Source organism: Panicum virgatum, chromosome 1K, assembly GCF_016808335.1.
Source record: "Panicum virgatum strain AP13 chromosome 1K, P.virgatum_v5, whole genome shotgun sequence".
Taxonomy (NCBI): domain Eukaryota; kingdom Viridiplantae; phylum Streptophyta; class Magnoliopsida; order Poales; family Poaceae; genus Panicum; species Panicum virgatum.
In genome coordinates this window covers 8,001,804-8,065,692 of record NC_053136.1, presented here as the reverse complement: position 1 = coordinate 8,065,692, position 63,889 = coordinate 8,001,804, and the positions used below count along the sequence as shown (strand labels likewise).

Below are 63,889 nucleotides of genomic sequence, written 5' to 3'. Positions count from 1 at the left end.
CCATATCAAATGCAAAAGACCAACTTATCCTTTGTATTTTCAACTGATTTCCCACCGTCATAACTTCTTTTGCGCCCTAGTTAAAGCTGAATTAACCAAATTTAATATGTCATATTAGATACCAAAAAGTCTAATATATTTATCGATGATAAATTGATAAGTGATTTATTTAGTTTTTCCATGGTGGTTTAGTCGAATTAACTAAAATATATATGCTAGTGTGGTATGAGATAAAAATTATCTCTCTTGTGTGATGTGTGTATGGGATTATTTGTAGTAGGTTGTTGCTTTTCATTTCGTTTTTTTGGTTGATACATTGTTGTAGAGATATAGACACGTAATATGTGTTTTGGTTAGCCGATTAACGAAATCGATTTATGTAATAAATTTTGACCGGTTTTTACTTTTCTAGCAAATTCGATAGCCATTTTTATAAAACCGAAATTCTTCATAACCGATTTAAACGGAAGGAAGATCACAGACAACATGTAGACTACTATGGAATCTATGACAACAGTGTGGCTGCCAACGAGCCGCTTGGCAACGAGCTACTAGATGGTGAAAATTACGACGCATCTATATATGTGTTTTATTGGCATGGTGAAATTTATTACTTCGCTATTTAACTTGGAACGATTAGAGAGGAAGGTCCATGTGCCAGCTGCAGGCCAATTGCAGTGCTGTTTTACGAATTCATTTTATAAAACCGACGGAAACTAGTGTTGTCTCCTGAATTTTTCCTGATTGAACCATTGCTGGAGCTGCCCTTACCTTACCCTCATTTTTTTTGAAAGAAAGACCATCATTTTTTTTAGAGGTGCCCTTACCTTATCATCAGTTCACGTGGTGTGACAACAGGCCACGTGGTCCATCCTTGCCCCCATCGTGGGCCCACGACCAAGCCGAGCTGTGGGGCCCACGGACGCTAGCTGGTCTGCTCGCCAGCCGTACGATCGCTACGGCCAGAGCGTGACCGGACGGCTGCGAGCCAAGTCAGATCCGATTGGAGGATACGCCATCGCTCCGCCAGGTCACCTCTCAGCTGGGCTCTCACTGGAACAATGTGCTGATGATGTTACTGTCCTCCTGTAATCCATGTGGAGTTGCCATCAGCTCCTGCTAGAATCTCTCAGAAAAGCCTAATCTCTGCCTCACTGCTGCTAGAGAGCCGGGCCCAGCGTTCGTAATGTATGTCCTGTGAATAAGACTTCAGTTTGTCCGTTTAGAAAAACGTTTTTTTTCTTCTTCTTGAGATGTTAAAAGCTGATGTGCAATTAGGTTTCACTGTCCACGCACAGGGGGAATACTACCCTACGCAACTTACAGTAGGAAGCACGTCACATCACACGCATATACAAATACAATTTTACATCAACATCCTACATCAACTCGGAGAATGAATTTTCACCATGCAAACTGTTTGTGGACAATGCAGGTTTTACCCTTTTTATCGTGGAGATATTTCTTGATGTCTAGAGGATGCTCTAGTTAAAAGTAACTAATATTTTACTGTATTCTCGGTTAACTTTTGGGCGCCCTTGTTAAGTAGTTGCAGATGTTCTCGGAATTAACAGTCTGTATAATTAAAGAGTTATACTTCTCTTTTGTAGATTAGAATAGTAACTACAGTAGCAAAAATTGTGCATCTCTTAATATTTTTCTTGATCAAGAATCCATCCTAATTTTGTAGAAAGCGATAAAAGGTTTTCGGGACAACCTGCTGGGGACTCCAGCTTACATTTTGTTTGCACAGAACTAAAGAAAAAAAAAGACGTAACAGAAGTTACCCCCCAAAAAAACAAAGAAAGACAGAGAGTGATGAGATAAATGGATCTTCGCTCGGTTGCTGACTTCTGGCTCTCATAAACGCCCACTGCCTCACGCTCCACCTGGTGGCCTCCACTTTCTTGCGATCTAGCCCATGCAATAGTACCCTCCATTTCTGTAATAGCAAATCAGATTTAGATATCAATTGCTGAGGAAAGGAAATTTTTTCTCTAACGCTATCTTGTATCTGTTAGTCCAATGCGCCCAGGTGACAACAACAAAATGAAAGAATTTTACTCCCTCCATCCTGAATAAGCATTTTCGTTTGTCCTAAGTCAAACTGATCTAAGTTTGACAAAGTTTATAAAAAGAGTAATAATATATTGAATGTCAAATGAGAATAATTAGATCTATTATGAAATATATTTTTATAATTTACTTTATTTAATGTGTTAGATGCTAAATTCTTCTCTGTAAATTTGGTCAAACTTAGACTACTTGACAAAGCAAAATATCTTATATTTCAGGACGGTTGGGGTAGGTCATAATCTCTACAACCTAGCTTCAAACCCCCCCCCCCATCCCCAGTCCGCCACGTTAACCGGCTTCCTATCTCTTAAAATTTGGAATCACAAAATAACTAGATAGTTTTTTGAAAATAAAACTATTTATGCAAACAAAATTACCCTAGATCAAGTTGAATTTGCGCACGACATTTTCCCTTTCTTTCACACATGCATGATCAGGAATTCCGGGTTCGAAGGTTATAAGCAAATCGCTAGTGACTTGAACCTTGAGCAAGGAACTTCTGACTGCTGGTAAGGTGACCCTTTCATGCGATCATTTTTTCTTTGTTGTTTTGCAGGAGAAGTCTCTAGGACATGGATGGGACAGGGATCCATTATCAGATAATAACCCGACTCCCGAAGGTACACTCGGCATTTGAAGACCAACAAACCTAAGAGAGCTACGTGTGAAATCGGTCGAAAGTTACCCTACGAAGAAAGTGTGACTTTGTAGGAGAACTCAAGTTGTACACTCCAATCTATAAAAAGACCCTTGAATTATGTAATCAAGGTATGGAGGTATAAATACCCCCACCGACCTCTGTAATCTTAGAGAGAGTGTAAACTAGGAATTATGTAATCAAGATAGGGAGGTATAAATATCCCCTTCCCACCACTGTAATCGGGATGATCTTTTAAGATTTTGGAGTTCATATTTTACTTACCATCAAGATCGAGTTGTTTGTTCTCATTTCTGTTTGGAATTGGCTTGTCTGATACTAACAATATGGTTATTTTTAATTTCAATCTCAAAATCTACTAGTCTTAAACTAACAATATGGTGTTTATATAACGTGGTCGACGTTTTCACATTTTTTTAAATACACTACAGACACTTATATAAATGCGCATGTATATGAGTGTCTGTAGTGTATTTAAAAAAATGTGAAAACGTCGACCACGTTATTATGGCATTTCCATTTTCTTGAGACTTGAGAGGCACACATACTTGGATCAGCCGTGTGTGCCCCTCCAAGATGCATGCCATCAGCGCTGGTACGCATGTATGGTCCTTGAAGACCCAAACAGCTAGCACACCCTGTTTGCTCTTATTGCTTTATATGGACTACAATAATTGCTTGAACTCTAGAGCAGAGTACTTCTGTATCTAGTGTGTGTGTCGACCTACATGCGGGGCCTTGTGTATGTGCATAACGTAGGTGCCGACCTGTGTGTGTGTGTGTGAGAGAGAGAGAGAGAGAGAGAGATTAAAGGGGGTGGCCACACACTACATGACAATTGACACATGCGTTGCCGCGTGTGCATATACGCCTCCTCCGATCCTCCATAGTTCCATTCCGATGCATACGCATGGCTCCTCCCATGCATCTCGGACTCTCGGCAGCGAGATGGAGGCATGGAGCCATGGAGGGGACAATGAAAACATGCCACAGCTGCTGAAGAAATCTGATCTATTATTAGCTGCTGAAGCTAGCTCGTCGTTTCATTCCAACCAGGCAGATAAAGGTTGAAGAGGTAGCGTTAGCCATGGAGCTAGCTAGCGAGAAGATGGAGTTGTGTCATTGTGTGCGTACAGTTTATGGCTACCTGGCTGGCTGCTGATCAACCAATTGCTGTACTAGCTACTGTGTGCTGCTGTTTTCCAACAGTATAAGCTGGCAGCTAGCCTACTAATTAAGGGTGTGTTTGGTTGGTATGTAACTTTTAGAAAATCTGTTGTGAGCTATGGAAAAGCAGCTGTCAAAAAGTTGTTGTGGGAAAAACAGAAGACTGTTTGGTGAATTGCCTGTGGCTTTTGAAAACTGCTTTGCAGACCCCACATGTCATATACATTCCTGACCACACAGCAATCTCCCCTTCTTTCTGACAGGCGGACCCCGCGCGTCAGCCATCCTCTTCCTCCCTCTCCCCAATCTTCTTCCCCCTCTCTCTCTCCCGTGCGCCGCCCGAAGCTGGGTGCGCTGCCCGCCGGGGCCGACGGGGCTAGCCATGCCGCCGGGATGGCCGCGCGCCGCCCGCCGGGCCTGGCCGCGCCGTGACCGCGAGGCCTGGCCGCCCCGCCCGCGATGCCTGGCCATGCGCCGCCCGCAGGGCTGGCCGCCCCGCCCGCCGAGACGTGCCTGGAGCTGGGGATGGCCGCGCACGCGCCCGCAGGGACTGGCCGCGCCTGGATGGCAGGCCGGATCTCGTCAGGGCTGGCGGCGCCGCCAAGTCTGGCCTCGCGCGGGAACCGGGGAGCAGGCGGAGGAGTGCCGGCGAGGGGCGGGAGCAAGGGTGCAAGCGACGGAAAGAAAAAAATAGAAGCGAACCAGTATCTACATAATTTGTGCCCAAAAGCCAGCAAAAGCAGAGCGTGAAGGTGCTTTTAAATTTGTACTAGCCAAAAGCTGGTTTTGAGCAAAAACAGCTATGGATTTTGAGCCATTTAGTTGGACTTTTGGCTTTTGCAAAAACAAATAAAAGCCCAACCAAAAACACCCTAAATAGGCTGCTAGCAGTAATAACAATACTGCTCCATCGGCTTGTTCTTTTCTCTGTCAATAATGTAAATCATATTGTGATCTCGGATTTTTACTCCATGATCTTTAGTTTGTGACAACGAAATAAAGCAACCCATGGCCCTGAACAATCTCTGCTGGGGAGTACTCCTAGACGAGAGAGAGAGAGAGAGAGAGAGAGAGAGAGAGAGAGAGAGAGAGAGAGAGAGAGAGAGAGAGAGAGAATCAGTTGCATGGTAATTCTGATGACCACACACACAAAAAAAGATAAAGACCAAGATCATCGATCCTTTTCCTACTCTGGGACTAGATAGGAAGTAGCCTAGAGCGACGCCATTGTCGTTGCCCTCTCAAACACGCAGCCGTTCCAGCCATTCCCAAGAGAGGAGAGGATTCCAGCAGGACCAGTAGAATAGAAGCGATCCAGCCCTAGCCTGCACACTCACATGCATGCTGCTGCAGATATTGTATCCATCCCCACGTGCGAGTGCGACACGGCCTCCGCCATCAGGCTCTCGCTATATATGCGCCCACACCCCGCGGCGCACCACAAGCTCAGAGCCCACGCTGCTAGCTACCAACCACTTGCAGCAGATCGATCTCGACCAGGTCGGAGACCCCGCTGCTCAGTTGCAGGCAGCTCTTAGCTACTGGATGCCTCTTGCCAATTAGATAGCTAGGAGCCTAGGACCGATCGAGTTGTAGGGCCGGCAGGGCCGGGGCAGGCAGTAGCAAGCATGATGCACCTGAACCTGAAGCAGCCACTGGCGGTGCTGCCGGGGCACCAGGGCAATGTCGTCGTCGGCCCGTCGTCGCCGGCGCCGGCGGCGGGCGCCAGGAGGGTCGTCGGGGCGGCGTCCTCCGGCCGGCGGCACGTCATGCCGAGGATAAGCTGCAGCGCGACGGAGGAGATCGGCGGCGCCGTGTCGGCGGCCACCGTGGAGAAGATGCTGACCGTGAAGGCCACGGTGGAGGCGTCGCCGGCCATCGGGCGGGTGTACGCCGCCCGCGGCCTCGACGACATCGGCGACCTCCTCGGCAAGACGCTGCTCCTCGAGCTCGTCAGCTCCGAGCTCGACCCGAGTGAGTGGTGGCCTCGTGCCCTCATCATAGCAGCAATGGATGCTGCTGTGACAAATTAAATAAATAATCTGGCCACTTGAATTGCTTAACGAAATCATTATCTCGTTCGAAAACAAGATGCTCTATATATCTCGGGACAAATCGAAGTACAAAAGTACTACAGAGTTCAGAAGATCGATATAGTCTGAAATAAATTAAAGATGCCAAACGAATAAAATCTTGATGATGATGATGAGACGAGGAAGAAGAAGAAAAAAAACTGACTGGGCGCATTCGTGTGGCGTCAGAGACGGGCCTGGAGAAGGAGCGTGTGACGGCGTTCGCGCACCGGACGCTGGTGGAGGGCCGGTACGAGGCGGAGTTCCAGGTGCCGGCGTCGTTCGGGCCGGTGGGCGCTGTGCTGGTCGAGAACGAGCACCACAAGGAGACCTTCATCCGCGAGATCAGGCTCGTCACCGCCGGCGACCCCAGCTCCGCCGTCACCTTCGACTGCAACTCCTGGGTGCACTCCAAGTTCGACAACCCCGAGAAGCGCATCTTCTTCACCCTCAAGGTCAGTACTACTAGTACTATTAGACTATAGATTTTTGCCATGATTTTTGCAGCAAGCTAGACGAGAAGGTACAGTGCCGTGCATGGCACTGTGCAGAGAGCTAACAGCAGCTAGCTGGTGTTGCTTGGCATTGGCTGCCTGCAGTCGTTCTTGCCGTCGGAGACGCCCAAGGGCCTGGAGGAGCTGAGGAAGAAGGACCTCGAGGCGCTGCGCGGCGACGGGCGCGGCGAGCGCAAGGCCTTCGAGCGCGTCTACGACTACGACGTGTACAACGACCTCGGCGACCCGGACCGGAACCCCGGCCACCGGCGCCCCGTGCTCGGCGGCAGCGCCGAGTTCCCCTACCCGCGGCGGTGCCGCACCGGCCGCGCCCGGGCCGCGACAGACCCGCGGGCGGAGCGCCGGGACGGCCACAACTACGTGCCCCGCGACGAGTGGTTCTCGGAGGTGAAGCAGCTCACCTTCGGGGCCACCACGCTGCGCTCGGGACTGCACGCACTGCTCCCCATGCTGCGCCCGATGCTGACCGAGAAGGAGCTCCGGTTCCCGCACTTCCCCGCCATCGACGACCTCTACAGCGACGGCCTCCCGCTGCCGCCGGAGACCGGCTTCGACGCCATCCGCACCGTCGTGCCGCGCATGGTCAGGATGGTCGAGGACACCACCGACCACGTCCTCCGCTTCGAGATCCCCGGCATGGTGGAGAGTAAGCATGCAGCTGATGGAGATTGATTGATTTGATTAAATTAATCAGTAGCAGCAGCAGCAACTTAATAAATTACTATATTAAATCATCAAATTAATCCATGGCATTGCTGCAGGGGACCGGTTCTCGTGGTTCAGGGACGAGGAGTTCGCGCGGCAGACGCTGGCGGGGCTCAACCCGCTGTGCATCCAGCTGCTGACCGAATTCCCCATCAGGAGCAAGCTGGACCCGGCGGTGTACGGCCCGGCGGAGTCCGCCATCACCAGGGAGATCCTCGAGAAGCAGATGAGCGGCAACCTCACCGTCGAGGAGGCGCTGGCGGCGAGGCGGCTCTTCATCCTCGACTACCACGACGTGTTCCTGCCCTACGTGCACAAGGTGCGGGAGCAGCAGGAGGCCACGCTCTACGGCTCCCGCACCGTCTTCTTCCTCACCGACCTGGGCACCCTCATGCCGCTGGCCATCGAGCTCACGCGGCCGCAGTCGCCGACCGGGCAGCCGCAGTGGCGGCGGGTGTTCACGCACGGGCCCGACGCCACCGACTCCTGGCTCTGGAAGCTGGCCAAGGCGCACGTGCTCAGCCACGACACCGGCTACCACCAGCTCGTCAGCCACTGGCTGCGCACCCACTGCTGCGTCGAGCCCTACATCATCGCCGCCAACCGGCAGCTCAGCCGGCTGCACCCCGTGTACCGGCTCCTGCACCCGCACTTCCGCTACACCATGGAGATCAACGCGCTGGCCCGGGAGAGCCTCATCAACGCCGACGGCATCATCGAGCAGGCCTTCTGGCCGGGCAAGTACTCCGTCGAGCTCAGCTCCGTCGCCTACGGCGCCACGTGGCGGTTCGACATGGAGGCGCTGCCCAACGACCTCGTCCGGCGCGGGCTCGCCGTGCGCAGGGGCGGCGACGGCGGCGAGCTGGAGCTCACCATCAAGGACTACCCCTACGCCCACGACGGGCTCCTGGTCTGGGACTCCATCAGGCGGTGGGCGGCGGACTACGTCGCCGTGTACTACGAGTCCGACGAGGCCGTCGCCGGCGACCCCGAGCTGCAGGCGTTCTGGGAGGAGGTGCGCACGGTGGGGCACGCCGACAAGAAGGACGAGCCGTGGTGGCCCGTGCTCGACACCCGCCGCAGCCTGGTTGAGACGCTCACCACCATCATGTGGGTCACCTCCGGCCACCACTCCGCCGTCAACTTCGGGCAGTACCACTACGGCGGTTACTTCCCCAACCGCCCCACCACCATCCGGAAGAAGATGCCGGTGGAGGAGGGCCGGGACGAGGAGATGAGGAAGTTCATGTCGCAGCCGGAGGCGACGCTGCTGGACATGCTGCCCACGCAGATGCAGGCCATCACGGTGATGACCACGCTGGACATCCTCTCCGCGCACTCCCCCGACGAGGAGTACATGGGCGAGCACGCCGAGCCGGCGTGGCTGGCGGAGCCCAGGGTGAAGGCGGCGTTCGAGAAGTTCGCCGGCAGGATAAAGGAGATCGAGGGCGTCGTCGACGAGTGCAACAGCAACCCGGAGTTGAGGAACCGCTGCGGCGCCGGGATCGTGCCGTACGAGCTGCTCAAGCCCTTCTCCAAGCCGGGGGTCACCGGGAGGGGCATCCCAAACAGCATCTCCATCTGATCGATGATCTGATCGAGCTTCGACGATCCAGTCCAGGGGGAGATTGCATGCATTGAGAAATAAAATGTACCACTACTCTGTGCACGATATGACTGTACAATTACTATTGATTATTGTACATGATGTATCACTGCAAGAGACGTTTTTTAGTTACAAAATAAAAAAGGAGTATATTTGCTAGCATTTCTGTGGTCTTTGGGCATTACCAAGATAAAGGGCCAAATCATAACTAGACTTACCAACTTGTAGCATCTAGTTTGATGCTATTTTCCAGATATAGCGATGTTTCAGTGCTACGAAACTAATTTTCCCTTTAACAGAATACACAACGGCAGGTTGGTCAAATTTCTCCATAGCATCACGAGCAGAACAGAGGACCTGCAGGCAAGCACGTAGCATCCAAAAATATTCACAGGAAAACATGTGAGCCCACAGTGGCATCATGAGCGGTTCTGGACCAAGCCAGATCGGATGCCGCTGGAACTTGGAAGCTAATGTCTAGCAAACGTCTCATCTTCACAGTTTCACAGACAGCGACCATAGATCAGGCTGCCTTGCTGTACAGCAAGTGAAGCCTGGACCAGCCAATGGGAGATCCTGGACAAACTACAAAAGAGCATCCAAAATATCTATCTCCATATGGAGTTCACTGATGACTCCGGTTCCAAAGAGATGGGGTAAGAATCCTGAACCCGTAAGTCATGGCTGTACGGGTAACCAAGCTTGCACCAATTTCTGCATGAGTTAGAGACTGCAGTTTGTTGATCACTCCTTTTTATGTAGACAATAGTGGAATCTACCCGAAGTCCTCTGGTAATCAGGATGCAACACAGCAGCTTTGGGCATCACGCACTGATGAACCAACTGGCATTGGTAAGATACTTGGAAGTGCTATTGAGTAGATAAGGCAGCATGAGACCGGGAATGATTGGCGAAGAGCAGGCCTTCATCATCGGGAGATGCAGCTCTCAGTTCCTCCCTGGCTGACTGAACAAAATAATCAAGTTGAGACTTTAATATTAATAACTTTAATAGCAAGTGTCTAAGAAGAACGAAGAAGCGTTATCAAATGAGATACCAGTAGAGGATGGCTCAAAGTAAGGTCTAGTTGTTACGAAAGAGGGGTCCTGAGCATCAACCTCCAATCGCTGTGTTGTGCTAGTCTTTTGAAGACCTGTTGATTCGACAAGTTTTACTAATTTGTCTGCTATGATTGTCATCGGCGGGCGGAGATCTGGTGACTGCTAAATTGTAGAAATACCATAAGTAACTGCCACAGAAACTTCTGGTAAAGTCTAATTGATCAATTTTGATAGCATTATAATTTCTGCAACAGTATATTTTCAGTGTTTATGCTTTCAGCAATATATACAGAAAACTGAGCCTTTCAACTAGCACCAGGCACGGTCCTCCACTGCTTCAAACTTGTGTCACAAAGCTGAAACATTCAAATCAAATATGCACCAAGAAAGAGAATGAAGATTTACCTTGATGCAAAGCAAGATGATGATGCCTAATGAAGAAATGGCTTTAGGTGGCATAGAGCCGCTTATTCTTGGATCAGTTATTCTTTCCAAAGAATCAAGGTCATCGAGATGAGGAGATGCCCAATCTACTAGAAACTGCTCATTTTGCTTCCTTGAACTGAAGAGGTAAAGTTCTGTTAGAAATCCCGACTGCAACTTTTATAGAAAAGTTGAAAAATGTGAGAGCAGAGAATACATACCTGTCAAAAGCCTTTTGCCCAGTCAAAAGCACAAGTAAAATCACACCAAAACTGTAAATATCAGCTTTGATGCCATCTGCTCCTGGATTAGTAAGCTCAGGGGCAGCATAGCCTTTAGCACTGGTGATAGCTTCTGAATCCTTCTGTTCAGGTGATGAATTGTTAAAAAATAATCAAATGAACCATCAATGGATCAAGTTAAAGAAACTCAATTTTAAGCATTACAGTCTTATAGCAAGCATCTTAACATAAAAGGCAACATTTTTAATATATTTCATTTTTTAGGGGGGGGGGGCACAATTAGTTTTAGGGGACACAATACCAGGCTTAAAATGTTTGTAGAGAATGATCAAGAAAGAAAACTAAACAATATCATGCCAACATTTCATAAATTGTGTAAATCCAGTCATAAATCTTAAATTCAAATTTCGGTCAGTAGAGGCCATGATCACTTATGCATGAGGACAAAACTGCACGAGGAATGGCCGAATGGCATCCAAGGTGCAACTTGATCCTAGAATCAATCGAATGGATAGCTGTATAACCATGCTAAAGATTACATACGAAGTAGTAATACTATCCTTGGTAGCTGGGAAATTTGAGGACACTAACCGTTCCCGCGGTGCTGACAAAATGCCTTAACTTGGTTAATCCGCTGTCACAGAGGTAGGGCATGAGTTGAGCATCAAGCAAAATATTTCTAGCTTTAATATTTCCATGAGCAACTGGAGGGGAACACGTCAAGTGCATGTATCTGCACAGACAAAGATACATATAAAAAGTGAGAAATAATGCCAGTTTATCTCAAATTTAAAGAGGGGGCATCATTAGTTCCACCTAAATTTTGAACATGTTATATCAAAACTTATCAGTGCTTGCACTAAAAAACCAAAATGAGCTATTAAAGTTAAGATAGGTGTAACTAATAACCATGCTGTACAGAAAAAGAACGTAAATGGAATTTGGTGAGAGTGTAAATCTTACTCCAGAGCATAGGCAACTCCAAGGGCAATCTTCATCCGAGCTTTCCATGATAAAGCCCTGGATCTTGTGGCAGCTGAAAATAAAATATCATCAAGAGAGCCATTTTCTGCATACTCAAATAGAAGTGCACAATGTCCAAACTCCACACAATATCCCACAAGCGCACAGATGTTGGGGTGCTTTAATCTGGAGATATTCCAAAGCATGTCCATCAATTCATCTTGTTCTGATAATGATAGATCTACCATGTCAATCTTCTTGATAGCCAGGAGCTGTGAGCACATTGAGAAATGTTTCATTATACTTGTAAACTATAGAGAAATTCATGGCCAGTAGAAAATTAGGTAAAATTGCTACTTCAACTATTTAGAAAAAATCACAAACTTTATAGAAAATATTGCATTAAGATAGTTATTTTGAACAGAGAATATAAGAACACAAATTCTATCCTCACACCTTAAAATGTAAATTTTATCAAGATGAGTATCAAGATTCAAGACATCAAGAAAAAGAAAAATGTGTGCTTCCTCCCCTCACAGCAACACTTATCATCGCAACGTTTCTATGGTCAGAGGGGGTACACCTCCACCGACTGCTTAATCCTAATGGCCACCGTCCAACACAGCAGGACATAAACAGGGGCTTGTTACATGCTAACAGTAAATAGGAATTCCCAGAAAAAGAAAGAATAAAGAGCCTGCAGCACTCAACACAGAAAAACAAGCGACGAATGCCAAAACCAAGCTCATAGGATGAAAGACTCTCTTAGAACTCCCTTCCTAACCTGGGCAAACACCTTTGTTTAGAATCTTTGTACATAGAACATTCTACTAGCTTCTCTTGTACAGCTTAGTTTCTTCTTTTTCAGCCTAGTTTTCATCTGTAAGTATCTCTTGTAACTTGCTTCTGAACTTCTTTTCTTTCAATAAAAAAAAATTCACGGGGCAGGCTTCCCTCGCTGTGTTTCCGTTTCCAAAAAAAACACAGAAAAACAAGCTTTCATGCAAACACAAAAGATCTGATTCGCACACTTCAGCGGTTAGGGCTTAGGTCTCTGAGAAGCATGTTGTAGAAATCAGACTTGATTCATGACATAAGATCTTTGTCCAGATTAAGTAACAAACAATAATGCCACTTTTCGACAAGGCTACAGCAGAAGACAACAATAATTATATGTTTATGATCAAAGTACCATACCTGACCATCAGAAAAATCACCTCTGTAAACTCGGCCAGTGAAACCTTCACCGATTAGGCATTCTTCATTGAAGTCCCTGGTAGCTGCCAGAATGTCAGCAGCTGGAAACTGTTTTGCAGTTAGAAGATTTTTAGATGTCTTGGGCCAACTTTTTATTTTGGGAACTCTATCAGATGTAATGCCATTACTTGAGGAAGGATCACTGCCAATCAATAGAGAACTCCAAGAGTACAGGACCTCATTTGCTTTAGGGACTGCAAAATTGCAAATATGAGTTTCAGTATTGTGAAAGAATCTTGGTCTATCCATAATAAAGAATGCAGCCCATAAAAATGAAAAGCAAACATTTGTACATGGATGAATTTAATCAATGTGCCTTGAAAGTAACAAAGGATTCATGTTTAATGATGAGTCCTAGATTTGCAGTTTTGATAACAGATTTGTAATAAGTATAAAGTAAGTAGAGGTCTGGCCCAACCGCAAATACACGAAATGTTATGCTAAATAATTAAGGTCCCAGTTCTACCTGCTTCCATATTAGCTGGGAAAGTCTTGGCGCGGTTAGAGGTGCTCTTAGGGCTCGTTGAACAGCTTTTCCAACTTTTCAGGACAAATCCAACAATGAGGAGTACAAACACTGTACATGTGGCACTAGCTACTGCAGCAGCTGTTACTCGAGAGTGTGACTTCCTATGGTGGCTATTACTTTGCAGAGAAGAATACCCCAAAGAAGGCTTTGGAAATTTTGGCCTGTGCTTTGGATTCTGCTTAGCTGCTGGTGGAAATGGTGGAGGTGGAGGTGGAGGTGGTGGTAGAGATGGAGACAAAGACTGAGGTGGAGGTGAATGAGCCCTCTTTGTAAATGAGGACGATGCATGTCTGAAACCAGGTTGAAACTGGTTTCCATCAATCCTGGAATGTTGAACAGAAAGTTAATCATTTATTTCGAATGGATCTGAAGCCAAGACACATAGAGATAGCCGGAAAGGATGGGGAGACAAAGTATAGCAGAATTCAATACCTCAGCTCAGGAATGGACTCAAATGTTCCAGGAACATAACCACTGAAGTGATTATTTTCAATGTTGCTGTGCAAGAGGTTTAGATCATCAGCATTACAAGTTAAGATTGATAAAATGCAGACGAATATTTTTAAGCAGCAAATTCAGTCAAATTTCTTACAGGGATGACAGTGGAAGGCCTGCTAACAAAATCACAGATCCTGTGAACTCGTTATGATGTAGGTAACTGCAAATGCAAAGACAAGAAAACCTAATTCAATCAAGTCCTGCATCCATGTGTATGAAATAACTCCAACAGCAGGTCGTTCTTACAGGTAGCGAAGGTTTGTCAATAAGCTAAACGATCTTGGTAGGTCACCACTGAAAGCGTTGAATGACAAGTCCCTAGAAACCAGGGGAGAATAAACTTCACATTAGTGTGAGTAAAGATCAAATAAGGAAGGGTGGAAAAGAACTGTTCTAGCACTGAAATGTGCACTTGTTTCAACAAACAAGATGAGCTGGACCCTCGTGAACAAACAGGTGGAAGACTATTTCAAGGAAGCAGGCAACACACCATCAAAAAAAAAGGAAAGAAAATATGAACATTTAGGAAAATTCAATGAGCTACAATGTACTTTATGTGATCAGCACAAACCACATCAAATGATTCCATGTGAATGAAAGAAAGGATCAGATAGCCAAAGGTCAGATGCAAGAGAACATGTGTGGGCACAACTGAACAAGTAACAACAAAGGCCACACCAACAAATATTAGAGGAATAAAACAAATGAACATGTATACTAATGTACAGCTGAAGTTTCTACTGTAGATGCATAAACTAAGGGAAGAATCAAGAATTTCCATGTCTTGCTGCACATGATATATTAATGAACGTCAAGTGAAATAAAATAATTCACTTTCAAGTGGACAAACAATTAACTAAGATTTGGGAACCTTACATCGTTTCTAAGCTATCCATGTTAACAAAAACATCACCAATAATTCCAGAGAGTTTATTGTAGCTGAAGTTCCTGCGATACAGGTTACAGATCAGTCAGTTAATTATTGTTCTGCCAGATCTCAGAATTTGAAATGATCCATTCCCAAAATACACTCACAGGTATTTCAGGGAGTGCAACCATGGCAATGTTGATGGCATATTCCCTTCAAACTTGTTGGCTGCCAAATTTCTGCAAGAGAAAACCATGGGTGCATCATTCATACTTTACATTTAAGTCAGCTAAAAGTGGTAGCCAGAGAAGGGAAAAGGGACATACAAGTATTCCACATTTGGGGGCAAAGTGGGTGGGATTTCACCAGAAATGTTATTGAAGCTCAAATCCCTATCATCAACATGAAGTAAAGCGCCAGAAACTAAATCAAATCCTGAATTACAAAGTCAAACCAGCTACCGGAGTACAAAAACTTGGCAATTAGAAGCTCACAGTTTTTTCAAGGACTGAAACTTGAGCAGCTCTGGGCCAAGCCATCCACCAACTCCGAGCCCGCTAATATTTCTGCATGTGAGTAACAGAGCAAATAATAAAGCCAATTGATTGGCCTTCTATTAATTTGTCAGCAAAACTAATCATAAGTTAATAATTGACTTAAGAATTACATTGCGACAACAGAGGATCCCTTGCAAAAGACGCCTCGCCACTGTCGACGCCCACCACCCCCGCCGCAAGGGTCACCGCCCTGGAATGTCCAACCAGAAAGCTGCCATGGCGACTCTAATGTGCGATATAACCCCCAAAGTCCTATCGCTGCAATGCGGAAAAGACAATGACAAAATAAGCACAATAACGAACCCGTTGGAACCTACTGCTTACAAATACCAACTTCAGAGTACCAAAACACAAGGAGACAACAGGAACCTACTTCTGCTGTACAGTTTTTTTTTCTCTTCACGTCTTTTAGCTTAGATGGGCTCTGAACTTTGTAAGTATTTCTTCTATGTGTTTTTAGTTTAATAAAGTTTTTTTTCACAGCGGGGGCCTCCCTCGCTGTTCTACCCGTTGGAACCCTCGCCGCAACCTACGGAACAGGGGGTGACCAGGAGACTCACCATCGGGGGGGTCGGTGAAGGAAGCGGCGGAGGCGAACGCGGCGCAGAGCACCGCCACGGCGAGGAGGAGGCGGCGCCGCGCCGCCATTTCGACTTCCCCCGTGCGCGCCCCAAATCCGCCGCGCGCCGGTTCCCCGCGAAATCCCGGGCCTGGTCAAGCAACCCCGAGAGAGAGCCGGAGCAGGAGGCCGTCGAACGTTCCAGAAGCTTCTGGGGAGCCGCGCTTGCGATATGCGACGCCGCTTGAAATTCCTCCCCCCAATTCGGCACCGAACCGCGGGATCGCGCTCGGATCACGGGACCCGATCGCGAATTGAGGAGCCCGCCGACCGCAGCGGGTCGAATCGCTCGGCGTGGTCAGCGAGGCGATGTGGGTTCTCTAGGAATGGCGAGGGTTTGGGGGTTTTGGTTGGTTTGGTGCGGAGGGAAGCTTTTCGTTTTGGGAGGGGACTAGGGAGGAATCGAGAAAGGAAGGCGCCGAGCGGTCACGGGCGCGGCGCGTGAGATGCCGTTGCTGGGGTGGACGCGTGGTGGGCCCGGGCAATGAGGCGGTGCGGTTGCGCGGGAAAGAATTTGGACAGCTGTAGAGACGCTGTCAAGTGTCCACAAGATTACCTCTAGCACCACCATGGGAACTGTATTGGTCAATGTGTTTGTGGATACGTACTTTGTCTCATGAGCAGCTTCCAAAGTGGAAAATATACAACTCCAATGCATTTGGTTTGCAGAGTAAATTCATTCAGCATGGGCTGGCGGGCATGAATAAGGGTCGGCTCATACGGTGTATTTTGAGGTATGATGAAATCAGAGAAAATGCCTAACTATTATGGTAAATCTTCGTGACGGAGGACTCTGATGGTGTGAAGAAAACCAAACATCTCGAATAGAGTCAGGTTTTGTGTGGACGGTTCTAGATGGTTTCATGACGCAAATTATCTTTGAAACACTCCCTTGCTCAGTGGCCGCACTCCATCCAGGAGTCACGCAGCCCCAGCGCACCGCTCGCAGGGAGGGATCTCGATGAGGATGCGGCCGCTAGGAAGGACCGAAGGAGTAGAGCGCGGGGAGCAAGGGAGGAGAGGGAGCGGCATGGCGTGTGGGAAGAGGATGGGGAAGGGCGGACGGCGATGTGGGCAGAGGCCGGGGAGGAGACCTAGGGTTTGAGCTGATTTTATATCATGGGGGAGCGATAAGAGTCATTGGATCAGAGATGGATGGCTAGAATTAGTTGGGTTAATTGGGCTGAAATGGGCCTAGTTTGTTTAACATTTTTGTTTTCTTTTATTTATTATACCATTGTGAAGTGATACATTAAAAATAATTATGTTATATATGCCAATATAATTTTTATGCACATTAAACTACATATAAGTTGTCTCTTAGAAGTGCTAACAACTTTTTGACACATTTGGTATTTTCTATCATTTAAATGATCATTTATGTACTTATTGAAAGCAATTTTAAGTTGAACTATATGTACCTCCAATAAATTTTGAAAAATTCCACAAAAATCATATTTAGTCTCTAAAGCCCATATGTTCAATTGTATCCTATATCTTGAAGATAGATGGAAAATTTAGTTGTCATTTAGGAACAACTCAAACTTATATCTCAAAATTACCACGTAATAATTTTAATAATATAAAATTTTGTCAAAAAATCTACAAATTGACGTGACAACATATTATTGGTCCATAATATTTCCATAAAAACTTAAATAGTTTCCATAAAGTGAGAAAATACATTATTCACAAAATATACATGTCTCATGTAGTTTCTTATAACTCCGAAGTCAAACTTTAATATTTGAATATCTCATAATATTTTTTATCTCATATGCACCTCAAATTTGAACATAACCTTATATTTACTCTAGTACTAGAAAATATAAAGTCACATTATATTCACTACTCAAATTGGTGCCACATGAGTTAGTGAACATAACAAGACATATATGTTATACGTGTGTTAGTGAACTTAACAAGACATCAAGATTATATATGTTTAAGTTAAAATAACCATATCATATATGTTAAGTCAATATATATAGATACTCAATAAGTGAAAAAATATACAACAAGCATCTATCATATAGGTTAATAAGCGAAAATAAGTATCAATAAGTACTTTAATTTCTTGGCCACCAAACTGCCAAGGAAATACGCCAAGGAAAACATATTACTTGGCGGCTTAGCCGAGCTGCCAAGAAAATTGCACGTTTACTTGGCAGCAGAGCAGAGCTGCCAAGAAAATTGCATGTTTTCTTGGTGGTTTTTGTCAAACCGCCAAGTAATATATATTTCTTGGTTGTTTATTAGTACAGCCAAGGAAAAATCATATTTCTTGGCGGTTCCAATTCGGCCGCCAAGGCAAACCCAGTTTGGTGTAGTGAAAGTTCCTAGTTGATGCACGATTTTTGGTCTGTTGCCCCCTCCCACTAAACGTCCTCTACTACTAGTTATGTGAGCCCAATACGACTCAACATTATATTGCTCCTCATCCCTAAAGATTGACCACATTCACTACCTTTATTCCTCGCATCAGATATCCCCCGTGAACAACAAAATGGGCACCATAGCCACAATCTCTTCTATTATGCTGATGGGGCTACCATAGAGGAAGACAATATAGGGCTGCAATAGAAGGGGAGGTGTCGGCGCTTCCACAAAGGTGGGAGGTCTATAGTCGAGCAATGCAGTGTGTGTGTGTGTGTGTGTGTGTGTGTGTGTGTGTGTGTGTGTGTGAGAGAGAGAGAGAGAGAGAGAGAGAGAGAGAGAGAGAGAGAGAAATAGAGTGAATTGAAGTTAGGGTTAAGCAAGACACAGCCATAGAGTGGGGAGGAGCTCGACAGGCGGTGGGGAGGGAGTTGTCCCTTAGTAGGATCTCAGATAGCCGGACATATGTGATACATTGTCAAGTGTCAATAAAATTACAATGTCGGTACATCACACTACCTTTTTTAACACCATGCGAGCAACTTCTTAATATGGAAAAAACACATACTCCCTCTCCCCACCCCAAACACTTCTTAATTTCCATGTAAGCAGCGCGAATTCCTTATTGTCTTGGGCTCAATTTTGGATCCTACAAGGCTGTGTGGAGCAATGCAATGTGTGTGTGTCTAATATTTTTGGATCCTACCCACTGCTCTCCCCCTTCCGCGAAACTTTCTCCCCCACCGGTTATATGGGCCTGATATTTTTGCCACGGCTGTGTGGGCCCGATATTACACGACATTTTATTGCTCCAGTTCAAGAAGGATTGATCTAGCTCACTACCCTCATTTCTCGCGTTATATATATATATATATATATATATATATATATATATATATATATATATATATATATATATATATATATATATATATATATATCCTAGAAGAGATGGTGCATCATGAGTTAATCCCAGCTATGACTATTTTGATACTAATTGATGAGAATTATGTGAAAAGGTTCAGGTAGAAAAACCTCTACTCCGTTCTCCCAAAACATTCGTTCTAAGATTCAAAATTTGTCATAAAAATAATTCATCTTACACTATTTAGAAAGTGCATGTGAATGCAAGAATCAATTAGTACCACCAATAGATAGGGACAAACATGATCATTTATCTTCTTATTAATTTGTTCTAGAATTTCTAGAATGATTTGTTTTTTTTATCGACAGACGGAGTATGTGATTCCATTTTCCAAACAACCAAACACTCCACCTAGCTCACATATATAGTGTACTATTATATGTGTATGATAGAAAACACAAAATAGCTTGCATGTGGTAGCATATGGGTAGTATATTTCTTGTAATAAAAAAACTAGAGGCTTAGATGTACTGGACCATCTGGTGACTGGCACTACTACACAACGCTACATCGATTTTTAGCATTTGTTCCGGCCACAGTTAAATCCGGGTCTAATCAATTTAGGCATTAGTCCGAATCTAATGGGTGGCTGATGGGAATCTTTTATCCTGGTTGCTATTACCAAGGAAGAGTAAAGGACCCTCCACGGGTTTGATTAAAAGAACATTGTAATTAGTCCATATGCACTATATATACACTATATGATATACATGATTAATATAGTAGTATATGATATGGTATGGCTACTACAACACACACAGATATAGAACGATATAGAGAGACTATAGAGTCGATAGACATATTATAACAGAGAGAGGATACAGTGAGAGAGAGACAGCGAGATAGATCCGATAGAGAGAGAGACAGATAGAGAGATAGACAGATAGTATAGATACATATTAGAGATATAGATAATATAGACTATATGATATCATATATATAATATATATATATATACTATATATATAATATTATATATATATATATATATATATATATATATATATATATATATATATATGCCTTGTGACGAAGCGGGATGGCAGCCACACCTCTTTCGATATTGTGGGTGAGGCTTCCACGGAGGGAGAGTGTGGCAAGGTTGCAAATAGAGGGGAGAGGAAATCGAAGCTAGGATCGAGCAAGATGCAGTGGTCAAAGAGGGAATAGATAGAGCTAAAGAGGTAGGAGGCATACCATGTGCGGGGTACTAGGATATCCCAACCCAGAGGCGGGGAGCTCGATTGGGAGACAAAGGAGCAGGGTTGTCCCATAAGGGCAACTGGATCTCAATGACGAATCAATGAGGTACGAACTGATGCACTGACCAAGACGGAGGGATCTATAGTAGGCTAAGAGGGTGATTCGTCGTAGCACAATAGGCCTACATCTTCATGATGCCTAGATCTCGGCGTGGACGACCGTGGGCATGGCGGAGTAATGGTGTAGTGCTGATGGTGAAACACGTTGTTTTTGGCTTTCTTTGTCTCGTTTTCCCTCAAACTTTTCTGGTTAGTTTACAATTTCCATTGAGTTTTTGAAAAACCTTCTGCTTTCAAAGAACTATATAAATTTACAAAAAACTTATAATATTTTTCCCTTGAGCGCAAGCGCCCATCTTCCATGCATACCATGACCAAAACAAAAACTCCCTGTAGGTGCGTGAGCCCATGTCCAGCCACTACTATTTGTTAAACATTTACCCACTAAATCCTACTCGGTAAATATTTCTTCCTTCCTGGGATTCTTCCCATCTCCCTTACTCCACTCAGTCACGTGATCAGCCTTACCATTATCTTTCCTTCCTATGCAAGTTTCAAAGTGCTAAACTACCTGGTCTTAAAAAAGGAAAATAATTAATTCTCTCCATTTGTAGAAGCTTATTAGAACTACAATTAATTACACCATCCTATATAGGAGCGTATTAAAGAACTACAATTAATTACACCATCCTATATAGGAGCCTATTAAAGAATATGACGATTAATTACACCATCCTATATAAGAGCCTATTGAATAATACACTTAATTACACAATCATATATAGGAGTGTATTGAAGAACTACGATTAATCATGCCAGGTGGACTAGCCGTTGCTTACGATGCAGTGAAATACTGCTAAAAAAGCAGTATTACCTCCGTTTTCTATGGACACGTTAGTTTAGCCGTCCAATATTACCCCTTGATCAACAAATTATAGTCGAATAATATGCGAATTTATGTGCCCCAAAATCGGTACTATTGGATTCATATCTAAAAGCATTTTCTAACAATTTTTATTTTGTAACTGCTGATAAAAATATGATATTATGATGAATTTACAGGGAAAGAACTGACAATTTTGGATAGCCACGCTAAAACTGAACGGAGGATCGAACTGATGACCAAGTATCAATACTCAGCAGCAGAGCAGGCAAATGGCATTTCCCAAAAATAAAAATAAATAAATAAATAAACAAAAAAGAGAGCAGGCAAACGCCATGCCATGACAAGCCAAGAGAAGGCCTGACGATAAATACCCTTCCGGAACAGGAGCGGAGGTCCACTTGCTCCATTCCTGCTGCTGCTGCTGCGCTCTCCTCTCACGCACTAGCTCTCTGCTGCATCGCCGACGACGCGAGCGAGAGAGGCAAGAGGGTGACCAAGGAAGCGAGCGAGGCCGCCGCCGTCGTCCTCCCGCCGCCGCCAGGTCGTTCCATATTTCCTGGTATTGGAGCTCCGCGCTGCTCTTCCTGCGTGCTGCGATCGTGTTGCAGCAAAACGTACAGTTGGTTTGTTCCACGTACTCGATCAGTTCGCTCTCGCAGGTCCTTGTACTGGGGTCATCCATGGAAATAATAATAAAGTTGGGGATCTGGTAGAACAAACAGATCGTGAGCTTTTTGGGACAGTGTTGTTCTCCCTATTATTATTTTCCTTATTCTTCGTTTTGAAGTAGTGATAGCTGCCTGGTGTAGTGCAACACGTAGAGGCCGGAATGCAATCTGGATCGATCCACACGCTGTGCACTTTTTGACAAATTATATATGGAAACAACCCTACATGTTTGTTAACATTGGACTAAAGATTGCCTCGATCAGCTATCTATAGAGTATATATATATATGTAGGTAACCAACAAGAATGCTACGCATGAAATTCTTGTACGAGGTTGATGCAAGTTCTTAAGCTTTTGGTTTATTTATTTATTGCTAGCTAGAGATCTGAGTTGCCACCTTTGGCGCTGGATCCTCAGATTCGTTAGTTCGCAATCTAGATCTGTTGCATGGTGTTCTCTTTCTCGGTGATATACCCCTTCCGTCCCAAATTATTAGTTATTTTATCTTTTCTAGATTCATAGATTTTGTTATTCATCTACATATATATTATGTCTAGGTGTGTAGATCCTATGAATCTAGAAAAAACAAAAGGACTAATAATTTGGAACCGGGGAGTACTTCGGAGGAGAATTTATGGATCTTTCTTTTCCTTTACACAAACCATCCACGTGCGATAGTAGAGTTACACGTTTTGATTAACTTACCTTCTAGAGTTCTAGTAACGTTCGTCGACTTTGTTGCGGTCGTAGAGTTACACGTGGAGTTTTGATTAACTGACTTGTGTGGCTATTGATGATTTAGTATACATGGCAAAACTAACCATTTTATCGAATCAAGTTCTGCCTCCATTTTGTACGTGCGGTTTTTCACTTCGTTCGACGGGTTTGATTACCGCGCAGTGGTGTTTATCACCTATTTTGAGCAGTAGAATCATGGAGCTTTGATTACCATTTTTGTATTATCAATGCTTTAGCACTACTCTTAAATGCTAGATATATTTTTTTCTCCTTTAGCACTACTCTTATATACTTACTATAATTTTCCCTTCATTGTTACAGGTTCTTTTGTGATAGACCATCCTGTTAATGAAATTCTGATTGCTAAAGCTCAGTCTTTCAGGGTGGGGAAATCACGGTTGTTACAAAGGTACTGGCTTTAAGATCCTTCTCTAGCTGTTTCACTTTGCGCTTTATTGGTGTCATTCAGCGGTTTTCGGGGGCGGTTTTGTTTCTTTTTAACTTGCAATTGTCCTTTTTGTTAGTACAAGCCAAAATATTAATACCAAGTGAAAATTCTTTCCAACCTCAATTGCTCTTCATGTTTGTGAAAAAAGTTTCTAGAACTAATTTAGCATGTGTAAACGCATTAAAGCTTTTCTCTTGTGGTACACGTACATGGTGTTGTTACTTGTTGATATACAAAGAACTCAGCAGTATATTTAAGGAAAAAAAGAGTTACTATTGTATTTCTATAACTTAATTACTGGCTATCGATGAATTAGTTCGTTTCTTTGCTCTAGGAAAACTTCTCTTTTGTCAATCCAAGTTATGCCTTCATTTTGGACATGTGCGTTTTCAGTTTGATAGGCGGGTTACCATGTCACTTATCACATCTTTTACATCAGTTTTTTGTTCTAGGAAAACTTCTCATTTCACAGCCGCCCATCCCATTTACCACCATATTTATGCCTTTATTTTGGACGTGTCGATACAATTTACATGAATTAGTTCGTTTCTTTGCTGTAGGAAAACTTCTCATTTCATTGCCGCCTATTCGGTTTACTGGTATTGCAGTTGCGCTGCTCTTCCCATGTGCTTATGTGTTGCGGCGAAACTGTTGGTTTGTTCCGCATAGTTTGATCGAGAGCTATTTGGAATAGTGTTCCTTTTCTTTTCTCTTTGCTTTTGTTTTGGAGCGACAATAGGCAATAGCTACCTAGTGTAGACTGTAGAGCAACACATACGTCAGGGAATGCAATCGGGTCGATCCACTTGTAGTAGTAGAGTTAAACAAGGACTTCTGATTAACTTACTTGCAAGGCTTTCAATGGTTACTTGCGTATCTTTCCTCTAGAAATTTAATTTCTCTGTCGTTCCAAGTTATGCTTCATTTTAGTTAGCAGTATGTCTTTTGTTAGTGTTGTTAAAAAATATCAGTACCAAGTCAAAACATCTTTCCAACGTTACTCGCTCTTCATGTTTAATTTATGAAAAAATTATTTCCATCACTAATTTAACATGTGTAAACACATTAACCTTTTCTTTTCGGCGGTAGAGTTACACATAGTCTTGCTATCAATAGTTTAGTACCTTTCTGTCCTCCAAGAAAACTACCCTTTTGTTGGTCCAAGTTATGCCTTCATTTTGGACGTGTGGTTTTTCAATTTGTTTGTCTGGTTACTGTGCAGTGTTGCTTATCACCTCTTTTATGTCGGTAGAATTCTCAACTTTGGAACTCCTTTTTTTTGGAGTGGGCATATAGCTGCCTAATGTAGTACTGTAGTGTAACACTTAAGGAAAATGCAATCCGATTTTTTGTTTTTCTCATCATATATTGTAATGAGCTACCTTCTAGCTAGGAATGCTTGTTGCCTCTTTTGCAATACAGTGAGCTTTGATCAACCTACTTGACTGATATGGATGTTTTAGTACATTTTTTCCCTTCGGGAAACATCCATTTCTGTCTATCCAAGTTATGCCTATTTTGGACGTGCAGTTTTTCAGATGAAACCATAGAGTTAGGGCAATCGCAACCCAAGACACTAGTACTAGTTTCTATAATTATTACCATGTCATATAGACACTACACATAAAAACTATATTCTCAATGGATGATTTCTTCAGAATAAATAGCAATCCATTCATATCTCTTCTTTCCCTCCAATCCTCTCTTCTTTTCTCTTGGTTTTCATGTAGATATGGTTTCTTGTATGAGACATGGTTTCTTCATATTTTTTCTTCTCTCCTCGTTAATTCTTCTGCCAACTCAGCTTTTTGCTGATATGGCAACATATTTAATGCTATGGAAACTTGCTGAGTTGGAGGCTGTTTTGCGGCAGCAGGACCATTGGGCTCTGATTACCTTATTTGCTTTATAATCAATGATTTAGCGCTAGTCTTAAATGCTTATATATAATACTAAATTCCCATTATTTTTCAGGTTCTTTTGTGATAGAGCTGCAACCGATGAAGTTCTGATTGCTGAAACTTAATCTTATATTGCTGTCACGCTCACTGGTGTAGACAGTTGCGGTTCCAAAGGTACTGGCTTTGAGATCCTTCCTTGGTTGTTTGACATGGTGCTCTATTGATGCTGTTCTTTTTTTAAAGGGGCGTTGCTATGGTACTCCGAAATGACTGTGGACCGTTGATCTAATGACATATTACCTCTTAGGAGGTAATAGTTTTAATGTTTATTTTATATATTTTAGATCACAAAATAGAGGATTAGATCTAAGTTGCATGCATGATTAGTTGAGATCTCAAATTTCTGTTTTTTCCATGTGCTGTACCGGCCATTAAATTGAGCCAAGAAACATTATTTATCCGCTCCATACACGTGACATACGCAGCAAATTGCATGTAACGTTTTTTTTTTGCCATTAGGTGACATTTGCCAATCAAATTTCTGTTTTTTTTCTGCATGATGTGCCGGCCATTAAATTGAGACAAGAAAGACTTTTTTATATATCCCTCTATGCACGTCATCACATACCCATGTAATTCTTTTGCCATCTCGTCACGGGACATTTGCCAATATATCTTGTGACATGGAAATTTTCCTAACCTTCTATACACGTGATATCTTTGAAAAAATATATATATGTAACCCTAACCTGCTATAATTTCCGTAACATGATCTAACGTGGCATGTGTAAACTTGCAAAAAAAAAATCTCAGCTAAATTTCCATGGCGCGCGGCTGCATGCATATATATGAACATTGGCTTGTCCCATGCACGATCTAGGCGAGTAACTAATTTTCCTACTCATACTACGCAGCTATCAACATGTAACAAACTAGCAATAATCCTAACTATAAATGGGGGAGTTAGATTTTATCATGCATGTATACATGCACACATGCATGCAGGTCCGTGCTAAATCCACGGACAAGGATGGTGTTAATTAGAATATCCGGTTTGTTTCTATTTTTTCGTTAGTTAATTATTTTCATCTCTCCTAATAATCAACGGTTTAGATTTATTTGAATTCTTACCTCCTATGAGGTAATTGGTGTACCGTAGCAAAAGCCTTTTTAAAGTGAGCAGCTGTTTCTTTTTAGCTTACACAGTGGTCCTTTTATCAGTGTTGTTCAAAAATACAAGCGCAAAGTAAAGTCTGCTCTGTTCATGTTTATGAAACATTGCATTCATCAATAATTTAGCATGTGTAGATGCAATAAGCCTTTTCTTTTGCATTAGTAGAGTTATAGATGTCTGAGAGATTCTTTCCTTTGAGAAGAAAGCCATTTTTATCGATCCAAGCATTGCCTTTATATTTTGTACAATGTATCACCTCAGCTGCATCAGAATCTTGGAGCTACTTGTTTAATTATTGATACTTTAACACTACTCTATATTTTCTCCCTTTATTATGGCAGGTTGGTTTTGTAGTACTCCTAGACCATTGTACTACTTGAGTTCCGATTGCTGAAGGTGAATATTTAGCATTGCTGTTACATTCAGGGGCAGTCAATCATAGTTCCAAAGGTACTAGATTTAAGATCCTTGGTTGTTTGGCTGTGTGCCCTATTGGTGCCTTTTCTTTTTCTTTTTAAGTGAGCATTTTTTTCTCCTTTTAGCTTACTGTTGTCCTTTTGGTCGTGTTGTTAATCAATGTGAAGTCTTTTCAAACCTCTAGCTGTTCATGTTTACGAAAAAAGTATTTTCAGTTTTTCACTGACAACTTTGTATATGTAGACCCACTAGCTGTTCATGTTTAAGATCCTTTTCTTTTGCAATAGTAGAGTTACACATGAAGCTTTGATTATCTTACTTGACTGGCTATCAATGGTCTTGACTCTAGAGCGTTTCTTTCCTTTGAGAAAACTACCCTTTTGTCAATCCGGCTTGCCACTTCTTTTGCGGCATTGGAATGGTGGAGCTCTTATTACTTTACCTATTTGATTATTAATAATGCTTTAGCACTACTTTAAAGTGCTAACAACATTTTCCTCCTTTTGTTATCACAGGTTGTTCGTTGACAGATCATCCTATTGCTCAAGTTCTGATTGCTGAACCTGAACCTTCTACATTGCTGTGGAGCTCAGGGGCTGGTGTTGATTTATTATGAGAGAAAAATACTATTGGCTGACTGTGGTTGGTGACTGATACTGATTTAGTGTGAGAGAAAAAAAAACATGATTCCGAAGGTACTAGGTTCACAATCCTTCTTTGCATTGGGTATTTGACTACAAGCTTTATTGGTATTGTTCTTTTTTTTGCAACAGCAGTTTGTTTCTTTTTACTCCTAGCTCGCCGTGGTCCTTCGTTAGTGTTACTCAAAAACATTTTTGAGTGGTTATTCAAAAATATTAGTACCAACTACCAAGTGAAAAAAGCCTTTCCAATCTCAATTGGTTTTTTTTTTCTGAGCCACCCATCCCAAGCTGGACCAGACCGGGGCGGCGGGGCCGTTCATTGTCTCTGTCGTCGTCCAAATAGACTTGCTCAAAATCACTCCTCCAGCCACATCCAAACGGCCCACGGGCCAAGCCCAAACCGGGCCCACGTGTAACGCCATTGCCTAGTCGCCGCCGGTCGATGGCCGCCGCCGCGCTCGCGCATCTCCGCCCTCCGGCGGACACCGCAGAAGCTTCCTTGCGCCGCGCCACCCACTACGTTATCCTTCTTCCGCCCAGCGACCGCCTCGTCTCGCCGCGCCGCTGCCTCCCCGCCTTCATGGGTCCTTCTGGCGGTGTCGAGGTGACGTTGGGGGTGGAGGTGGCGCGGAAGCGCGGGCTTCGGCCTGCTCCGTCGGTGCGGCGCCGCGGGCGGGCCGGTGCTGGTGCTGGGGCACCGGGTGAGTCGATCGCGTCGCAAATTTGGCGGGTTATAAAAGATCGAATTTACAGTTGACTGGTCATCGGTCAAGCAGACTTTTCTTTTTCCTGGTAAGGTTGCAGAGTAGATGGAATAGTTTTCCATCACTAATTTAGCATGTGCATACAAATCCAACGAAGCTGCTTTCTGAAAGCCGATTCATATAAACCCTTAATGAGCACGAGGCAGTTGGCATTGCAAATCAGGCTCCATCGGTTGAGCTTTTCTTGCTTTGTAACTAAGACAAAAAGTAGCTCAACAGTTGACAAACTTAAATACCTTTTGATTTCTTATTGCATCTAGGCTAGAACGTTCTCGTTGCAAATTCTTTATTTCGTCAGCTTGCCTGTGCTCTTCATTGGTTGGTGGTTTTGTCGCTTTGATGCTTGCTCAGAACTCTGATACTTGAATATTAATTCGATTGTACCTTAGCATTGATACCTTATGTTTTAAGTTTTAACATCACCTTTCCTTTTTGCAGAATAGTGTCAGCTTGTTCATCCTATTCGTCAGCTTCATTGCTACCTCTGCTTTCGCTGAATCTGATATAAACAATCTATATGCTCTGAGGCATGCAGTCTCTGAATCAAAAGGCTTCCTTCGGGACTGGTTTAATTCAGAAACTCATCCATGCAACTGGACGGGTATAACTTGTGAAGGACAGAGCACTGTTGTGGCCATAGAACTGTCATCTGTGCCACTCCGTGTCCCTTTTCCATTATGCATCATGACATTCCGGTCACTTGGTTGCCTCGACCTAAGCAGGTGTGATTTATTTGGTATGATTCCAGAAGCTCTGGGAGATTTGCAGAATCTCCAGTACCTGGACTTGAGCAATAACGAGCTTACTGGGCCCATACCTTTCTCGTTATATGATTTGAAGATGCTGAAGGAAATAGAGCTAGACGGAAACAGATTATCTGGACAATTGAGCCCTGCCATTGCTCATCTTCAGAACCTCACTAAGTTATTGATATCCAATAACAGCATCTCTGGAGAACTTCCTCTGGAGCTGGGCAGTCTGAAGAACCTAGAGGTCCTGGGCTTTCACGAGAACAGATTCAATGGATCGATACCAGAATCTTTTGGAAATCTGACTCGGCTCTTCTACCTTGATGCAAGCAAGAATAAGCTCACTGGATCAATATTTCCTGGAATAAGTGCATTGCAGAACTTGCAGACACTTGATTTCTCTTCAAATAGTTTGGTGGGGCCAATACCGAATGAGATCACTCATCTGAAAAATGCTTGAGCATTTATCTTTGGGGTTCAACAATTTCGCTGGAGGGATTCCAAAAGATATTGGTAACATGAAGCACCTAAAGAAACTCTCTCTGTGTCAATGCAACTTATCAGGCACCATCCCTTGGTCAATTGGTAGCCTTAGAAGCTTAAAGGAACTTGATATATCTGGCAATTACTTCGATTCGGAACTCCCAGCGTCTGTTGGTGATCTGGGGAATCTGGCCACCCTGATTGCAAGGAAATCAAAGCTCATAGGGAGCATACCCAAAGAACTTGGTAACTGCAAGAAGCTTACTTTTCTACGTCTGTCGTTTAATGGCTTTACTGGCTGTATTCCTGAAGAGCTTGCAGGCTTAGAGGCTATTGTCCATTTTGAAGCAGAAGATAACCGACTGTCCGGTCCTATTAGTGATTGGCTTCAAAAATGGGGAAATGTTGTTTCTGTAAACCTGGCAAACAACAAGTTCAGTGGTTCTATACGTCCCACCATATGTCAAGCCAAGTTACTGCAGACATTCGACTTGCATTGTAACGATCTCACGGGGAGTATCGAGGAGGCATTCGAGGGATGCAAGAACCTGGTTCATCTGGATTTGCAAGGTAACAATTTCAATGGTGGGATACCTGAATACCTGGCGGAGCTACCGCTCAAAACATTGGAGTTGTCTTACAACAGATTTACAGGAGTGTTGCCCGGCAAGTTGTTTGAATCATCAACCATTTTGGAAATGAACCTCAACAATAATATGCTTACTGGCCATATCCCTGACAGGTGACAGCATTGGTAAACTCCACAGCTTGCAGATGTTGAAAATAGGCAGTAACTGCTTGGAAGGACCTATCCCACCGGCAGTTGGTGCACTAAGGAATTTGACAGAAATATCTCTTGATGGGAATAGACTATCTGGGAGCATCCCGCAAGAGCTCTTCAACTGCAGAAACCTAGTCATGCTAAACCTGAGCTCTAATAATCTGACCGGACCCATCCCGAGATCCATATCGCAGTTGACTTCGCTCACTGGCTTGGTTTTGTCTCACAACCAGCTCTCTGGTTCTATTCCTGCTGAGATATGTGGGGGATTCACGAACCCAACTCATCCTGACTTAGAGTATGTTCAACATCATGGCTTACTTGATCTCTCATATAACGTGTTGACTGGTCGTATCCCACCAGCGATCAAGAATTGTGTTATTCTGGAGGAGCTACACCTGCAAGGTAACTTGCTGAATGGATCTATTCCTGCAGAGCTTGGTGAGCTGAAGAATATTAGAATTATTGATGTCTCTTTAAATGCATTAGCTGGACCTATGTTTCCTTGGTCTGTGCCATTGCTCACCTTGCAAGGCCTTTTTCTGTCTAATAACCACATAACTGGTAATATTCCTGCTGAGATAGGCCGCATTCTTCCCAACATTGCTGTTTTAAACTTGTCTAGTAATGCATTTATGGCTACTCTACCCCAATCTTTACTATGCAGCAAGACCCTGGACCGTTTAGATGTCAGTAACAATAACCTGTCTGATAAAATCCCGTTATCTTGTACTGGTTATGAAGAATCATCGAGCATACTGGTCTTGTTCAATGCAAGCAATAACCATTTCTCAGGGAGCATAGATGAGTCTATCTCAAAATTCAGACAACTGTCTTATCTCGATATCCACAACAATAGCCTCACCGGAAGTTTACCATCAGCACTGTCCAATCTCAGTTTTTTGGGCTATCTTGATATCTCAAAGAATAATTTCAGTGGTGACATCCCTTGTGGTATATGCAATATACCAAACATCTCTTTCGTCAATTTCTCTGGCAACAATGATGGCTTCCATTGCTTATCAGATTGTGATGCATCAGGCATTTGTGCTGCTGATAGTGTCAACTGTAAGGGGGGCCATAGCCCTTATGTAATTCTAAGAGTACTGGGCATTTGTGTCACTGTCACCATTGTCACTGTGGTTCTTCTGGTGCTTTTTCTGAGATGGAAGCTGTTGAGAAACAGGCCATTGCCCCTTGTACCTGTCACTGCCAGTCAATCCAGGGTTACAATCGAGTCAAGCTCAAGGGAACCTCTGAGCATCAATCTTGCTACATTTGAGCATGCACTGCTGAGGTTTACCATAGATGATATCCTGAAAGCTACTGATAATTTTAATGCAGTGCACATCATAGGTCATGGTGGCTTTGGAACTGTCTATGGGGTAGCGCTCCCTGAAGGCCAGAGAGTCGCGATAAAGAGGCTTTATGGTAGCCACCAGTTCCTTGGTGACCGTCAATTCCTTGCTGAGATGGAGACCATTGGAAAGGTGAAGCATCATAACCTTGTTCCCCTACTTGGCTACTGTGCTTGTGGTGATGAGTGTTTCCTAATCTATGAACACATGCATCATGGGAGCCTTGAGATGTGGCTGAGGGACCGAGGAAATACTACTCCTAAAGCAATTGGATGGCCTGACCGTCTCAGGATCTGCCTTGGTTCTGCCCGCGGGCTCATGTTCCTCCACCATGGCTTTGTTCCCCATGTCATCCATCGGGGCATGAAGTCGAGCAACATTCTATTGGATGAGAACATGGAACCGAGGATCTCTGACTTTGGCCTTGCAAGAATAATCAGTGCGTATGATACTCATGTTAGCACCATCGTTGCTGGCACACTTGGCTACATCCCCCCAGAATATGCACTTACAATGAAATGCACTGCCAAGGGGGATGTCTACAGCTTTGGCGTTGTCATGCTGGAGGTGCTCACCGGGCGGCCACCTACAGGACAAGAGGTGGAAGAAGGGGGTGGGAATCTTATTGACTGGGTGCGGTGGATGATTGCTCAGGTCGGGAGGGTGAGCTGTTTGATCCTTTTTTACCAGCTTCAGGTCTGTGGCGGGAACAGATGGTGCGTGTGCTTGCTGTTGCTTTGGAATGCACTGCTGATGAGCCATGGAAGAGGCCGACCATGCCAGATGTAGTGAAGGGCCTCAAGATGGCTCAGCTGATGAAACCTGAACCTGAAGACCTCCAGGTCCAGGGACGTGCGGTCCAGACATGATCTTGCCACACACTGCTGCCTACTGGTATGTTTTTATTTGTGTATTAAGTGCTTCATGGGAATTAACAGTGCTAAACTCATGCTTCTTTAGTGAGGAGGAGATCTTCTGGCTTGCATGTAGTCTTACAATGCTAACATATAACAAAAGTTTTAGTATATTAACCTGGATTAATGAAGTCTGCAGCAACGTTCATAATATCCTATTGCAATAGCTTGGGATCTTTGGAGCATTAGTGCTAGAATACTGCATTTTCATACAGGATTAGCGCTTATACTGTAACCTATACTACCTTGGACAGCAGTATGCTAGTATTTATCATGTGATTTTGTGTTTGCAGCCTGTACTTCCTGGAGATCAACCTACCAAAGGAGATGAGCTTGGAACATACAACCACACCCTACAACTCTTCTTCCGTTTCACAGCGTCATCTGAAGTGGACAGTTCGTCAGTCTGTCCGGCAAATGGGCATGCATGTGTTAGGGCAAAGAGAATAAGGCACCAGACAGGAACATAACTTCGGGCTAGATTGGTGCGCTAGCAACATGTAATGTGTATGCTGTTGTACTTGTCCCGTGCTTGGCCATTTAACGATGAACGGCAACTTGTCGTCGGGTAATAAATTTTATTTTGGACTATGACATCCTGATCGCTGTATTATTATTTTGTTGCGCCTAGCTGCCTGGACTTGTCGAGGCAGACTGTTGCAGTGGCCCCGTTTGGATCGAGGATTTGCGAAGTATTTTGTTGGAATCTGTACTACTTCTCCTGAAATTGCCTGTCAGTAAGCGACACTCCTAAATTTTAACTCTATTGCAGTCCCTGCAGCCATGGAAAGCTGTAGATTGCTGTTAAACAGAAGCTTCATTTTACTCTGATTGCATCCCTCACCGTGTTAGCTAGAAAAGTGGTCGGGTAACAGCATATCAGAAAGACTGTTGCTTGGCAGTTGGCACAATGAAAAGTGTGTAGTAATTTCCACTGTTAAAAGTGCGTACAGCGTACAGGTAGGACCGCTATGGTCTATGGACAATGGAGGCCAGGTTACAAGTTCAGCACACACAGGTTACAGGTACAAGGCCTCTCTGGGCAGAGTAGGAAGCTCCCGGTTACAAGTTCAGGCTCAGGTTAGCTGCGGGGCTGCGGCAACTGGCCTGGCGGCGCGAGTCGTGACGGGAGCTCAGGCTCAGGTTAGCTGCCGCCTGCTGAATCGGGGAGTGGAAGTTTGGACGGTTTCATTTCATGGGTGGCAGATGGAGGGAGTACTAGGCAAAACTGGACATCATCCGAAGTAGTTCGTGTTAGCTAATCTGATTGATTTGTGAACTGCACGGGATTGCGGATTCGATCGGGACCTCGTTGGAGTCACACACTTGAAATCTGAACACCAGCGAGGCGCAGCCGTGCAGGGTTGGTCTGAAGAAACGTAGCTGAACTGACGAACTGAAAGAGAGTGTCCGGCACACACTGACACACAGATTACAGAAAGGTGGTGATTGATGGGGAAGAAATCTGAATGCTATGTTTGCCTGGAGCTCGAGCGCATGGCTCAAAGCACACTTGAAGCGACCAGGAGGGCTTTGGCGGTTTTAGCACCGAACGAACGTTAGGAATTATTCCAAAAAAATAAACAAATTCAGTGATTTTCAATAGGAACTGAAGCCATGGCATATAATGAATGTGGCTCTTTAATTTGGCAGGGTTCCGGGTCAACGTTTTTCTCTTCGATTTCTTTTAAAAATAAACAAAATCATCAAATTCTATAGAGTATGAGTTGTTTACTGCTATAATAAGGCAAAGTGAAATGAATGTCCTGCTAAAAATTAAATGGTTTATAATAGCAACAATATTGTGAACAGCGTGACATCACAAGAGCCCGCAATAGGGAGCATGCCGATGAATATCCCCATCGGGTCAGGATGCCAAGCCACTCACTTCTACATACCTGCACGCTCTCCTCTCGCAGTCTTGCTTTCGCCCTCTGCATCACCGACGCAGCTGGAGAGGAACTTTTTGGCTGAAGAAGCGAACAAGATCGTCGACATCCAGCCGCTCACTCCATTTCTTGGTATTGCTACGAGCTGCTCTTCTTAGGTACTTGTTGTGCATGTGTTCTTCACTTGTAGTGTGTAGTCCGCTCGCTTGTGCATACTTGGTTCAAATGTAGTGTGAAGTACACTTGCTAGTTGTGCGTACTCCGCTTGCTTATGTGTAGTCCGCTCACCTTGCGTGCAGTCCTTTCTTTCAAAGATGGTAGCATAGTTCTTAATTATTTACTTTCTTCATTTCTTGGGTTATTCTTAAAATTACCATATAGGTTCGTATGAAAAAATAATCAAATTTGGTGATTTTCAATGGAGCAATAATGAGGAAGAACCGAAGGCGTGACATATAATGAACGTGGTCCCTTTAATTCGACAGGGTTCCGGGTTTTCAGATACGTTTTTTCTTTGATTTCTTTTTAAAATAAGCAAAATTATCAAATCCTATGGAGTATGAGTTGTTTACTGCTATAATAAGGCGAAGTGGAATGAATATCCTACGAAAAATTAGATGGTTTATCCTAGCAACAGTATTAGGAAATTATCGAGTGGCGAGCAGGTGAACAACGAGACACCACGAGAGCCAGCAGGGAGCCTATCGATAAATAGACCCACCGAGCTAGGATGCCAAGGCACTCACTTGATTCCTGCACGCTCTCCTCTCACAGTCTTGCTTTCGCTCACTGCATCACCAGCGCAACTTGAGAGGGATTTGTTGGCTGAGGAAGCGAACAAAATTGTCGACATCCAACTGCTCACTCCATTTTTTTGGTATTTCTATGAACTGATCTTCTTAGGTACTTGTCGTGCATGTGTTCTTCACTTGTAGTGTGCAGTCCGCTCGCTTGTGCGTACTCTGTTCACACATAGTGCATAGTCCACTCGCTAGTTGTGCATACTCCGTTTACTTATGCGTAGTCTGCTCGCCTTGCGTGCGGTCCTTCCTTTCAAAGATGATAGTATACTACTTAATTATTTACTTTCTTCATTTCTTGGATTATTTCTAAAATTACCATATGGATCATATGAAAAAATAAACTAATTTGGTGATTTTCAATGGAGCAATATTGAAGCCATGTCATATAATGAATGTGGTCCCTTTAATTTAGCAGTGTTCCGAATTTTCGGATATGTTTTTTCTTTGGTTTCTTTTAAAAAAATAAAATTATCAAATTCTATGGAGTATGAGTTGTTTACTGCTATAATAAGGCGAAGTGAAATGAATATTCTAAAAAAAATTAGGTGGTTTATCCTAGCAATGATATTGGAAAATTACCAAGTGACGAGCACGTGAGCAACGTGACACCACGAGAGCCAGCAGGGAGTCTATCCATGAATACCCCCACCAAGCTTGGATGTCAAGGCACTCACTTCATTCCTTCACGTTCTCCTCTTGAAGTCTTGCTTTCGCTCACTGCATCATTAGCGCAGCTGGAGAGGGACTTGTTGTCAGACCGGAGCCACGTCAGGTATCAGTACTGTATATATTGGAAATATACCCTAGAGGCAATCATAGAGATGATCATATTTGATTGTATTCATGATTAATAAAGTGTTCATTGAATATCCATAAAAAGTACCTTGTATTGATTAACGATTATGTGAATTATTTGTGAAACTCTTTACTTGTATGGATATTCTAAAGATGTTCTTAGTGGAAGTTCATGCATGGACACTCATGAATATTAGACTAGCACGTGTATTAGTTGATGACTATGTTTCACAGATCATGGACTGAACAGACTCAACATAAGAGATGGTGATTTCTCATTACACAATATGTACATTGTGTCCTTAGACCTAAGATTGTCGCATATACTCAAGATGTGAATTGACTTACTTAGGAGCCATCAAACGCTACTCCTTAACTGGGTAGTTATAAAGGTGGTTTTCGAGTTTGCCAAGAAACATGCTGTGAGACATGGACAGTCGAGATGAGATTTGCCCCTCTCTACCTGAGAGAGATATCTCTGGGCCCCTCAAGTGATTCAGATCAAGAAGTGCATGGCCATGCAAAGGTTAAGAGTTAATCAAGGATCTGGATCACGTCATCGAGAAAGAGAGGTCAGCTTAGAGCAAGACTAAATATCGTGAGGCAAAAAGAACAACATGTATATGACATTGTGACGGCTCGTCTGATATGATCTTTGCGTGCGTATAGGAGTTGACATGTCTTGCTAGAGGCCGCTATCTACTATTGGGTCGTGTCTATTCGCATGTGAGCCCATATGATCACACAATCAAAGGGAAAGAAGCCTGATAAGGATGAGATCCAAGTTAGACTGGGTTTTGGTGCACTAATAGACCTCGTCAGGCCCAAAAGGGGCACCTAAGGTGGGGCCCAAGGGGAGCCCACCTAGGGGGCGCCCCTAGGAGCTATAAAAGCAGGGGGGGGGGGGCGCCCAAGGGGTCTAACCCTAGCCCTTATCCTTGGCCGCCGCCCCCTCTTGTTTGCCGCCCCTCCTGTGCGCCGAAGCCCTAGGTTGCTCTCGCGGATCTAGTAGTCCAGAGCGCGATGCTTCTTCCCGTACATGTGGATACCTTAGAGGTGCCGCATCTGCTGCACAAGGACGAGCCGTACGTGAGGAGGTTCTCGCAACTGCACTGCCGGGGACTAACAAAGAGTTGAAGAGTTGGAAGAGGAGAAGTTGACTTTCGCATCGGCAATAATGCAAGAGTTGCTGCTGTGGCCGTCGGGACGATGCAACTTCACCTACCGTCAGAATTTGTCTTGGAGCTTAGTAATTGTTATTTTGTTCCTAGTTTGAGTCGAAACATTATGTCTCCTTCATGTTTGATGAAGGATGGATATTCTTTTGCGAGTGAAAATAATGGTTGCGCCATTTCTAAGAATAATATATTTGTGGCTTTTGCGTCCATTGTGAATGGGCTATTTGTTTTAAATCTTGATGATTCGCCTGTCTGTAATATTAATGCTAAAAGGCCTCGGCTTGCTGATTTGAATCCTACCTACATGTGGCATTGTCATCTCGGTCATATAAGCGAGAAACGCATGAAGAAGCTCCATTCGGATGGACTTCCAACTTCGTTTGATTTTGAGTCATACGAGACATGCGAAGCTTGTTTGCTAGGCAAGATGACCAAGACGCCATTCACAGGTTTTTCAGAGAGAGCATCAGACTTACTGGAACTCATACATAATGATGTGTGTGGACCAATGAGCTCGACTACTAAAGGTGGATTCCAATACTTCATAACTTTCACTGATGGCTATGTCTACTTAATGAAGCATAAGTCTGAAACCTTTGAAAAGTTCAAAGAATTTCATAATGAAGTTAAAAATCAGTGTGGCAAGAAAATTAAAGCTTTACGATCTGATCGTGGAGGCGAATATCTGAGCCACGAGTTTAGCAGTCATCTAAAGAGTTGTGGAATTGTTCCACAACTTACGTCGCTTGGAACACCTCAGAGAAATAGTGTGTCTCAGTGACATAATCGAACTCTGTTGGACATAGTTCAATCAATAATGAGCCAGTCGAATCTACCGTTATTGTTTTGGGGTTACGCTCTAGAAACAGCAGCTTTCACATTAAACAGGGTGCCATCTAAATCCGTAGTTAAGACACCATATGAGATATGGACTGGGAAGAGTCCCAGTTTGTCTTTTCTGAAAATTTGGGGCTGTGAAGCATTTGTCAAACGTCTGCAGTCTGACAAGCTTGCACTCAAATCGGATAAGTGTATTTTCGTGGGATACCCAAAGAAAACTTTAGGGCACTACTTCTACAACCGATCCGAGGGTAAAATGTTTGTCGCTCGAAACAGTATTTTTCTAGAGAAACAGTTTCTCAAAGAAGAGAAAAGTGGAAGAACGGTGCAACTCGAAGAAGTTCGAGATGAGCCAATAGGTTCAGACTCTACAAGTTGTGGCAGAACCGCCTAAATTATCCCGGCTCAAGTGCGTAAACCATCACCATAAAGGCAACAGGAGGGGGAGGAGCTCGCCGGCGACGCGTGGAAGCCAGCGCACGGCGAAGTAATGGCCGGGAAAGCCGGGAAGGCGCTCCACGGCGGCGCTGTCGGTGGCCGGCGGCGAGAAGCAGAGCAGGGAGGGGGAGATGGTCATAAGGGCGATTTTGCAATTTCCAAAAGTTCCAGGGACCTTTCTGTAAACAAGCAATAACTTTTAAACTAAAACTCAAATGAAAAAGTGCCCAACATGAAAGTTGTTCAATTTTTCAAGAGCTACAACTTTGATGTTGTGCAAAAATTTATTTGACCAAAGGATAGAGAGCTAAATTTGAAAACACAAGAGGGATTTTAAATTCTACGAATTTTGTCTTTTTCAAAGCAATTTCACTTCAAATGTAGACCTTCAAGCAAAATTTGATGCCATGCAATAAATGCACTGAAATTTTGCACAAACACCCTCCATAAAAGCTATAAACACAAATAACTTTATAAAGGACCTTACATAAAATCATAATTACACTTATAACCTTTCATAATTACAAAAAGACCCTTTTCACTTAAATCGAGCACACAAAGTATAGCAAACCTACACAATTACTGTGCAGGCACCTAATTAAAATACTGTGTAAACACCCGGGGTGTTACAGCCTTCCCCCCTAACAGGAATCTCGTCCCGAGATTATAGTAAGAAAAGGGTGCAACGACTTGGTACCTGGACTGGTTCTAAGAAAGTCGGGAAAGTTTCTTTGGAGAAAATTTTCAGTTTCCCAAGTAGCTTCTTCTACAGTATGCTGATTCCACTGGATTTTGTACATTTTAACTTTCTCCCTTCTAGTACTTCTTTCTTTTGTGTCAAGAATCTTGATTGGATACTCCGTATAAGATAGATCGGATTCAATCTCGATATCCTGTGGTTCAAGGATTTCAGTAGGTACCCTGGTGCACTTCCGAAGTTGTGATACATGGAAGACATCATGAACGGCGGCAAACTGAGATGAAAGACGAAGTCGGTAGGCAACGGGTCCACAAGTTTCGATAATTTCAAATGGTCCGATATATCGGGGTGCTAATTTCCCTTTTAAGCCAAAGCGTTGAACACCTTTAGTAGGAGATACTCGCAAATATACAAAGTCTCCTACCTCGAATTGTAAAGGATCTCTTCTTTTGTCTGCATAACTTTTCTGTCTTGATTGGGCTGCTTTAAGATTAACCTGGATAACTCTGACTTGCTCCTCTGCCTCAGAGACTAAATCTGGCCCAAAAATTTTGCGTTCCCCAGCTTGTGACCAATTCAAAGGAGTTCGACACCTTCGACCATATAATGCTTCAAATGGTGCCATTTGCAAGCTGGATTGATAACTGTTATTGTAAGAAAACTCTGCCAGTGCTAGGCACTTAACCCAATTCTTGCCATATTGAATAACACATGCCCTCAACATGTCTTCAAGGATTTGATTGATTCGTTCAGTTTGCCCATCTGTTTGTGGATGATAAGCTGAACTACGAATCAATTTTGTTCCAAGGGATTCCTGCATTTGCTCCCAGAAACGTGCTATAAACTGAGGCCCACGATCAGAAATAATCGTCTTTGGAATGCCATGTAAACGAACAATCTGATCGAGATAAATCTCTGCGTACTTCTTGGCAGAATAAGTGGTGTGTACAGGAATAAAATGAGCGGTCTTGGTGAGTCTATCAACGATTACCCAAACAGAATCATGCTTATGAGGAGTAGTGGGTAAACCAACGATAAAATCCATACTGATGTCCTCCCATTTCCAGGATGGAATAGATAAAGGTTGGAGAGTACCAGCTACTTTCAAATGACTAGCTTTAACTCTTTGACAGACATCACACTCAGAAACATATCTGGCGATCTCTCTTTTCATTCGAGTCCACCAGAAATTTTGTTTGAGATCATGGTACATCTTGGTACCACCGGGATGAATCGAAAATTTCGAAAGATGTGCTTCATCAAGGATTTGCTTTCTAAGCTCATGATTCTTGGGTACAACTAGTCGAGATTCAAACCATAAAACTCCTCTATGATCCACTCTGAAACATTTATACTTTGCTTCACCTTGTGATAACTTTTCCTTGATGACCTTGATACCCTCATCATGTAATTGCCCCATGATGATGCTATCATGAAGTGTAGGCTCAAGGGATATATGGTTCAAACTTCCTTGAGGTACCATTTCTAGGTTTAACTTCATCATTTCCTGGCATAGAGTTTCATTGAATGGTTCTACAGATAGACAATGGCATTGTGACTTGCGGCTGAGTGCATCCGCAACCACATTAGCCTTTCCTGGATGATAGTGCACTTCTAGATCATAATCCTTTATTAACTCTAGCCAGCGTCTCTGCCTCATGTTGAGATCAGCTTGAGTAAAGATATATTTGAGGCTCTTATGGTCAGTGTAAATATTACAGTGAGTTCCCATAAGATGATGTCTCCAAATCTTAAGAGCGTGAATAACAGCTGCTAACTCTAGATCATGGGTTGGATAATTCTTCTCATGATCCCGGAGAGCTCTTGATGCATAAGAGATAACCCGGTTGTCCTGCATAAGCACACAACCAAGTCCCGTACCCGATGCATCACAATAGACATCAAAAGGTTTAGTACTGTCCGGTGTAGACAATACTGGAGCGGTAGTTAATCTTGCTTTGAGAGTTTGGAAAGCTTCTTCACACTTATCATTCCAAACAAACTTCACTCCCTTCTTCAATAACTCCGTCATAGGCTTGGCTATTCTGGAGAAATCAGTAATGAATCGACGATAATATCCAGCTAAACCAAGAAAACTGCGAATTTGATGAACTGAAATAGGAGATTCCCAATCCATCACTTCTTGTACTTTAGTTGGATCAACAGATATACCATCACTGGAGATAGTGTGACCTAAGAATTTCACACTGTCCAACCAAAATTCACACTTGGAGAATTTGGCATAAAGATGATGATCTCGTAATCATTGGAGAATGATACGCAAATGTTCAGCATGATCTTCTTCATTCTTGGAGTAGATCAAGATATCGTCAATGAAAACCACGACGAATTTATCCAGCTCCGGCATGAAGACTGAATTCATCAAGTACATAAAATATGCTGGGGCGTTGGTAAGACCAAAAGACATAACCAAATATTCATATAGTCCATATCTGGTAGAGAAAGCAGTCTTTGGAATATCACAAGGCTTGATCTTTATTTGATGGTAGCCAGAACGAAGATCAATCTTAGAGAAAACCTTAGCTCCAGCTAACTGATCAAACAGAATATCAATGCGGGGAAGAGGATACTTGTTTTTAATAGTGACCGCATTGAGTGGTCCATAATCAACACATAGCCTCAAACTATTGTCTTTCTTCTTCACAAACAGGGCTGGACATCCCCAGGGTGAAGAACTTGGACGTATAAAACCTTTGTCAAGAAGGTCTTGGAGTTGGACTTTCAATTCTGCTAATTCATTTGGAGGCATTCGGTACGACCTCTTAGAAATAGGGGCGGTACCGGGTTGAAGTTCGATAACAAACTCGATGTCTCTATCAGGAGGCATTCCAGGTAAATCATCTGGAAATACATCCGCATACTCCCACACAATAGGGATATCCTCAAGTTTAATTTCTTTTGCGGTATAAGCACAAGAGTTAATGTACTCTCGTTGTGGTAGATAGAGTATGGTGGCTCCTTGATGTGGTGAATCTATCTCGATAGCTCGGGAAGAGATATCTAATAGTACTTTATGTGTAGTCATCCAATTCACGCCTAGAATAACATCCATGCCTTCTAAATTTAGCAAGATCAAGTCTGTCTTTATCAATTTGCTACCCAGCTTAATTGGCACACATCTGGTGATTTGATTGGAAGCTATCTTCCCACCAGGGGTTGTTATCATAAAAGATCCCTTAGTATGACAAAAATCCAATCCTAATCTTGCTCCAAATTTGGCACTTATAAAACTATGCGTTGCACCAGAATCAAATAATATGACTGCGGGTTTATTGTGGATAGAGAAAGTACCCGTCATAACTGGTGCTCCTGCTGGAAGGTCTGCAAGAGTAGTGAAATTAACTCGCCCTTGCCGGACTTGCACCATTTGCCTCTTGCCCTTGCCCTTGTTGTTGTTGTTGTTGTTGTTGTTGTGATTAGAGTTTTGCCCTGGATTATTCCTTCTGGGTTGTGGACAATTCTTGGCAAAATGAGAAGCACTGCCGCAGTTGAAACATCGATTATTACTATTCCCACTATTGAACTGTGGGGCATTCGACCTTGGGCTAAACTGCTGCTGTTGCTGTTGCTGAGGCACTGGAGGTCTGAATCCTCCTTGTTGCTGAGGCGGCCTAAAGACAAACCTACCCACTGGGGCATTTCTTCGTGGAGGCCTTGGTGGAGTATTTTGCACCAGGCGATACCTCGGTGGCTGGGCACTCGAGGGTCCCGTTGGTGCCTTCCGCTTTTTCTCAGCATGATGTGCAGCAATACAATCTTCCTGTGTAATGGCCATATTAACCAGCTCATTATAGGTATTGGGCTGAACCAAGTTTAAACGTTCTTTGAGCTTAGTATTGAGGCCACGACGGAAACGATCACGTTTCTTGGAATCAGTATCAGCATGATGGCCCGCATATTGGCACAGATGATTGAAGGTCTGTGCATATTGAAGAACAGTGCGGGTTCCCTGATCTAGAGCCAAGAATTCATTCAACTTTCTTTCAATTAGTCCTTCCGGAATATGATGTGATCTGAATGCAGTTCTGAATTCCTCCCAAGATATGATATGTTCAGCAGGCTGCATTTCACAATAATTATCCCACCATATACGTGCAGGACCGCGAAGCTGTTGGGCGGCAAAGGGGGCCTTGTTCGCATCAATACATGGTACCGCTAACAAAGCAAACTTGGAATTGATTGTACGAAGCCAAGCATCGGCATCCAATGGGTCATCAGCTTTGCTGAAAAGTGGAGGTTGGGTACCAAAGAATTCCTGGTAACCCGCTGGTTGTGCCTCCCTTCCTCCATACTGTTGGCGTGGCTGATTTTGTTGCCCATGGACTAGCTGGCGAAGCAGCTATGTTTGCATGGCCATTAACTCGGCCAGATTCGACGGGGGTGGCGGTGGTTGCTGAGATCCACTGCCATTTTCACCACCGAAGCCATCAGGAGTTCCGCGTGTATGACCAACCATCTGTAATCATGGAAGACATCCATTAGATACATAATTCTCGCTTCCAAAATCAATGGTACATGCAATGATCATACATTTGGATAAAACCAAATCAGCAAAAAATGTAACTAGATGCGGTGTAGCACAATGTGCACAACACATAAATGTGCAACCCACAAAAATCAAAATTGGTCAGCTGCTAGATAGCTTCATGCTCCATCGCATAGAGACTCAATGCTGAGAGCAAAGGGTAAAGGAAATAATCTATCAATTCGCTCTTCATCGCTATGTGCTATGTTGCTAAATAACAGAGATCATAGAAGGGGTTGGACTAAAATTTAGTCTCACAGATTCAACATGCTAACATTTGATGAGCACATATGCCACAAAAATTTGCAACCTCTTGTATTCATCAAACGGCGTGAAAATGCACAAATAAAGAGATTTGCTAAGTAGAAAGATTATGATTTCCAAACTGGTAGTCGCTACTTATATTACATCCAAAGCAGCCTTGTTCTTACAACCTAACATCGCTTAACCTTACCACATATAATACAGCAAGTGGTACTCCTCCCTAAGGCTATTTTACAAAAACATCTTCCCTATATACATATGATACAACAAGAGAACACAACTATCTAGGACAAGTCTAAGTTGCCTAGAAGTCGTCGAGGTTGCCCACAGAAGAGGCACTGCCGGAAGAAGAGTCGTCCGGCTGAGGGTTAGGCTCAGCAAGTGCGTGCTCTGAATCTAAGTCAGATACTCCCTCAATCTCTTCTGGGTCCTCCTCTGCTGCTGCAGGCTCAGCTGGGGCATCTAGTTGCTCCTGGAGCATACCAACATGTGCTAAAGCGTCAGCCCAATCTGCTTGCAGCTCATTCACCTGCGCCTGAAGAAAACCGATAACTGTGTTGCGCTGCTCTATCTCAGCACCATACTCCATAGCCTGATGCTCAAACTGTGCAATAGCAGTATCCCTCCCAGCAACGGCATCCTGAAGTCCCCCAATCTGAATATCCTTCAGACGAAGGCCTCGCTGAAAACTCTGGGCCAAGTCTATCACCTGGTCCATGTGTCGCTGCTGAAGTATCTGGTAGTGAGACTGGGCATTCATATATCTGACTACTGCCTCAATAGTCTCATCCGCTACATCACCAACCAAGTGCCCAAAGTGTGTGACCCTGAACAGCCACTCTGCATTGCCAGCACTGACTGCTGGAAACAAACCAATAGGATATGCTGCTACCTCCTCAGGATGGTGCTCACAAAAAGTGGTGATAGCATTGAGAGCTGCTTTCTCAAACGCATCCACAAGACGATACCCAATCACCTCAATCTCAATTGGTGGCCACTCCAAGGTGGGGTGCTGAGGAATGATCATCTTAACTCTGTTCTTCTTAATTCCATCCTCCGAAAACTGGCGTCCCGTGTACTGGGGTGGATCTGGGTAGTGGAAGATACGAAGTGAATCCCAAAAAATCCTCGGAAAACCCTCCCAGTACAGACAATCGGTATGAGCATTTCCCTCCTCATCCCAAAAGATCTGGGAACAAGTCGCCATCTGAATCAAAAAGGATTCAAATGTGAGTAATACAATTATCTCAAGACTTCTCAAATAAAGCTTTAAGAAGACTGCGGTAAAACAAATGTGATTCTAATTCACAAGATGATATGATTCCAAACTCAAAGAATAATAAACCACAATCGGTACTGGTTCATCATTTGAGATTCTAAGGAATGAAAAGATCCTTATAACAACAAGATGGGGCTTAGGAGGAAGGCATGACTTGAAACCATATTTTTCAACCAAGAAGGTCTAAGCATTTAACAAGCATGCTCCTAAAATCAAAATTTCACTCACTCATGTTTTAAGCACACTAACACTTATCTTATAAGGATTCATACTAGAAATTCTTTAACAAGCTCATGTAGCAACTTCAACTATTATGAACCAATCAAACATTAACCAATTATGCATGCACGTCCTGTTCGTTCCTCACAAGATAAACAATTGCCAACTATCGTTGGGCTTACGTGGTTAGCACGGTGGCATACATAAATACGGCTCTCCCTATATAGCTAGTCGATACATTCTAACCGTTCTTATCTTATCGAATCGTGGTTAGCGTACCTGCATAAGATTGACAGAACATAAATATATAACCCCAATGAACCTTTCATGCCAGCACCCATGAAAGCGTTCCCAGACATTACCGCTCACTATAGAAGCGGCAGCCATACAATTTCCGCCGTATGGCCAACGTTAACATACGCTACTTAGTGGCGTATTCACGAGTTCCTTTACTCCCAATATAGTCGACCGAGATCGGTATATTGGCAGCAGCTCAAGTAAGTCACTGCTTGAGCGCAGCGTTCGGTTCACATCGCCGACGGGAAGGTCAGACTCCCTCAGCTGACTGAGTACACTTTACTCCCAATATAGTCAACTAATAGTCGGTATATTGGAAGCACCTCAAGTAAGCCACTGCTTGAGGGCAGCGTTCGGCTCGCATCACCGACGGGAAGGTCAGACTCCCTCAGCTGACTGAGGATCCTTACCATCTTACCTCACGTAGGTGCGTCGTTACAAGAATTAAGAGTTGCTTGTGAGTATGGTTTGACAAAATATAAAGTGCTGGAAGTCAGATAACATAAACCATACAAAACTAACCACCTAGTAATTCCCATAAATTCCTTAGGACTTTACGTTCTAAACACAACTCTTAACGAATCCAACGTAGTTTTCCGAAATTCTTTATGGTTCCCATTTTATATGGAAAGCAATTTTTAAGGTTCCAACACCTCTGGTATATGCTTGTAGCTCTGATGCCAGCTGTGGCAGAACCGCCTAAATTATCCCGGCTCAAGTGCGTAAACCATCACCATAAAGGCAATAGGAGGGGGAGGAGCTCGCCGGCGACGCGTGGAAGCCAGCGCACGGCGAAGTAATGGCCGGGAAAGCCGGGAAGGCGCTCCACGGCGGCGCTATCGGTGGCCGGCGGCGAGAAGCAGAGCAGGGAGGGGGAGATGGTCATAAGGGCGATTTTGCAATTTCCAAAAGTTCCAGGGACCTTTCTGTAAACAAGCAATAACTTTTAAACTAAAACTCAAATGAAAAAGTGCCCAACATGAAAGTTGTTCAATTTTTCAAGAGCTACAACTTTGATGTTGTGCAAAAATTTATTTGACCAAAGGATAGAGAGCTAAATTTGAAAACACAAGAGGGATTTTAAATTCTAGGAATTTTGTCTTTTTCAAAGCAATTTCACTTCAAATGTAGACCTTCAAGCAAAATTTGATGCCATGCAATAAATGCACTGAAATTTTGCACAAACACCCTCCATAAAAGCTATAAACACAAATAACTTTATAAAGGACCTTACATAAAATCATAATTACACTTATAACCTTTCATAATTACAAAAAGACCCTTTTCACTTAAATCGAGCACACAAAGTATAGCAAACCTACACAATTACTGTGCAGGCACCTAATTAAAATACTGTGTAAACACCCGGGGTGTTACACAAGTGACGCTAATGTAGCTGAACAAGTTGAGGTGCCTATGGCAAGGGATGCACTACCACAACCACGAAGGTTGGCAAGGCTCCGCCGAGCACGAAAATTATTATTGTTAGACAATGATGAGCCTGCGACATATGCAGAAGAGATGGTAGATCCTGACTCCGTGAAGTGGCAAGAAGCCATGGAATCCGATATTGAATCCATGAGGGAAAATCAAGTTTGGAACTTGATTGACCCACCTGATGGTGTCAAAACCATAGAGTGCAAGTGGATCTATAAAAAGAAGAAAGATATGGATGGAAATGTTCACATCCACAAAGCTCGACTTGTTGTAAAAGGTTTTCGACAAGTTCAAAGAGTTGACTATGACGAGACGTTCTCGCCCATAGCGATGCTTAAATCTGTTCGGATTATTCTAGTTATTGCTGCATATTTCGATTACGAGATATGGTAGATGGATATCAAAACAGCTTTCCTTAATGGAAATCTGACCGAGGACGTGTATATGATGCAGTCCGAGGGTTTTGTCGATCCAAACAATGCTGGAAAGATATGCAAGCTTCGTAAATCCATTTATGGATTGAAGCAAGCATCTTGGAGTTGGAACATTCATTTTGATGAAGTAGTCAAAGGGTTTGACTTCATTAAAAACGAAGAAGAGGCTTGTGTTTACAAGAAGGAAAGTGGGAGCTCTGTTGCATTTCTAATCCTGTATGTGGATGACATATTGCTGATTGGAAATGATATTCCTATGGTTGAGTCCATAAAGACTTCACTGGAAAATAGTTTTTCAATGAAAGATTTAGGGGAGGCAGCATACATTCTGGGCATCAAGATCTATAGAGATCAAGAAGACTTATAGGATTAAGACAGGATACTTATATCAACAAAGTGTTGAAACGGTTTAACATGGAAGAGGCGAAGAAAGGGTTCTTGCCTATGTCACATAGCATACATCTTAGTAAGAGTCAGTGTCCTACGACAACTGATGAGTGGGGTCGCATGAGCAAAGTTCCATATGCTTCGGCAATTAGATCTATTATGTATGCAATGATAAGTACCCGTCCAGATGTTTCTTATGCTCTAAGCGTTACAAGCAGATACCAGTCTGATCCAGGTGAGAGTCACTGGACAGCTGTGAAGAACATTCTTAAGTATTTAAGAAGAACTAAGAATGCGTTTTTGGTCTATGGAGGTGAGGAAGAGCTCGTTGTAACGGGTTACATCGACGCTAGCTTCCAAACTGACAAAGATGATTCAAAATCCCAATCAGGTTACGTGTTTACTATAAATGGTGGTGCTGTTAGCTGGAAGAGTTCCAAGCAGGAGACGATGGCCGATTCTACGACAGAAGCCGAATACATCACAGCTTCTGAAGCTGCGAAGGAAGGTGTTTGGATAAGGAAGTTCCTTATTGACAACATAATACTTAATTATTTACTTTCTTTATTTCTTGGGTTATTCCTAAAATAATTATCATATGTATTCATATGAAAAAATAAACAAATTTTTGAATTTCAATGGAGCAATGAGGAAGAATTGAAGCCATAACGAATGTGGTCCCTTTAATTTGGCTGGGTTCCTAATTTTCAAATACGTTTTTTCTTTGGTTTCTTTTAAAAATAAACAAAACTATCAAATTATATGGAGTATGAGTTGTTTACACAATAATAAGGCAAAGTGAAATGAATATCCTGCCAAAAATTAGATGGTTTCTCCTAGAAGCAATATTAGAAAACTACCGAGTGGCGAGCACATGAAGAGTGTGACACCACGGGAGCCAGCAGGGAGCCTATCCATAAATACCACCACCGAGCGAGGATGCCAAGGCACACACTTCATTCCTGCACGCTCTCCTCTCATAGTCTTGCTTTCGCTTACTACATAAATGGCGTAGCTGGAGAGGGACTTGTTGGCTGAGGATGCGAACAAGTTTGACGACATCTAGTTTCTACTCGATTTCTTGGTATTGCTATGAGCTGCTCTTCTTGGATATTCGTCGGGCATGTGTTCTTCACTTATAGTGTGTATTCCGCTCAATTGTGCGTACTTGGTTCACATATAGTTTGTAGTCCGCTCGCTAGTTGTGCTTACTCTGTTTGCTTAGAGCATATCCAAGAGTTTGCTATATTTTACTTGTCATATCTTGTGTTTTGCTAACTTTTAAAAAGATATGCCAAGTAAAAAAGAGCTTATCTCCAACAGTTTGGCATAATTCACTTGCCAAATTCAGATCTAACTTACATCAGGAACCCTGAGAGAAAAACAAAATTATATTTATGCCCTTCCACCTCTTGAAAACTTAAATCAGGAACCCTTCTCTGTTATTTATTTCTTTTTTCACCCTCCCACCTGACTAGAAACCACGATGCCAACCGCGCGCCGCGCGCGTATATTTACGCGCTGGAGGCTGGTTTTTCTCAAGTTGCCAAAAATTGCCAAGTCTTTTGCCAAACTGTTGGAGGAGTATTTTTAACGTTTTTGCCAAAAATCAAAAATGACAACTCGATTTGCCAAACTGCTGGAGATACTGTTATGCGTATTCTGCTCGCCTTGGTTGTAGTCCTTCCTTTCAAAGATGATGGCATAGTACTTAATTATTTACTTTCTTCATTTCCTGGGTCATTCCTAAAATTACCATATGCATTCATATGAAAAAATAAACAAATTTGGTGATTTTCAGTGGAGTAATGAGGAAGAATTGAAGTCATGGCATATAATGAATATGGTCCCTTTAATTTGGCAGTATTACAGATTTTCGGATACATTTTTTTCAGTTTCTTTTAAAAATAAACAAAATTATCAAATTTTATGGAGTATGAGCTGTTTACTGCTATAATAAGGCGAAGTGAAATGAATATCCAGCCAAAAATTAGATGGTTTATCCTAGCAGCAATATTGGGAAATTATTGAGTGGCGAGCACGTGAACATCGTGACATCACGAGAGCTAGCAGGGAGCCTATCGATAAATACCCCCACCGAGCCAAGATGCCAAGGCACTCACTTCATTCCTACGCGCTCTCCTCTCACAGTCTTGCTTTTGCTTGCTGCATCACCAGCGCAGCTGGAGAGGGACTTGTTGGCTGAGGAAGCGAAGATTGTCAACGTCCAGCTGCTCACTCCATTTCTTGGTATTGCTAGGAGCTGAACTTCTTAGGTAATTGTGATGCATGTGTTCTTCAGTTGTGTGTAGTCCGCTCGCTTGTGGGTACTCCGTTCACATGTACTTAGTTGTCCGCTCGATAGTTGTGCATACTCTGTTCGCTTGTAAGTAGTCCGCTCGCCTTGCGTGTAGTCCTTTCTTTTAGATCTGGTCCGCGTAGATGAGGAACAACCCATGTAGACGGGTAGAGCTTGTTTGGTTGACCGGCTAACTCCGAGCAAAGTTATTCCTAAAATTACCATATCGATTCATATAAAAAAAGAAACAAATTCGATGATTTTCAATAGGGCGACGAGGAAGAATAACCGAAGCCATGACATATAATGTGTCGAGGTGTGCGAATCCACAGCCAGGTGGCGTAGTGCACCCGCCTAAACCCAGAGGGTGAGTACTCGGGGTTAGCTAGGATTAGCCCAATCTCGGTGGAAGAACGCGATGAACACAGCAGGTTTAGAGTGGTTCGGGCCGCCGGAGCGTAATACCCTACGTCCACTGTGTGTTGTATTGCTTGCGCTCTCTAGAGGTTGAGAGTAGGGTTGTTCGGAGTGAAATCGACCTTGTGTTGTGAGAGTCCTGGCGTGTCTCTGCATGTGTGAAAACTTATGGAACCTCGTGTCCGTGTGAACCTGTGTTCTAGCGGGCGTGCTCTCCCTTTTATATGTCCAAGGGAAGCACGTACACTGAGCGGGGGCCCCGACAGGTGGGCCCGGCGATGTATTATAAACTACACTTTGGCCTTCAATGCCTCAGATCCGGAGATCTTGTCGTCGGCTTTCGTGCGTAGCTTCTGACCAGGGATGGTCTTTAGCTATCCTGTCGGAGTAGAGTCTAGCCTCTGGAGCCGCGCGTCGAGGTCATGATGAAGCGCCGAACTACTGACTCAGTCCGCTATAGCAGCGTGCACTGTTGCTCCAGTTAGTAGCTGTTCATCATGAGGCCCATCCGCGCGGCGCTGAGTCTTTAATGCTTGCCTTGGTAACTGACGAGGCGCCTTGGAAACAGGCGGGCTTACCGTGTTGTCATGTCACGCCTGTCCAACCCGTGAGTGGGTATACGATGCCCTGCTCTGGCAGCGCACGCCCCAACCATCAGCATTTAATGCGGCAGGAGGGCTGGCGATCCACAGTGTGGACTGACAAAAGCTGCCCCGTGCCCAGCGGCAGCAGAGCACGCCTCAACCGCTCCCACTTAATGCGGGTGGGTGAGGGAGCTTCTAGCAGAAGGCTTGCGCCCGCGCCCGCGTCTACGTGACACGTGGTGGCTCCGGACCCCTCCCGAGCAGCTAGCTGAGCCGAGAGCTCACGGGGGTCCGGATAGGCACGTGGAGGTCCCAGACCCACCTGCGGGGGTCCGGGTCCGTGGCCACAGGTGCTAAGCATTTCCACCTCTGGGACAAGTGGTCACATCGGACCCGTCCCCGAGCGGGAAGCGGGTCCGGGACCGGCACCGTTGCTCCGGTGAGATGGAGCCGGACCCTAGGGGTCCGGCTGCTCAGCTCTTTTGGGCGTAGTTACGGATAACTACGCGAGTCTTGGCACAGTAGGAGTGGGTACCCCAGCTGCAGGGTACCGACAGAGGCCCCCGGGCCCGCCTCGGGAGAGGCAACGAACCCGCAGGTAGGGGCCACTGCTGTGAGCAACTTGGCTGCTTTTGGCGCCCAGCGGTGCGCGCCGCAAGGGTCTTGTCCTGCGTCGTCCATCCTTTGGGTCACCTGCTGCATCATCATGTTTGGCCCTGCACTTGACTCAAGGTAGATGCTTAGTAGCGTGCCCACAGGTCCCAAATCCTATTGGCTGTAATTTTTTGAGATAGACAGCTAGGTTCAGTGAACAGAGCTCAAGGGGCCGGCCTTTAGGTTAAGAGAAAGTCCGGACCTCCAGGTTTCCAGTTCTAGGTACTACGGCACTCATTCACAGGAGGTGGTGCGTGCAGGCTTAGGGTACGGAACCAGACTAAGCGGCTACACGGCTCCGGACCTCCCCGGAGAATGAGTGCGCTTCCCTGAACCTGCAGGTTCCCAGGGGTCCGAACCCCTCTCTTCCATGAGGAGTCTCGAGCTAAGTCACTAGCTAGCCAGCTCAATTCGGACTACAATCACCGCACAAGAGTAAGAAGCCACGTGGGGGTTAGCGTAAACAGAATGTGTAGATTGAAATTGGAATGTAACATCCTTAGAGGCGAACCTGGTTCGCAGAGGTCCGGACCCCTCCACGGGGGAGGCTCACCGGACTGGACCACACGGAAGTACTACCTAGTTACAAAGGAAAAGATTTTATTCCCTGCTGGGCCTCTAAGGGTAGGACTTACAGAGATGTAGAGTCGGGGGTGCGACCGGAGCCGGCTTAACATCGAAGAGAGCCACCAGAGTCGGCTTAGTGCGACCGGAGTGGGCTTTCCGCCGGAGCGGGTTTGGTGCGACCGGAGTCGGCTTTTCGCCGGAGCGGGCTTGGTGCGACCGGAGTCGGCTTTCCGCAGGAGCGGGCTTCCTCACATGAGTGAGGTATGCTGCGAGCTGGGATTTGTTGAAGCTGTGCTCCCCCAGACCTGCTTGATGACGAGCTGGGAGAGCATGACCCCCTGTCGCCATCCTGCTGACGCAGGGGCTTGCCGCGCGAGTTCTGGCCCCCGGGCGCTCGCCACCTGAAACATGGTGATGCCGAGCCGATGATCAAGCGAAAGCCAAGCACCCCTTACCTGGCACGCCAAATGTCGTGGTGTGCAAACCCACAGCCGGGTGGTGTAGTGCACCCGCCTAAACCCAGAGGGTGAGTACTCCGGGGTTAGCTAGGATTAGCCCAATCTCGGTGGAAGAACACGATGAACACAACAGGTTTAGAGTGGTTCGGGCCGCCGGAGCGTAATACCCTATGTCCACTGTGTGTTGTATTGCTTGCGCTCTCTAGAGGTTGAGAGCAGGGTTGTTCGGAGTGAAACCGAGCTTGTGTTGTGAGAGTCCTGGCGTATCTCTGCATGTGCGAAAACTTGTGGAACCTCGTGTCCGTGTGAACCTGTGTTCTAGCGGGCGTGCTCTCCCTTTTATATGTCCAAGGGGAGCACGTAAACTGAGTGGGGCCCCAACAGGTGGGCCCGGCGATGTATTATAAACTACACTTTGGCCTTCAATGCCTCAGATCCGGAGATCTTGTCGTCGGCTTTCGTGCGTAGCTTCTGACCAGGAATGGTCTTTAGCTGTCCTGTCAGAGTAGAGTCTAGCCTCTAGAGCCGCGCGTCGAGGTCATGATGAAGCGCCGAACTACTGACTCAGTCCGCTGTAGAAGCGTGCACTGTTGCTCCAGTTAGTAGCTGGTCATCATGACTCGTTGCCCATCCGCGCGGCGCTGAGTCTTTAATGCTTGCCTTGGTAACTGACGAGCCGCCTTGGAATCAGGCGGGCTTACCATGTTGTCATGTCACGCCTGTCCAACCCGTGAGTGGGTATCCGATGCCCTGCTCTGGTAGCGCACGCCACAACCACCAGCATTTAATGCGCCAGGAGGGCTGGCGATCCTCAGTGTGGACTGACAAAAGCTGTCCCGTGCCCAGCGGCAGCAGAGCACGCCTCAACCGCTCGCACTTAATGCGTGTGGGTGAGGGAGCTTCCAGCGGAAGGCTTGCGCCCGCGCCCGCGTCTGCGTGACACGTGGCGGCTCCGGACCCCTCTCGAGCAGCTAGCTGAGCTGAGAGCTCACGGGGGTCCGGATAGGCACGTGGAGGTCCCAGACCCACCTGCGGGGGTCCGGGTCCGTGGCCACAGGTGCTGAGCATTTCCACCTCTAGGACACGTGGTGACACCAGACCCGTCCCCGAGCGGAAAGCGGGTCCGGGACCGTTGGTCCTGTGAGATGGAGCCGGACCCCAGGTCCGGCTGCTCAGCTCCTTAGGGTGTAGTTACAGATAACTACGCGAGTCTTGGCACAGTAGGAGTGGGTACCCAGCTGCAGGGTACCGACATAATGAATGTGGTCCCTTTAAAAATAAACAAATTTTTGAATTTCAATGGAGCAATCAGGTAGAATTGAAGCCATAACGAATGTGGTCCCTTTAATTTGACTGGGTTCCTAATTTTCGAATATGTTTTTTTTGTTTCTTTCAAAAATAACCAAAATTACCAATTCTATGGAGTATGAGTTGTTTACTGCTATAATAAGACAAAGTGAAATAAAAGACGTGCCAAAAATTAGATGGTTTATCCTAGCAACAATAAAAAAAATTACCGAGTGGCGAGTAGGTGAGCAATGCGACACCATGAAGCTAGCGGCAGGGAGCTTGCCAATAAATACCTCCATCGGGTGAGAATGCCAAGGCACTCACTTCTACATTCCTGCACGCTCTCCTCTTGTAGTCCTGCTATCGCCCGCTGCATCACTGGCGTGACTGGAGAGGGACTTGTTGCTTAGGAAGTAAACAAGATTGACGACGTATAGTCTGTTCGAATTATGGGCTTGGTCTATTTATTCTAATCAATACAATACAATAAAAAAATTTAAATTTCACTATTAAATGCTAGGGAATCAATTGCTTAATTCCGTAACGGGATTTGAGGAGGATCTCAACCGACTTAAAAGTGAACTTCGTGTACACCACTTGTGAAGCCGGTAAGAGGAGGTCGGTGAACCACGCGCGCGCTCGCTCGCCTCGCCGAGCCGGGCCGAGGCCGTGGGCGTGGCGCGGCCGGACGGGCGGTGCGGTAGTGATTGGAGAATCACACCAGTAACTGCCGCTCATCAAAGCTCTTTACGATGTCCAGGTTCGTGGAACCTGATGCACCTCCACGCCTATATAAACCACCCCTTCCTCCTCTCATCTACACACTTCAGCACTTGATCCAAGTACTCCTGATTAGGAGACCTCTCCCTTCTCGCTGAAGGTCCTGCACGGGACGCAGGCAATCAGGTTTTTAGGGAGCGTCTTGATGCGTCTGCTCGCTCCCTGATCGACTACTTCGTCTACTTCCCGGCGTGAACGAACGACTACTTTGTCTACTTCTCGGCGTGAACGAACGACTACTTCGTCTGCTTCCTGGTGACCGTTCGTGGGACTGCACTGCGAACCTCTTCCTACATCGACATCGTTCGGCTACTTCAGGCAAGGCCAGTCGAATAGCATGTCTATTCTAGTTGGTAATGGCGCAACCGGTGCTCCGGCACTGGTCCCGCCTTGGGGTACACTCTAAATCTATTCTGATTTAACTTTTTGTTCATGCTTATTAGTAAGAATAACATGAACACATGCACATATATTATTCACACATTATCACTCATTTATGCCATGAAATTGCTAGTAATATTTGGAATTAAAATATACCAAAAATTGCCTAGTTATCTAACAATCCAAAAACCTGATTTTGTTAATAGGCTTTCGGTATCTAGCTTTGCTGCATCAATCAAACCACCACCTTTTGATGATTCAAATTACAAACGTTAACAAGAGCGGCTTATACTATGGTTAACAATATCGAGAGTGATCATGTAAAAGAGGGTAAGCCTGAACAGTTCACTCCAGAGGAAGGGAGTGCGTTCGATGAGGCTGATACCCTCTTTCGAGGCTTGGTCATTAGTGTTCTCGGTGAAAACCTGGTGGATTCCTATGTCCGGCTGCCAACTGGCAAAGCGTTGTGGGATGCTCTTGAGGCTCAATATGGAGTGTCTGACGCCGGCAGTGAGTTGTATACGATGGAGTAGTTCCTTGAATATAGGATGGTTGAAGACCGTTCTGTGGTGGAACAGGCTCATGAAATACATACTCTGGCAAAAGATCTCAAAAATTGTAGCAAAGAGTCCCCATGTGTGTTACCCAATAAGTTTGTGGCCGGAGGCATTATCTCTAAGCTGCCACCTTCTTGGATGGACTTTGCTACTTCTCTAAAACACAAGAGACAGGAGTTCACCATAGATGGACTCATAGGGACTCTTGATGTTGAGGAGAAGGCAAGAGCAAAGGACATACGTGGGAAAGGAATTGTTGGTGCTTCTAGCGCCAACCTTGTTCAGAAGAACAACTCCCACAAGAACAAGAAAAAGCCACCGCAGAACCAACCAAAGACTAAGCAGACAACCACCTTCAAGAAGAAGAAGAAGAAGAAGAAGAAGGGAGCTTGCTATGTGTGCGCTAGTACGGAACACTTTGTTGCAAAGTGTCCGAACCGCAAAGGCAACGACTCCGCCAACATGGTCATTAGCGAGCCTGGAGGAACATCGGGGTACAGTAATTTATTACCTACAGTTCTTTCAGTTTTTTGTTCACCCGAATAGTGGGTTGACACTGGTGCTGATATTCATGTTTGTGCTGATGCTTCTTTGTTTTCTTCTTACCAGGACGGCGGGACTTCCTCCTTGCTGATGGGGAACGGATCGCATGCGAGTGTTCTTGGTGTTGGTACGGTAAATCTGAAGTTTACTTCGGGGAAGACCGTGCAGCGGAAGAACGTGCAGCATGTCCCCACCATCAAGAAGAATCTAGTCAGCGGCTCTCTACTGTGTAGAGATGGTTTTAAATTAGTCTTTGAGTCTAATAAATGTATCTTGTCTAAGTTTGGTACTTTTGTTGGAAAAGGTTATGAAAGCGGAGGCTTGTTCCGTCTTTCTTTGTCAGATGTTTGTAATAAAGTTGCATACAATGTTATTAACGTTGATGAAACAAATGTTTGGCATTCGAGGCTTTGTCACGTTAATTTTGGTTGTATGATGTGCTTAGCTAATTTGAGTTTAATTCCAAAGATTACTTTTGTTTAAAATTCTAAGTGTCATGTGTGTGTTGAATCAAAACAAACTCGCAAGTCTCATAAGGCCGCTGTCGGTGTTCCAACCCGGGGGTCCGGATCCCAACTAGTAAATGATGCGTGTTTCCTAGTCCCAGATATTGATGCAAGAGGCAACACAGTAACGCACGGGTTTATCCTAGTTCTGGCCGCGGAGCCGTACGTCCCGCAAGAGGGTGTGCGAGGGCACTGTATTATCTTGCACCCGGAATGCTTGTAGTAGGGGATACAAGCGAGGCGAGAGAGGGAGGGAAGCTCCCAGGTCTCTGCTAGAAGAGGAATCGGCTGAGGTGAGTGCTCAGTGGTGCTGAGAGTGTGACGATGATCGCGAATGTAGGTGACCATCCCCCCTTAAAGGAAGCCCGCCTCCTCCTTTTATAGTTACAAGGAGGGGCAGGATACATGAGCAGAGGAACGTGGAAGTCGTCGTTTCCCCCCGAATCGCGGGGGTGCAGTGGTCGAACACTATAGTAAGTACACTGTGGGGCATGGCGTCGGACGTGGCAGTCGTCCTGGATATCATCCTTTGGTCTTGCGGAGATCGCGCCGGCGTCCTACCAGCCCCAGCAGGCGGCGTGGTCATCGCTGTAGGGTGTACGGTCCTCTAGGCGTGGCGTGGTGGCGTTCCGCAGGCCCTGCTGGTCAGGGTCTTGCGTGCACCGGTGGTGGCGGGGCACGCGGCGATCCTGGACCCCCTGGACGGAGTGCCGGCGTATGCACTCAGGAGGTCCGAGAGTCACGTGGAGGTCCCGGACCCCTCGAGGGTGGAGGTCCGGGCCCCTGGCTGCTAGTGTTGGGCATCCCTCCTCGAGGGGCACGCGGCGACATCGGACCCCTTCCTGAGCAGGAGGTGGGCCCGAGGCCATACGTGTGATGAGGTGGAGTCCGGACAGCCGGAGTTGGCAGAATAGTAATGGAAACTGTGCCGAGCGCGTCTTGTCCCGTGTCGCAGGTCCCACAGTGCTACCACAGCATCCGGGATGGCGGAGCAGTGACCAGAGTTGGCGGACGGGACTACGGTCACAGCCACTGTGAGAAATAGCGGTCTGACGCCGTCTGTCCTGGGCGCTGTGGAGGAGTGGTTGCCCTTTAATGCCTCCGTACGACGGGCGGGTGAGCGGCAGGGCCGTTTGTCCTATACGTCGAGGGGTGGCCTCGAGCGAGGCGGAGGTGAGTCGCCTGCTCGAGGGTAGGTTCGCTACCCTCGAGTGAGGCGGAGATGTTTTGCCCGCTCGAGGGGAGATTCCCTACCCTCGAGCGAGGCGGAGATGCGGGGCGCAGTCGAGGGTCTCGATGGGAGTCCTCGAGCGAGGTGGAGATCGCCCCGCGGGTCCGAGGGGGTGCGAATGGGCCGCATGCTGGGCTTCTTTGAGTCCTTTCCTTTCTTCCGGATGGGAAGGAGGCCGTGGGCTCAGTCGCCTAACATGTGTTTGCGTTTTTCAGAGTGATCTTAGTACCCCGATTAGGGTGTCTCTAATCGTGGTACCCGACAGCCGCGGAAGCGAGGAGCTTGGCACCCTTAGAATTAATTCATTCTGATTTGTGCGAAATGAATGGAGTGTTGACAAAAGGTGGTAAAAGATATTTCATGACTTTGATTGATGACAGTACTAGATTTTGTTACATCTATTTGTTGAAGTCAAAAGATGAAGCTTTACACTACTTTAAAATCTATAAAGCTGAGTAGAAAACCAACTTGAGAGAAAAATCAAAAGAGTTAGGTCAGATCGTGGTGGCGAGTACTTCTCAAATTTATTTACTTTATTCTGCGAGGAACATGGTATTATTCATGAGAGGACGCCTTCCTATTTAGGCCTGGGCACGAAAAACCGAGAACCGAGGACCGAACCAAAAAAACGAGAACCGGAGCCGAACCGAACCGAAACCGAGAATTTCGGTTCCTATTCGGTTCCAAGTTCTTAGGAACCGAAATAGATTGGTTAATTCGGTTTCTGAGCTCGGTTAACCGAACTAACCGAAGCCCAACAACAGCCCAAAGCGTACAAAAGACCCATCTTGAACTCTAGCTTACCCCCTCCTGGCCTCCCCCAACAGCACACCCGCCGCCTCCACTCCCCAATCCCGCCGCCTCCACGGTCCACACAGTGCGCACACCCGCCACCTCCACTCCCCCCCGACCACGACCGCGGTGCAGCATCTCCGGCGGTCCAGCCCCCTGCCCAGCCGCCGGCACGACGGCGAATCGACGGCGCGTGGCTGCGGGAGGGCGCGGCGCCCGGGCCCTGCGGCCTCCGCCTGACCGCCTCCAGCCTCTCTCCTCCCATGGCTAGCCTGGAGGCCAACGCCGCCGCTGGCTACCCGTGGCCGGGCCTGAGGCATGCGCCGCCGGCTAGCTCCTCCTCCCTCTCCGACTCCGCCTCGCGTCGCCCTCCAAGCACGACCGCAGCTAGCACAGGGCCCCTGCGGTGGATCCCCCCATGGCGCCTCCACCTCCAGCCGGCACAGGGGCCTCCGCTGCCTGCTCCTCCTCCCTCTCCGACTCCACCTCGCGTCACGCCGCCCTCCAAGCACGACCGCAGCTGGCATAGGGGCCCCCGTAGTGGATCCCCCATGGCGCCTCCACCTCCAGCCGGCTCCTCCTCCTCCATCTCCGGCCCCGCCGCGTGCCAAGCCCGACCTCCATGGCTCCACCTAATCTAGCTCTGCCCTGAGTTTGCAATAGTTTGGTTCCCTAGGTTAGAACCAGAACCGAACCGAACTAACCGAAACCAAAATTGCTCGGTTCTCGATTCTGAAAAGAACCGATCGGTTCTCATTTTGTAGGAACCGAAATTCTCTAGAAACAAAAGAACCGAATGCCCAGGCCGATCCCTATTCACCTCAGTCAAATGGGGTTGCCAAAAGAAAGAACCGCACTCTAACGGATTTGGTTAACGCCATGTTAGATATAGCGGGACTTTCCAAGAAATGGTGGGGTGAGGCTATATTGACTGCATGTCATGTCCTAAACCGTGTTCCTACAAAGAATAAAGAGATAACACCATTCGAGGAATGGGAGAAGAAAATGCCAACACTTTCATACTTTACGTACATGGGGTTGTTTGGCAAAAATAAGTGTGCCAATAACCAAGAAACGTAAGTTTGGACCTAAAACTATGGATTGTATCTTTCTAAGTTATGCTATTCACAGCGTTGGGTATAGATTTTTAATAGTAAAATCTGAAGTACCTGACATGCATGTTAGTACTATAATGGAGTCCAGAGATGCTACATTTTTTGAAAATATTTTTCCCATGAGAGATGAAACAAGTTCATCTAGGCAAGAGTTTATCGAGGATGATAGCTCTGCTGAGCCGATAGAACACAATGAACATACACTTGCGGAAAATCCTGAGGAGGATAACAATGATGCTCCGAGAAAGAGCAAGAGACAAAGGACTGTAAAGTCTTTTGGTGATGATTTCATTGTATACCTCATAGATGATACACCCAGAACCATTGAAAAGGCATATTCATCTCCTGATGCTGACTATTGGAAGGAAGCAGTGAGGAGTGAGATGGATTCTATTATGTCTAATGGAACCTGGGAGGTCGTTGAACGTACTTATGGATGTAAACCGGTTGGATGCAAGTGGGTGTTCAAGAAAAAGCTTAGGTCAGATGGTACTATTGAAAAGTACAAGGCTAGGCTTGTGGCCAAGGGTTATATCCAAAAAGAAGGAGAAGATTTCTTTGACACTTATTCACCAGTTGCCCGATTGACCACAATTCGAGTGTTACTTTCCCTGGCATCCTCTTATGGTCTTCTCGTTCATCAGATGGACGTTAAGACGGCTTTCCTCAATGGAGAGTTAGAAGAGGAGATCTATATGGATCAGCTGAATAGGTTTGTATCAAAGGATCAAGAAGGAATGGTTTGTAAGTTGTTGAAATTTTTATATGGTCTCAAGCAAGCGCCTAAGCAGTGGCATGAAAAGTTCGACAGAACTTTGACGTCTGCTGGTTTTGTTGTGAACGAAGCTGACAAATGTGTGTACTATCGCTTTGGTGGGGCTGAAGGAGTGATTTTGTGCTTGTATGTGGATGACATACTGATCTTTGGCACTAGCCTTAATGTGATTAAGGAAGTCAAAGAGTTTTTATCTCAAAGTTTTGAGATGAAGGATCTGGGAGAAGCTGATGTTATCCTTAATATAAAGCTGGTAAAAGAGAGCAATGGTGGGGTGATTCTTACACAGTCTCACTATGTGGAGAAGGTGTTAAGTCGCTTTGGTTATAGCGACTATAAACCTGTCTCAACACCATATGATGCCAGTTTAATTCTTAGGAAGAACATAAGGATAATGCGAGATCAGTTGAGATATTCTCAGATCATTGGTTCATTTATGTATTTAGCTAGTGCTACAAGACCTGACATCTCGTTTGCTGTAAGCAAACTGAGCCGGTTTGTTTCAAACCCGGGAGATGATCATTGGAAGGCTCTTGAAAGAGTAATGCGCTATCTAAAGGGAACAATGAACTATGGAATTCACTACACCGGGTACCCAAGGGTACTAGAAGGGTATAGTGATTCAAACTGGATTTCTGATGCTGATGAGATAAATGCCACAAGTGGATATGTGTTTACACTTGGTGGTGGAGCTGTCTCCTGGAAGTCTTGCAAGCAGACCATCTTAACGAGGTCAACTATGGAAGCAGAACTCACAGTATTAGATACCGCCACTGTTGAGGCTGAGTGGCTTCGTGAGCTCCTTATGGACTTGCCGATGGTTGAAAAACTGATACCGACAATTCTAATGAACTATGACAATCAAACGGTGATTGTCAAGGTGAACAGTCAAAGGATAACATGAAGTCATCTAGATATGTGAAAAGACAGTTGAAATCTGTCAGAAAATTGAGAAACTCAGAAAATTGAGTAACTGCCGCTCATCAAAGCTCTTTACGACGTCCAGGTTCGTTGAACCTGATGCACCTCCACGCCTATATAAACCACCCCTTCCTCCTCTCATCTACACACTTTAGCACTTGATCCAGGTACTCCTGATTAGGAGACCTCTCCCTTCTCCCTCTGCTGCTTTCTGCCGTTCCCATCGCTAGTGCTGCGCGCACAGCTCTAGCGAGAACAGGCCTCCGGAACCTCTGCTCGCTGAAGGTCCTGCACGGGACGCAGCCAATCAGGTTTTTGGGGAGCGTCTTGACGCGACTGCTCGCTCCCTGATCGACTACTTCGTCTACTTCCCGGCGTGAACAAACGACTACTTCGTCTACTTCTCGGCGTGAACGAACGACTACTTCGTCTGCTTCCTGGTGACCGTTCGTGGGACTGCACTGCGAACCTCTTCCTGCATCGACATCGTTCGGCTACTTCAGGCAAGGTCAGTCGAATAGCATGTCTATTCCAGCTGGTAACGGCGCAACCGGTGCCTCCAGCACTGGTTCCGCCTTGGGGTACACTCTAAACCTATTCTGATTTAACTTTTTGTTCATGCTTATTAGTAAGAATAACATGAACACATGCACATATCTTATTCACACATTATCACTCATTTATGCCATGAAATTGCTAGTAATATTTGGAATTAAAATATACCGAAAATTGCCTAGTTATCTAACATCGTCCAGTTGCTCACTCCATTTCTTGGTATTGCTACTAGCTGCTCTTAGCTTCTTTGGTACTTGCGGTGCATGTGTTCTTTACTTTTGTGTAGTCTGTTCACGTGTTACGCATACTTCGTTCGCTTGTTGTGCGTTGTCCGCTTGCTTATTGTGCATACTTCATTCATTTGTTATGTGTAGTCCGTTTGCTTTGCGTGTAGTCCTTTCTTGTAGATCTGGTCCGTGTATTTGAGGAACATCCCGTGTAGAAAGGGAGAGCCTATTTGAGTATTTGGTTGCCCGGCTAACTCCTTGTCAGGTTTCCTAAAGCTAACAAATGCCTGGGGACCTTTGCTTGACTTTAGCTAGTGCAAAAGGAACCCGCTAGCCAGGCTTAGCTAGCACTAGCACGCAAAAAAAATGGTCGTGCTAACTAAAGCCACGCTTGAACAAGCTGTCGCTGGCTCAAGAGCAAGTTGACATCACCGTCTGTGTGGACACCTCCTCGCACAAGGGCCGGCGCTGGAGCCCTTGTAGCTCACCGCGCCCTGCTCCCCTGTCCTCTTATACATGACGGGTTTTCCCTTCAATTATTTTGCCTTTTTTGAGATAATGTCATTGTGGAGCTTTGATCACCTTACATATCTCGTTACTATAGTGTTGTTTACTTGATATGTGTAGTTTGTTCACTTCTTGTGGGTAGTCCATTTTTATTAGTGGTTCCGCTGCATGTGTTGTTTGCTTGATATATATGTGTGTCTTGTGTGCTTGTTTTGCGCAGTCCATTTGTGGAGCTCCGATTCACTGCTTCAATTATATAGACGCGTAGTGCATAAGTATTGGGTAACGATGGCCAAATCCATGGGAATCTGGGATCGGATGAAACCAAGATAATTACTCGTCACTCTTTTTTCTTGAGAGGAAATTAATTGTCACTCCGTTGGAATTGTTCAATTTTTATTTCTATTTCCTGTCAATAACTTTTGTACGAAAGGTTAATCGAACTTGGAATTTTAGATGTTAGCTACTAGACGAGTCACGATGTTCTATTCCTCGTTAGAGTTTACTCTTGCACGAAGTTCACGATGCTCTTTTTACTTTGTTGCGATATCTACTTATATATGTTTCTTTTTTTGGAGGCGTCTAGGGTTTCCGGATAAGGTTCCGTCGAGACCCCCTCCGACAGTGGATATATAAAAAGAACGCGCAACCTCATCTTCTTTCCTCTCTCTCGTCTCCTCCACCCGACCCTGCTCTTGCCTTCCTCCGCCCCTGCCCCGCCGCCGACCTTCTCCTCGCCGGTATTGCCGACGAGGACCACATCCCCTACTCCTACTCCACCTCCTTTCCGCCGCCCTCGCTGACCTCCCCGACCCCATCGTCGAGTTCCACCGCCGCCAGCCCCGGCCGGCGGCGCCATCGCCACCAACCTCGCTGCCCACAACCCGGAACCGCTGCTGGGTTTGCTACCGCCGGCGGC

The 63,889-nt window shown here is 45.1% G+C and overlaps 2 protein-coding genes and 1 pseudogene across 6 annotated transcripts; 2 read left to right on the top strand and 1 right to left on the bottom strand.

Annotated features, from left to right (window-relative positions):
- Positions 1-5,327: 5,327 nt before the first annotated feature.
- On the top strand, positions 5,328-9,051 carry LOC120648869 (lipoxygenase 2.3, chloroplastic-like). Its single transcript, XM_039925512.1, has 4 exons — positions 5,328-5,875; positions 6,163-6,428; positions 6,573-7,134; positions 7,250-9,051. Exons 1-4 carry the CDS (start codon positions 5,530-5,532, stop codon positions 8,776-8,778), a joined length of 2,703 nt encoding a protein of 900 aa, XP_039781446.1. The 5' UTR covers positions 5,328-5,529; the 3' UTR covers positions 8,779-9,051.
- On the bottom strand, positions 9,009-16,236 carry LOC120648880 (protein STRUBBELIG-RECEPTOR FAMILY 8-like). Of its 5 annotated transcripts, none has more exons than XM_039925526.1 (17): positions 15,758-16,236; positions 15,308-15,455; positions 15,135-15,206; positions 14,967-15,032; positions 14,808-14,879; positions 14,649-14,720; positions 14,019-14,090; positions 13,867-13,932; positions 13,707-13,772; positions 13,212-13,597; positions 12,686-12,939; positions 11,489-11,760; positions 11,117-11,258; positions 10,505-10,647; positions 10,266-10,422; positions 9,857-10,019; positions 9,009-9,765 (listed from the first exon to the last, which is right to left on the bottom strand). In XM_039925526.1, exons 1-17 carry the CDS (start codon positions 15,843-15,845, stop codon positions 9,728-9,730), a joined length of 2,277 nt encoding a protein of 758 aa, XP_039781460.1. In that variant the 5' UTR covers positions 15,846-16,236; the 3' UTR covers positions 9,009-9,727. The 5 variants fall into 5 exon arrangements, with proteins under 5 accessions (XP_039781460.1, XP_039781463.1, XP_039781456.1 ...); XM_039925529.1 differs by having other exon boundaries at positions 9,172-9,765; positions 9,918-10,022; positions 15,758-16,211; XM_039925522.1 differs by having other exon boundaries at positions 9,172-9,765; positions 9,857-10,022; positions 15,758-16,210.
- An 11,462-nt stretch (positions 16,237-27,698) lies between these two features.
- On the top strand, positions 27,699-32,901 carry LOC120652229 (annotated as a pseudogene).
- Positions 32,902-63,889: the final 30,988 nt, after the last annotated feature.

What these genes read in the sequence shown, in the direction of transcription:
- LOC120648869 (XM_039925512.1), top strand. Translation starts at nt 5,530, where the DNA reads ATGATGCACCTGAACCTGAAGCAGCCACTGGCGGTGCTGCCGGGGCAC. An exon ending in GCATCTTCTTCACCCTCAAG is followed by an intron (nt 6,429 to 6,572) that starts GTCAGTACTACT and finishes GGCTGCCTGCAG; the next exon opens with TCGTTCTTGCCGTCGGAGAC. An exon ending in GATCCCCGGCATGGTGGAGA is followed by an intron (nt 7,135 to 7,249) that starts GTAAGCATGCAG and finishes GCATTGCTGCAG; the next exon opens with GGGACCGGTTCTCGTGGTTC.
- LOC120648880 (XM_039925522.1), bottom strand. Translation starts at nt 15,845, where the DNA reads ATGGCGGCGCGGCGCCGCCTCCTCCTCGCCGTGGCGGTGCTCTGCGCC. An exon ending in GTGATTTTTCTGATGGTCAG is followed by an intron (nt 11,761 to 12,685) that starts GTATGGTACTTT and finishes ATGTGCTCACAG; the next exon opens with CTCCTGGCTATCAAGAAGAT. An exon ending in TTGTCAGCACCGCGGGAACG is followed by an intron (nt 10,648 to 11,116) that starts GTTAGTGTCCTC and finishes TCACCTGAACAG; the next exon opens with AAGGATTCAGAAGCTATCAC.